Here is a 72,089-nt window from a genome sequence, read left to right on the forward strand (position 1 = left end):
ACGCAAACTGTCGGAACTGCTCAGGCAAACGTCCTCCAATATCAAAAGCGCCTCCGAGACTTCTCGTGAGGTGCGATGAGGTCGCGGCTGCACCTCCTCGCATGACTCTTCGTCAGAATCGTCGTCTTCCTGGGCGCCCGTGACATCATTAATAACTTCTTCATTGGTCAGGAGACCAGCATTTGTCCGAATTAAGCGGTGCGGGGCCGAATTCTGACGAATTAACGAAGGTTTGGCCCCATAGACTAACATGCGCTTTGGCCGGGACCACTAGAGCCGTCCGAATTATCCGAATTTCCGAATTTACTGGTGTCGAATTAACGAGCTTTTACTGTAGTATATGGCACATTGTAGCTAGCATTGAAACCTGTGAAACGAACTCACACGATCACATTCCTATGGGACTTACTGATTTCTTGCGCATGGGCTTAAAAAGCACCGCGTACCAATACGAAACGGTTTACCACCTTATATATGTTCCTAATGCCTAGATCGCTTCTTTTAGAAATATGTCCCTTCTTTAATGAAATAACAAATAAATAAGAAACCCATTCTGGTTGATTCAGTTCTCCATAGATGGCGCTAGCTGTCTCGCAAGTGAGAGTTTTGCGTCTGCATTTAATTGCAGTCGTCACATATTTCTAAAACAAGCAATCTAGGCCGTTGCGGAATTTTCTATGTATTTGTAAAACTTTTCGTATTCGTGCACGATGGTATTTAAGCCCGTGGGTCATGAAGTAGTAAGCTCCGTAGGAATGTTAACAGATGAGTACCCCTTAATTAAATGTTCTTGTGCGAAAAACTTACAAAATAGCGCTTGGTTCCCCCTCACCACGTCAACGATGCTTATTCAATAACTTGTAGTTCACAACATCTTTCAGGAGCTCATTGACGCACACGTTACCATTAAAAAAAAAACAAAAACAAAAAAAAACGCCTGCTCCTAAAAAAAAACAAAAAACCGGTCGGTTAGTAATATATCAACCCGGCTTTCCTCTCCCCCACCGAATGAAGTTCTTCAACGTATCTCACCGGCCATTCTCTGCCACATTATTGTGGCTCCTATTCCTCGTCATAGGCACCCAACACACAACCAAGGCCGCCGCAAAGCACGGGCTTCCCCCCTGAACACCAAATACGGCTCTTGGGTGAATACCCGGCATGCGGTGCATCTTCCTACCCATTTCACCCGGCTCATATGTGTGTGATGGTTGAGTTGCCCATCACAACCGCCGAAAACATTGCAATGATTCTGGCCGCCCACGGCGACCCATAATACGCGACTATCCTCACAGATTCCCGGGGCGCTCGGACTGACGCCCGATATCCACACCGTCTGTACACGGGGCATGGTTTAAAATATCAACCGCCGTGACAGTGGGCCACGCGTCTCTCCTTAGGAACAAGGCGCCGTACGCCTTTGCTCCGGCCCTCATACTACGTCGGGTGACCCGAAAAGTGACGATATGCTAAAAGATCCTAAACCTCATTTTCGTCAACAACACTTCTCCCCACCCCATTCCAAATTTCGCCAGACAGTCAAATACATCTTACGGTGATTCCAGACCAATACCTTTTCTCACGGCACCCGTCTTCGTGCGATATGCCCTACCCAATAGACCCATCTCGTTGCACCGTAGACCACATAGTACAAACACTGCCCACCTTCTTGCACCGTATACCACATGGAATGGGAGAGCCACCTCATCCCAATCATACCCCTCTGCACCCCCTGCCCAACCCCTGAGCAGCAGGAGGGCCAGCTGGATAGCGGCGCCCTCGGTGACTAGCTCGAGCAGATATCCCGGGTGCAACTGGCCGCACGTGTCCAGAAACTCCTGGACTTAGGACGGCCCCCGCAAAAGAAGAACGGCTGAAGCATCTTAGTTTCAGTTCAAATAAAACGTTTATACCACCCCACAACGTTTTATCCTGATATGTCAATATATTATCGAGCATCGGAAAATACATAATGATAGCATATACAGCGTAGTACAAATACATAGAATTTTTTCCCATCTATATGAAATGTAACGTATCCTGTATGCATCTGTAGTGTTCTCTTGTAGAGACATGGCCTAGAGTGGTGCACCCTCGTGAAAGAGCCGATAGATACTCGGCTGTGCGTCGCCGCTGTCGGCCGTGCCTGGACGTTTGTTGCCGCCTCGTTGCGGTCGAATGGCGAAGGCCTCTTTTGTGCCTGGCCACCTTGGCGCTGCCAAGTGCCCCGGGGCCGCGCTTAGCGCCAGCCAGCCGCCCTTGTCACTGCAAGCAGCCGCGTTGACAAATGGGCCACGGCACCACGGATGCCGAGCCCATCCTTTCGGGCATTTCTCACCAATACAAGCGCTGGCGACCATTTTGTCAACAGCGTGGACGGTTTGTCTTCGCAAATCAGTTGCGGATTTCGCAGTGTAGCGTCTGCGGGAAATTTATGACGCCTCTGGCCCATCGGCATACATTGGGTTGGTATATCGACGCAGCCAGGCGTAGGGAATTCTGGGATCACATCAGGCCGCGAGCCACTCGTCCATCTCCGCCTCTTTCCGCGCGCCGATGTTTATTTGATTCGGCTTATCTTTCTGCTCTGTCGCGCCTGTCGCTTGTGTCTCATGCATTGCAAATGGGTGCCGCTCACTCTATTTTGCAGTGTTTATGCCACCGGCACCCAAGACTCGCAGCGATAGGAGCGACGTCGCTTGTTGCCGTTACGCAGGGGCCAAGTCGCCGCTGTTTTTTGAGCGAAACCAACGTCACAGCAGAGGTTCGGGGCAGAATGTGTGAGTTAACGTCGATATTCCAGAAAGGATGTAAAGGCACGCCACGCATTTCTTTTAGCTGGATGTCTTACGATTCAGAATTAATTCTTATTTGGTTTAAATTGATGGCTTCCTGGTAATAAAATTCATGACCAGAATGACCTGATAAATTGATGGTCCTGGATGCGCTCCTCACTATCATACATCATGTTCCTCCATCAGGAGGGGCGCCGTGATTGGACTGCTGAATAGCGAGTTTTTTGCTTCAGCTCTATTGGATACAAATCCGCCGGTGTTCCTAGCTAAGAGGTCGTCACTAACGTGAGGTAAGGCATTGCCGGGCAGTGTCTCTTATGAGAAGTGGAAGAAGGAGTAGTAAGGACCTCGTGAATAGTGGGTGGCCTCTCGTAGTGTTGTACACGTTCATCTAAAACAGGAACGAAAACTGAGTTCCCGCTACAAGTTCCCTTAATGCGAGAGGAACGCGTTCCAGTTACACTTCCAACATTGGGACGTGTCGTGACATTAGCGCTACATTTTATTTTTAATTAAATATTCCGTCGGATAATCCTGAGGCGAAATAAAGTAACCAATATAATACCATGGCCGCTGGATGAAAGGCGCACGACGTGCGCCATGCCGCCTGGTGCCCCCAAAGCCAACGTTTATAGATACTTTATCAGTTCCGTATCTCCCAACCGCGGCCTTGGAGAGAAGGCGTCCGGCCGCGACTCTCGCCACCACGGCGCTGCGGTTGCGAGTTGCGCTAGGAGAGCGGGCGTCGTCTGCTAGCGGGGAGCGTTCCGCTCGGCATGTCCGGTCCTCGCCACTTCTGACTGCGTACTGCAAAAGAAATAACTGTTTTCGGACGTTGCTCATCATTTTGTTGCGCCCGTTGCAGTTCGAGATCTATTTGAGACGGACGGCATTATGGAGTCGTGTACGTACGCCCAGGGATATGAAGTGGGGGTTAAAATATCAAGAACGACAGCGTTTTAAATGAACGTTCACGTAGCAGAATTCCGTTGTCATGCCAATTGCGCAAATTTATTGCATCACGAATGATACTTCCTCACACGACTGTTGGAGCAGTTTTCCGTATCGTGGAAAACATAGGTAATATCTTCCCTCACAATAACGCTCTTCAGGATTGTGTAGGCCCCCGGTTTCATTCCGTCCTCGTAAAAAAACAATTTGCCGACGCTGCCCCACTTCTTCTTCGAGTGCTGCCGTTCTCCAGTTGGCTAAGAGCTTTATTTCCGCTCTATTCTCGACTATCTGAACAAATTCGGTGCACTGCATAGGAACAGGCGCCTCATGGTTGGACAGCTCCTCTTGTCGCTCCGTGGGCAAGTGCTTCCCTTTTGTAATCGCCTAGCTCGTGCGCAGACGATACCTTCCTCTTTTTCGGTGATCGCCGCCGAGTCTGCTTCCTCAACAAGTTGCTGGGAAGGTTGGGAAAATTAAATTAACTTGGACTCCTTCGCCCTCATGGAAATGCCGGCCCTCCCGTAGCGTTCCGCCCCGGCATCTCGGGTTGGGACCAGCTCTGGCTGCGTACTCGAAAAGAAATAACTGTTACGGAAGTTTCGCAACATTTTGTTGCCGCGCTCTTTCAGTTCGCAAATTATTTGAAACGGTCAAATTATGCAAGCAGATGTACGTACGCCCAGTGATTTTTAGCGGGGACAAAAATACCAAGAACGAGAGCATTTTAAATGAAGTTTCGCGTAGCAGTTTAGCTGTCAAGTGCGCACACGACTTCGCTTGCCATGCCAATCGCGCATGTTCGTTGCAGCACGAATGATATTTCCTGATAGCCATGCGGAGCAACTGCATGCTTTCTTTATGAAAGCATGCAGCATTAGATTTCAAAGAAATCTAATTGTTCCGCTAGTTAAAGCTAGCTCAAAGTCCTGGATAAATGAGGAAGTTTTGTATTGAGATTTGAATTGTTATATTGTGTTAGAATTAAGAATTTTTGTTTTTGCAGTAGTCTGTTTTGTTTTAATAGTTTTTTTTGCATGAGAAGCTACATTCCGTCCTCCTCCTCACAGTTGTGCATTTTGTAAAGGGCATAAGCATGTGCCCCATGCGCGATGTATGTGCCCATCCTCCTCACAAGTATCACTGCTATAGTGGGCTGGGAAACCTCGTACTGCCGTCTGCGAATTAAGCAAGTCGACGGTGCACCAAGCCCAGCACATGAAAGAAAACACAGCATGTTGACGGAGTCACGAAACGCTTTCACCCGTGGCCGCGGTGTTCAATAGCATCCCAAACCGAATGCACTGAAAATGCAAGTTTCTCGCACAAGGGTGACGACAAACGCAAGCGGAAAGAAGAAACCTGTACGGCAGACACGCAACTACACCGCGGTCACAACTTTGAGCCCAGCGGACCGGCCGCGCACGCCGTCAACGCTGCTGCCGGAGCCGCCGCCGCAGCCTTCGACACAGCACAACTCGCGACCGGAGCGCCCTCTCAGCGCCTAGGTTAAAGTCGCGTCCGCTTTGGAAGGCGCAGTTCTGAACCTGAAAAAGTATCCATAAACGTTGCCGAAAACGGCGTGAATGCGCCTAGAGCCAAATCCTGCCACCGCGGCGCCACCGTTCCGGGACTGGTTGCGGCGAGCGCGGCCCGCGGGACGCCGCCTTTCGGGTAGTGTGGGCTTATCATCGGCGTTCCACGCTCTATGTAAGGCATTTACCAGCACTAATGCTACGCCTGTTAAAAGATAAAGACGATTAGCGGCGGCCGAGCTTCTTTAGGTCAAGATTCGTTCGCAGCAGCAGCATTACGCGCTGATAGTGTGCCTTCTGCCTCGCATTCTGTCTCACATCGCCCGGCATGCTCTTTGTGACCTCACGCCCGCCAGAGATTTACGTTTTGTCTGCAAGCTGCGACTGCACAGAATATATTAAAATTCCGCACAAACAGAAATAATGTTTTTGTGACAGCGCTTGATATTTATGAGTGCCAACATTTCTCAATGTTTAAGACATAACCAATTTTTATGTATGTTTCCTCATGGAATAAATAAAACACCACAATTCGTATTAATTTCACGGCACATATGATTTGATTACACGTTGTTTAGTTATGAAGATCATAGCTATGTCGGCCGTTCTTCTTTATTTTGACAATGTATATATGCAGTTGAATGAAAAGTGATTCCAGTTTCTACCTGATATTTAATCTTGTTCTCTATAGCCCCGAAAAAAAAAATTAAGGAGAGCCGATGTGACGTCCGGGTCGATAAAAAATTAAAAAAAAATATTTGGCGGGCTTCGGCAAGCTAAATTTTTGGCCGGACACGAAAGAAAAAAGCGAAATTCTACAGAAATTCTAAAAATTGCCTAATAATGCGGAATCATTCAAACACCATGTGCCCTTTTCCATTTCGCCTTTTTTTCTTTCCTTTGTTATTTAAAACCAACAATCTACATTTAGAATTTCATAATTAATAAATGTTCTAACTGCGTGAATTACGCATTTTTTGTGTGCAGATACAAGACATTACACTTCTTGCATAACGGAGAGATTATGCTTGGGTACTCAAAAAAAAAAAAAAAAAGCTGACGTATTAATAACGTATGTGAAAATTTCCCTACACTACGAAAAATAATTCGAATTGAAGCGCAGAATGTTCGCAGAGCAAAACTACCGCTACTTCTTTAGAGCGCGCTAATTTCAGCACGCACTGGTGCTGCTCCAGAAGCCCGGCCGTTATCTTCAAGGATAAATACATATGGGTTCAAATCTTCGATGAAATATCGCAGGAAATGTACCTAGCTCTAGTTATCATCGCAAAGTTTAAAAAATGCTGAACAGCTAGGACAGTGGACCGTGCGCACTGTCTCTTGAACATTGCATGGTGTAGTTATTTTTCTTTATATATAAGCTCTGTAATCAAGTTTTCAGTAGGGTGTTTAAAGGCATTCTGGTGCCTGCGAAAATGAAACAACCGGAATCACCGGAAGTCGTAAGCCAGTAAGAGTATCAAAAGACACGCATAGCAAAATCTCCAGTCTTTTCAAATCCTTTTTCAACCATCCTGTCCCGTGTCCCCGATTTATGAGGTGCACAATATTCCGCCCGCCCAACATGTTTTTGCAATAGAAGTGTCTCTAAGGCAAGCTTAAATCCGTCGCCGGCAATTATTCGTCGCTCTCCCGTCTGTCTACAACGCGTTTCCCGAGAAAAGGTGACATTTTCGAAATTGCGGATGAATAAAGTCCCACCGAATACCTGCCGCTTGAACTGTAACTAATCAACTTGCGGCTTTAAACTGTGCAACACGGTTTACTTGCTGTGTGAGACGTTTTCAGACAATTAAAGCTAGCCGGTGGTATCATCTTTTTGTTGAATGGTATCTTTTTTTAACAGTGTTGTCGAATATGGAGAATCTTTTTATATTTATTAGATTGAAAATGTATGAATTATTTTAACTTCTCGCTGCGAATCGAGGGACAGGTTGACATACGTACATACATACATACATACATACATACATACATACATACATCCATACATACATACATACATACATACATACATACATACATACATACATACATACATTGAAAATAACACAAAAATAAGAGTTGGCAGTCAAGAAAACCTCGGAAAGCAAAGGGCAGGATGTGGTAGGTCATTGAAACAGATAAAGAATGTCTTTATCTGTTTCAATGACTAATTTCTTTATCTGTTTCAATGACCTACCACATCCTGCCCTTTGCTTTCCGAGGTTTTCTTGACTGCCAACTCTTTATTTCTGTGTTATTTTCAACGAGCCCCTCATTTCCCATTCTGATTCGCTACATGCATAGCGAGGGCCTCTGTTCTGGCGGTCTTGGTGCCATAGGAAGCTTAAGAGGGTTCACCGCTGGTCGACCACTCTCGACATGTCGTAGACACTCGAGTCACGGCCCGGGGGTTAAAAAGAAGGTCCCCTTCACCCCGAGTAGTCCGAGTGGCGCTGGCTACCACCCCCAAGCACAGGAAACAAAAATACCTTAATATAAATACCCTAGAAAGTGGAGGGGAAAATCGCCCCTCCGGTAGCGTAGTGGTCATCGCACCAGACCGGTATTCTGGAGCTCGTGGGTTCGGATCCCACCTGGCGGGCATTTTTTCTCCACTTTCTTTCTTTCTTTCCAAATTCTTTATCTGTTTCAATGACCTACCACATCCTCCCCTTTGCTTTCCAAGGTTTTCTTGACTGCCAACTCTTATTTCTGTCTTACATACATACATACATACATACATACATACATACATACATACATACATACATACATACATACATACATACATACATACATACATACATACATACATTTTTCACCACTCTTTCTGACTCAAAAAATTCATCTGTTTCTATGACCCACCACAACGTCCCCTTTGCTTTCCGAGGTTTTCTTGACCAACTCTTATTTCTGTGTTACATACATACATACATACATACATACATACATACATACATACATACATACATGCATGCATACATGCATACATACATACATAGATACATACATACATAGATACATACATACATACATACATACATACATACATACATACATACATACATACATACATACATACATACATACATACATACATACATACATACATACATACATACATACATACATACATACGGACAGACAGTTTTCGTGGTTGAGTAGCCCAGGAAGGACAACAGCATCTTTAAAACCCGTGCGCTGGCTGTGTCTCAGTTGGCGCAAGCGCTCGCCTACGGGGACCGCCCGGCTGCGTCCCGAAACCAGTCCCCGAACGCTAGCGCCGCGAGGGAGCATAGCGGCGGTAAACGTAAACACCGCCACTCACGACCTCGCCCATTGAATTCCGGGCGACGCGGCAGGCCGCACCTTGCGTGCGCTCTCATCCAGCGGCCGTGATAATACATAAAACTACGCATATTATACGAATATGAACACCCGCGGCAGCACATTATCTGGCGATAAGAAGGATCCAAAGAAACGCGCCTGGACGAATTTTTTTCACGCAGCGCCGGACACAGTCCACATTGCAAATTTGGCGCTCGTCTATTAGAAGTGCAACACATATGACACCTGCCACTTCGGTCTTCAAATGCGCAGTCTGGACACTGCGCTTCAGAAGTGCAAATCGAAAGTTACTCAAATGCACGACCATAATTAAATATCTTGCACAAGCAAGAACATCGAAAGGAACAATACCTAGGCGTTTAATGAATACTGGTTCAATACCACAGTATGAGCGGGAAAAAATGCCCGGAATACATATTCGCAACTTAGTAGAGTGTCTTGTTTGAACTAACCAAAAGGTTCATCTGGATGTTCGAGTCGGACAGATGAACACGTGCGCGATGAATGCGGTGCAGTCCACCTGTGCGAGGTGCTCTTTCGAGCTGGCGTCTTCTATGAGTGCGGATAGCGCTGCTCCTGCTCAGCTTTCGCGTTCCACACTCTTAAAGGCGAAGCTTAAGCGTCTTACAAGGTTTTGTGCTCATGGTTGTACAAAAGATGTCGCGGCGGAAGTCGAATTAGAGGGGTACCGAAACACCTGTCTTATTGGCGTCTACAGCCGCCCTAGCGACAAGGCCGTGGGCACCCGGTGCAGCTTGCCCGACCGGCTTCGGAACGGTGCGTGGTTATTGTTCTGACTTTGACCTTCGAGGAAGCATTTTACGCGGAAGTGCGGGCAAATTTGGCAGCTTATAGGAAGAGAAACACAGCAGCGGCATGTAGCTTTTAGGGGCGAAGCTCCTTAAGTCATGGGTCTGTCCATCCCTTGTGTCTCATGGTACGTGACCACCGCATGCTTTCGGAGATGTCGCAAAGTGGGCCGCGTTGCGCGCGCAAGAACCGGCTGCAACCGGCAGCGCAAACTCGGCACGGGGAGCGCGAGCTTGTCTGTGTTCGCCAACGGAGGCGCGAGCGCACGTGCACTGCGAGGGGGAGATAACGCAAGAGATCACGCCACGAACGCAGGCAGTCGTTCTCGGAGATCGAACGAGACGCAAGGACCTTTGCTCGTTTCCTCTCGTCTTGTTCGGGCACAAGTTCGCCCTAAATAAAAGTTCTTTCTTTACCGTTGTGTCCCATCCTACGTGACAAATTGTGGCGGAGGTGCGGGGTAGTCCTCGATGGCGCGGGGTCTTTCACCAGGTCTGGGCCTGGGAGCATTGACTCCGAAAATAAAAGTTGATTTGTACAATGTACGCACACAGTCTTACGTCTTTCTTAATGATGTAATGGGCGAACTTTCACGGGAGAGTTACGGTTACCGATGATCTCCCCCTCTCGAGCTTCGCCCCACTTATCATCATTCATTCCGTGGATATGGCGTGATTTTCTTGTACCAAGAAACTTCCAAACTGGCGTCTACAAGATCTAATAACAGAATGTTTCGGATTCCCCCAGAAAGATGTTATACACCTTGCATACTCTCACAGTCCGCCAAGCGACAAAAAAGCGGAATAGCTTAACGTCACCTGAAAAAAGGAGCAGCCGTCGAGATTTAGACCAGATTATAACATTGAAAAATACAAAAAATAACAACGACCCTAAAACTGACTCTTGAGGTAAAAAAGAGGCAGGAATAGATGCGTTACATAAAACGTTTTCAACAAGCGCTAAACGTTTTTTTTTTTTAATGTGAGCTTTAACCGTGCAACTAAGTTCTCTGTGAGGACGACACGCTTACCGCCACCGCGAAATGCAGGGTCAGTAGATTAAGAATGATTCACGCTGAAAGCGTTACTTGCAATAGTCAATTCAGCTGCTGCCGCTCTGCTGGAATATCATAGTAAATGGCCGTTTCGAATTTAGAATGCATTACCTTGTTTTTGCTTCGATAGCGATGGTTACCTGTGATGGGCTAGTGTGTCGAGTGTGCCCACACGTCTGTTTATTAAAATATATGGAATCTGAATCTAGCGAAATGATGAATTGATTCCACGTCGACTACAATCAGACATCTTCTACTCGGTGCGCCAAGAGGAACCTTTTTGCAAACATCCCATTTTTGAAAATACATGCCTTAGTATAGTATTATACAATTATTATTAGAATTAATATTATTAGATGCAGTAGTAATGGCTGTTGTAGTTGTATTAGTACTGCTAGCAGTGTTTCACAAGTCGTTTTGCCGCCCTCTACTTTAGTAGCCGCGCGCGAATGCAGCAACAAAAACACATTTGGAAACAGAACTTGAAGATATGCTCGACTCACGTGACATGGAGCGCGTTTTAAATTCCTCCCCCCCCCCCCTTTCGCTTCCCCTTCACAAAAAAAGCAGAAACAGGCATAGGGGGTGCTACCCAAGACTTCTGACGATAGGAGAATGCGAGAGTATATATTACTGCTCGCTGAGTAATGTCGTCAAGTTGCGCTGCTAATTTACTGCTCCTGAGTTTTGGGCTGCTGAGTTCAGTGTTGAGTAAATAATGACGCGAAACAAGCAAGACGGAAAAACGGTCATTTTTCGACTTTTTCATCATTAACCTTTTTCCTGGGTTTTTCCCTTTTCCCCACGTCAGCAAGGCGCATAACCCCGGGCAAGCGCCCCTGTTAGGCCTGTATTTAGGATTAACTTTATGGGACCTTAACTTTGAGCCTAGCCCCGCGCTAAGCAACGTCAAAGTCATTGTACGTCAGGCTGCAGGTACCGGTTCACTCGTAGACCGCAGATGCAAATGGGAATTACGACGGCACGTTCCTGGCTTCACTTTGTGGCGGCGCGGATCTGGGGGCGGCGCACTTTTCGCCAACCGAGCCAAGTGCGCGTGAGCGGTGCTGACGCATTAAAACGGTTGCGGCGAAGAGAGGGTCGGCCGGAAGAAGAAGGGGCTACCGGCTCTGTGCGTGGCGAGGGGAGGGAGCCCCAGGCCACACCTCCAGGCCATCGCTACACGTCGGCAACGGGAGCTGGGGCAGTGGCGGCAGACAGGGTTCTCGAAGCACAAATTTCCCGAAATAAAGCTAGCTTAGCTTTATTTAAAATAAAAATAGATTTGTAAGCTGCGAATGAGCGCTGCCATCGCGCTCATTCACACCGGGCCGTTTCCCACGAGGGCCACGAAGCCCACTTGGAAGCAACAGTTAAACCCACCCCACTGCAAACAAATGCCGAAATACACGCCGACTATATAGGAACGAGCGTCGAAAACACCTATTCCTTCCCCTCCCCGAACCTCCCTCGTGATGAAGCTACTACCTTCCGGCTACTACAGATTAACTCCTACCCCCCATAACACCCTTCTACATGCCATGTATCCCACCCTATACTCTGCCACATGCAAATCCTGCCCCAAACCAGGCACCCTGAATGGTATGGGAGAGCCAGCAATCCCCTAACCTCACCCCTAACCCCGACCCTACCTATGAGCAGTGGGTGAAACTGCTGACCAGTTACGACGTCTCACACCAGCCACGACTGGTGGAGACGGCACGGATGGCCAGCCTCCCACCGGACGGGCGCCCTAACATCCGCACCTCGATTCACATAAAGTTTATTTATCGTATCATATAAGCTGTGCCTCTCCATATTTAAGCCTTATTTGTTCGCAGTTAGGCAGCCCACGCGGTCTGTGCACACAAAACGTTCTTTACTTACTGTCTCCTTCGTGCATGTTTTTTTTTTCGGTCTGCTTCAACTGGCTCTCTTTAAAGGCTCCGCCGAAGTCCAGTGACTGTTCGATGTCTCTTTCGTAGTAATGAGATACCGAACTAGGAACGCGTAACGATAAAGTAAACGAAGGCACATTGACAGCCTGAAAGCGGAGGCGCGGGGCACAAAAGGTTTAGCCCAACGCTTGTCGAGCACGTGGACGTAGAAGGAACAATTGGTGGCTCCTTTATTTCTACACATTCTTCGAATACCTCTCAGAGTTCCGAAATTTACTTAGCGCAGTAGTTCCGTCAGACTACTCGGTTCTCTGTCGGTTACATTTATTTACTGGATTTTTCTTTAGCAGGCTGTCTGAGCCGTCTGGTTGCTACGCGGCTCCTTATTTTTCAATTTCTAGGCTTTGCTCTGGAAGAAAGGAAGCAGTATATTAAACGACCGTTTCTGACATTGGGGGCAAAGACTGTAGCGAAAGCTCGCCAGAAATGTTTCACCGCAAAAAGCGGAAGCACAAGTTCTTATTTCGAAGTTATTTCCCACTCCTTTAAATACTCTTTAAACGGGTTTCTTTACACTGACATTGCGGTCAGCAACAGTTAGAACATTCATACTGTGACCTACTTAAATAACAGCGTTCTGTGCTCGCATGGAATCCGTAGGTGCAAGAAGAATAAATATTACATCACGTTACTGTACCGCATGAACACGAATAAGCTAAACTAAACCACGTAAGTAAGTTTTCTTATCTGGCGTCTCTCGAATAATTAACTTTTAATTCGAGTTTGCCCTTCGAGGAAGTGTCATACGGCACCCTTTAATTTCGTTGGTTAAACTGTGAAACAGTCTCACATGAAGTAAGAAAAATTAACGTTGTCGCATTTGTCGTTTGACAATTGCTTCTGCACGTTAGATTGACGTCAGACGTTTATTTAGCGGCTTAAAAAATCCGAATAGTGCTTTGTCGCGGATATAGTTTTGGAGAAATATAAAGAATGGCAAAATGAAGAGGTTTTAAACTTCTCTGTTATACTAACATAACGTTACCACAAGTAATCGCCTTAGATAGGCTTTATGTGGCCGCATACTATTCTGGCATCGTGTTTACGCCTGCACAGTTCCCGTATACAGACTGACTGTCGTCGTAAATGTTAACGAGCAAGTGCGCCAACCTCGCGGTGTCGATTGTTCGTATTCAAGGAAAACATTGTCTTTGACGTTACTGGCGTATCACGGTGCATCACGGAGAGGAAAGCAACTGAACCTGAAGGTTGAGATGCTCTCGATAGCCACCAGATCGCGAGTGCTAACTTGCAATCTTGCAATCATGAATAACGATCTGAAACAGGTAGTCCCCCAAATTTGTATTTCTGTTTGAAGATGCCTACAGCTTTAATGCTCTTTCATAAAAAAGGCAGGTCACAGTAGTTCGCTGGACTCACAAAGATGTACAGATGTTCTCTGACGCACGTAGAAACATTATTCAGCTGTGCCTTTGTAGTTTATCCCATTATAATTCGGCTACCCTGCCGCTGATTATGTAGCTAAAGCGGAACGCCCGATAATCATTGCCCCAGAAATGCCGCGGAATGCAAGTTGCTACAAGCCAACAAAGCTGACGATGTTCTTTACACGGTTAGTAAGCATAGATTCACGTGAGCAAAAGACAGGGGTGGCAGTAAGGCCGCGGGGGGGGGGGGGTGTAACTGATGACGTTTCTACCTACGAGTGCGATTTTATATTGATAGAGAACCAGGGGAACCAACGGGCTATCCGTAAGCTGTCACTCGCTTCACAGGGTGTTTCCTGCGCTTCTGTCAATTAGTTCGCTCATAAGGAATAAAGATACTCACACACACACAAAAATGTTCGCGCGCAGCAGTGATGCCACTTCTCACTGCAGAGAAAACAAAAGTTCGGGCCGACTACGCTATCTAGAGCTCTGTGAAGAGCTTCTCTCCGACGTCATTTGCATAATCCCCGACCTCCTTAAAGTGGAAGAGTAAAAAGACGATTGATCCAGGCAGACGAGTGCGCTCGCTTTTCTGGAGACTTGGTCTTTTCTATCGGCAGCCCCCCTCGCGCCTTTCGTGTCTCCCCAACGACCAAGCCGTCGGCGGTGCACGAAGTGGGCCATCAATATCTGAAGATAAGAGGTGTCTCCCTTTTCTCGGGGCCTTCGAGATCCCCAGAGCACCACAAGCGACGTGCCATGGGCCCTGCCCCCCTCCCCCTCGCGACTCTCTAAAACGGCAGCGCGTTGATGCCGCCAAAATCGCTGCGCGGCGTTTCTGGGGCGACATAAATCATGTAGAGGGACACCTTGGGCTGCACACCGGCCAGTGTTCGCCGAATTTCCGCCGGAAGAATTTGTCTCAGCTCGAGCAGCGGAGCTGCCGCTGCTTTTCTCGTGGCTGCAGCTCGGCTGAGACCGGCGGGGCTCAAGATTACGAAGGCCAGGCTGTGGCCGAGCGCCGCTATAGGCACGACGCCGCGGATCACACTCGAATGAGAGAGCACCGTCTCGCAGTACATATCTGCGCTTACGCAACAAGGAAAAGCTTCTAGCGCTAGCTCTGTCTGGCTTGTTTCGAGAAGGGCAAACCCTGTTCTTTTCGGACCGCAATACCGTGTCGTGAGACGTAAAAGGAGTCGTTTTCATGTAGCAATGATCGCATTACGTACAGAAGGGTTATTTTATTTCGTTTCGATGGTAGCTACCAAGTTTGCTTCTAGACGTCAATGGTAGCATTGAAAAAGCAATGGGGTTAAGTACGAATGCCCTGTACAGGCAGTTTAGCGTGTGATGTATATTGCTGTGTTTGTGTCGATTCAGAAGGGAGTTTCGTAAACAGTGCAAGTGTATCTTTCGCGCTATGGTGCTTATATTTTTTTCTTGGGTTGGTGTTCTCCCTTTGCTTTGCATGCATCGTTTACTTTGTATTTTGATTCAGTTTACCTCAACGATTTCCGTTCCATTTTTAACTTCTGTCCGAACTTGGCCAGCGGCATTTCCTTGTACCTCGTTTTCAACGTTTCTTGTTTGCCCTCTTGCTGTTGTACCCGTAATATCGAAAATTCACCTCTCGTCACCGCAGTCGCCCCCACCTGGCGTAGCCAGCCCTGCCACCGGCAGGGCTGACCTCTCCAGTTCCCGATTTACAGCACCCATTCTCTCTCTCTCTCTCTCTCTCTCTCTCTCTCTCTCTCTCTCTCTCTCTCTCTCTCTCTCTCTCTCTCTCTCTCTCTCTCTCTCTCTCTCTCTCTCTCTCTCTCTCTCTCTCTCTCTCTCTCTCTCTCCCTACCCCCCACCCCTCGAAAAAATGCAGATAGCGTAAGTAGTTCATTGTCACATCTCTTTTTACACGCTATTTTCTATTTATTGGAAGTACATTTTTTTGCTAGCGAACAAGCGAAAGTGCCAGATTACGCTAACATAGAGCTGGAATTACCGTTTTCTTTGAGCGAACGTTTCTACATAATTTCGAAATTCGCCATTAATAAACAACAAAATCTTTCCGTACAGAGCCAAACAAAGCTAAGGAAGATGAAGCTAGGAAATTCTGAGTCATCACGCCAGCAAATATTCATAATGAATTAGTTCCAATGACAAAGTGCGCTGTAATACTCCAACACGGTAAAACTGACACCTGAACGAACAACTGACGTAGCGTTATGTTCGGAAACGTGTTTCTGTGGTAACACTCTGTATACGTACACATTCGCCTTAGCACATAATGTCGACCTGGCTATAGAACGGGAGAGAGAGAGAGGGAGAACAGCAAACGGAAAGGCCGAGAGGTTGCTGCCAAATAAAACAGGCAAGATGAATATTAATTTGCTTATGAATTTGCATAATTGTGGTTGGTTCTAAGGGACTTTTAGGCAAAATAATTTACATAGATGACAGGATAATTTTTATATTGAAGAATAACAGCAACTTTTTATACTGAATAAAAGCAAAAACAGCCTTATGTCAACCAATCCTAGTTTTAATGGAGGAAAATACGTTTAGTACTGTTTTGTGGTGCGTATAAATGACGACTTTCTACCTTAGGGCGTGCAAGGCTCTAGTGTGCCTCAGGGAGGCTTGAAGATGCAGTGCTTTTTCGCTTTAGGAATGTTTTTGCTTTCGCTTGCATTTTGGATCTGGGTAGCCATACGTGTCGACATTAGATTACTTCTTCAGGTGGCTTGGGGGGAAACTGAATCAATGCCGGCTCTGTAAACAACGCCAACCGCTTCGCTATAAGCTACCGCTGAATACTTCGATATTTCTGTATAATACGAATCACATCATAGCGAATATCGGAGGAATAAAATATTCAATACCCAGAAAAGAAAACGAATATTCGCACATGGCCTACGACATTCCAATGGGATACCATTCCACTGAAATGCGGGTTTTTTTTTTGTTTTGTTTTTATGGGTCAGACATCATGGGGGGTATACTGGCTAAATAATGTAGCGGCTGATTCTGGCCTATGCGCCCCGACGTGGCACAAAATGCATGTGCGCGTGGCCTTTTCGACTGACATTTCGTCAATATAGGAGTTGCGGGTGCTGCCGGAAAGGACCAGTGCGTATGCGCGCTTGAACGTCTGGTTGTAAATACGTGCGTTTAAAACTTGCAGTACATTTCGGCAGCCTTTTTTTATATTTCATTCTCCGGCGAACGAGGCTCGAGAATAATAAAAAAAAATAGCCCAAACGCTTAGCTGTTCGCGCTATGGACTGTCGGGGCCTGTTTATGGTTGTTGTAATATTCGAGTTTTACACACTATGTAAGACATGCGCGGTTGTTTGCAGAATCCTTGCTAAAGGTTGTGCCATCTGGACTAACTAGAAGAAACTGCAGGGCGCCAAGCGAATTTCCAATAGACGAAGCTTTCAACTCTTACGCAACAGTTGCTGCCAAGTGACTGTAATGGCGATAGCAAGACTGGTTTTCTCTGACTTACGGCAGGAATTTGTAGCTACGGACATACTATGTGCAAAAATAAAAATAATCTTTTGTATTCAGACAATTGCCGCAAACGTACACCTTGGGGAACCTCGTGGTTCTTCAGGGTGTACGTCAGGGCGTGGTTCTTCAGGGCGTGGTTCTTCGGGGTTTTCCGGCCTCTGTATGAAAAACCTCGTAGAAAGATGGGCAATAAGTTTTTCAGCAACTTCTGCGTTTGTGTCTGCGACGACGAAACAGTGCATGGGAAGGGGAGTTTTGTTGACAGCTTCCCAGCAAGAAAGAAGACAGCGGCCCTTTTTGTATGCTCGAAGGCTTTGGAGAGGGTCACTGGGGAAACTACATGCTGCCCTGTTAACCAATCGGGAAATTAACCATCCCGTGTCCAAGATAATAAGGTTTTGTTTCGTATACAGATACTGAAACTTACATGGCGAAGGTCACACTTGTACTGAAGGGAATTCGCATCATCTGCTTAGCTTCACTGTATTTATCGAGAACTGATGGAGCATTTCAAGAATCTAACGAACTTATTTCTTCAGTAAAGGCTGCGTTTTGGAAAACGCCTTCTCGTGCGGGCTCGTTTAAAGGGAGTTGCTGTTAAGGCCTGACCATCATCACACGTTGTGGAACGTGGCTACCAGCCATCGGGCGCTACGACTGACACACTAACACTTCTCTGACTTAAAGTTTATCGTAAACAGTTTCTCACCTGACAAGAGTGAGCCAGTCTCGAGGGCTCAAGCTTAACTTTCTGAGAACGAATTTCAAGGAGGCATGCCTTGCTACTGCGCCCTGTTCACTTTCTTCGCGCACACAATGATGAAACTGGAATGTGCGGATTCCACCAACATACGACTGATTCAAAGTGCCCAGAAATGAATAACTGTTCTTCCTAATAGGCGAATTCCTAAAAACACACGCCCCAACATTCGGTTTTTGCTAGATTAGAACAGGTGTTTCAGCCCTCAAGAACATTTCTGGAGTACGTGCCAGCGAGCATTATAGGATACCGGTGAATGTACATCGCACTAATCATTTGAAGCACCTGCACGCTCCTGTAACACCCGTTGACGTTGAGCGTGCCTTTCAGCTTACAAGCTTACAACTTCGTTACGAGTGGGAAGAGACATGACCTCGAGCCCATAAACCTGGAAATGGGGCTTCTCTGTTCCTGCTTTCATAGTTTTCCCATGCATAGTACTTATCATGGACCCACCAAAGAACAAAAAAAAAAACAACGAAAAAGAAAAACAAGCGAAGTACAGAATGAAACAGGACACAGCCACTCACATGCCGCTCAAGGTCAAAGAGGACGCCTGTTTGTTGGCCTGCTTGGCGAAGCCCCCGTGAACAGCTGAAACGCAAAAGCGCCGAGGCTACGCTGCAAACACGACACGAGCACAGCCAGCCGCCGACCAAGAGGGCACCGCCGACCAACCAGGCGCAGCAGGTTTAGCACAGAGACTAAACGGGAGACGAAGCGTATAGAACGAGCATCCTAACTCCTCGCACCTTCGCTGGCCGTGCACTTCTGTAGGACAGGATGGCTGATTAATTTTTTTCTTCCCTAGCAATTCCTGCTTAAGATCAGACACAAACGCTGAAAAATCACGCCTTCCCGGAATGGGTATGCGAGCACCAATAAATCCTTGAAAGGTACATCAAAGATTATAGAAGCATCTTTTAAATTTCCACAAAGCGGCGAAGCCAATTTTCCTCTTCGGAAAATCTTCTGGTTCGACAAGTTTTTCAGGACTCTCGGAAATACAATGAGCAGTTTCCGATTTTTGAAAATTTGCCTACCACATACTAGAGTTCACACCACTCGTCCACAGGAAGCATTCGAATTCCCACTGGATGGCAACAAAGCAACCAAGGGAGTCTGTGCGAAATCATGCAGCCCCCTCCTTTTTCGCACTGAAGCTGCATAGGCTGTATTCACTGGTGTGGCCCACATGCCGGCATCCATGAGTGTCGCCTCGGCAGCGGGGATGCGCGGCCACCATCATTGCGGCACACGCATCAGGCCCGTGCACGGAGGAAAGAAAAATTGATCAGCCGTCCCACCTAGATCAAAAGCATTACCTTGTGGAGAAACAAGGGTTTATTCCTTTCACCCTAAGCGACGTACCACAAGTGTTCCTCTCCGAGGCGGTATGCGCCCTCAGCTATCACGTGGTTCCACCGCGAGTATTCCATTATGGAGCCAGTGGGTATCGCGTAGCGTTGTTTTCACAATCGGGCGCTCTCGGAGGGAGTTCGTTTCGGCTCCCGTTGTCTACTCGGGCCGGCGCCCTTGATTTGGACGTCGCCCGCGGCTTTCGCCCAGCTGGTGTGGGCCGTTGAGTGCCAGCTCCCGCTCCCCACTACACGTCTGTCGGCCAACTCCATTCCAGCGAACTCCGAAGGGGTTGGAATTTTCGCAGACTTCGCTCCTCGTCGCAGCAAGCTGCTCGACTCCACGCTTCACCCTTCCGTTCGAGGCTTTTAGTCTCCCGGACGCAGCATGACGCCAGCCAGCAGTGCTCTAGGCGTATTGTGTGCGATGGGATCAACCGCAGTGGAACTACTCTTTTTTACTCTGCCCTCGCCTTTTTAATCTTTGCTTTTCTCTTTTCTATCATAGCATCGCTTCAAAATATCGCTGCTATTAATCATATCTGTTGATGCCGCGGCCTAGACGACGGATGCGAAGTGCTCGAGGGCTAGTAGAGCGTAGACCCGCCGCGGTGGCTCAGTGGCTAAGGCGTTGCGCTGCTGAGCACGAGGTCGCGGGTTCGATTCCCGGCCGCGGCGGCCGCTTTTCTGATGGAGGCGAAAAGCAAAAACGCCCGTGTGTACGAGATTTCGGCGCACGATAAAGATCCCCAGGTGGTCAAAATTAATCCGGAGCCCTCCACTACGGCGCGCCTCATCGCCTGCGTTGCGTCGGCGCGTTAAACTCCTCAATCAATCAATCAGTAGAGCGTAGTCACATAATGTGAGTGCAATTAATAATATATCTGTTTAAGCCACCGCCGAGAATCGGGTTGAAACGCGGCAGACGATGCACTGTGGTGTTTTTTTCTTCTGCGAAATACGGGCGCAAAGCGCATGCGCAGGCGCAGTGACCATGGTCATGGTGGCTTTCAGTGTTGCCAAGCGCAGAAATCGCCCGCTAATCTTTTCAGTAAATATCGCCTGTACAGATATCCCTCAATGGCTCGATCGGGCTCGGTTTCCGCAGACAAAATTAGACAGACTACGTGTTGCGGCAAAGCCAACTTTCTCGCGATTGCTCTGTATTCGTCAATCTCTCCAAATTCAATCCTGGAAAGAAAATCATACTGCGATTGGCCGCTAAGACGAATCTATCGTTGCAGCAAGTTTCATGTACGTGTCATAATTAATTGTTAACCGTGGAGCTGTCAACAATAAGAAATTCCCGTGTCCTTTTAGAGCAACTGGAACCGAGAATCTTTTGTTTGCCATGTTTGCCCTGTAAGAGATATCTAGGCAGTAACTGCATTGCTCGTCCTCTAGCTCTAAGTCTGTGTGGGAAGGACTTTTGGCTAAATTCAGAGTATCACTGACCACCGAAATTTTCTGCTCGTTTGTCATTCGATAGGAAAGCTACTGGTTCTCTAAGCCGTCCCTTCAGCTGAAAAAGCACGCAGTGTACGTGTTCACAGGACCGGAATACCGAATCCCGTAAGTTGGCACAAAAATTATTGTCGCAAATAAAACGACAAGAATGAAATGTGTGCTTTATTCCGCGAAAAATGCATCACCCAGTTTTTTAGAACGATATGGCCACCCAGAATCCTCGAAGGTCTCAAACGCTCTCTTCTTACTTTGATGTGTCTACGTGTTCAAGCCTTCAGAACCCTTCTTTTGCTGAGCGCTATATCTCCTCGTATCGGCAAAGCCCAGCAATTATCGGCCGCTCTGTGCACGAAAACTCACGGTGTAGGGATCAGTGCAAAACCTTGCGAGCGTGCGCCGAAAGCCGGCTTTTAATTTGCGAAAAAAAAAAGGACAGAATGGGAAACAAGTGGGCAGCCGAAAAGAGACGGATAAGTAATGAGGATGAACGTCGTGTCCTTGAGCTATTTCTATTATCTTTTTGGCCGTCTGCAAATCGATTGAAAAGAAAAGAAGGTAGAGGACAAAATCTGATACGCAGGAAATTTTTTGTTTGAATGTCCAAGGTGCTTTAATCGCTTCCCCGTGTTGGATCTTTGCGCGAGCAGACGTGTTCGCAGTCCCGTTGAAGCGCGCGTTAATTAGTGATGCTAATTTCCGATGGAAATCGAAAGACAGCTAACTCTTCTTTTTTCCGTTAGAGGCTAAGGCGCAAACTCTGTTGCTTCCATTGTAGCGGACCCTAAATGAGATCGCCGACAACAAGGTCGTGTGGTCAAACATGTCGTCATCGGTTAATTGGGCCTCTCAGCTCGTTACCGCAATTTGTTAGGCTTGCTTCGGGCGTTCAGTGAAATATGTGCGCGATATTTTGCTACTTTACGTGGGGCTTGAGTAGAATATAAAGAGAGCAAATAACGCAATTTCTTGGTCATCGGTGCAAGCAGGCAGCGTAATTGAGTTAGCCAACATACCTTCTGTCCGCGCTGAAAGCTTGCGAAAGTTATGATGAGGGCTCTATCTTCATACACTTAAAATTTATAATTTACATTTTAGGTTTCATCATCCCTTAAAAAAAAGAAAAAGAAAAACAAGGCGGGCATTGAAAACACCGCTGTTAGTAGGTGCGTAATTATTTCACACATTTTTCTATTAGTTTATGGGGAAAAAAGCTTTGTTTAAGTGGCCTTGTTTTCAGCCAGCTTTGAAATTCTCCTGCCACAGATGAGAACTAAAAGTGCGATTTGCCGTATACAGTGGCGACATCGCTGTGTTTTGCGCCTGAAGTCCGGCCCCCCATAGCCCACCACCCTCTCCCCACCCCCATCGTTTCCGCGATAGTTCGTAAAGTGAACTTTGCTGCGCCAGAAAGAACAGAAGGAAGGACTACGTACCCTGATCTTCCATTCCCTGATGCGATGTATTTCTCTCTCCGCATCGGCTGTTCGCGCAGAAGTGTGGAAGTGATCACACTAGCTCAAACTACTTTTCTTGGTATCACCGGAATCCTAACTTCTGTGCCAGTCAGGTGAAGGCCCTCTTGGAAAAGGTCACCTTAACTTGTGTTGAGCATGGTAATTTTGAGGATGCCTGGAAGTATTTTTTTTATGCCAAAGCAATAATTAACTTGGTAGGTTTAAAATCCGGCGTCCGTGGCTCACAAAACGGCCAGCTGCTAAAGAATCAAAATCAGTTCAGTTAATGGTCACCGCATTTCGCAGGGAAGCCCCCGCAAACAAAGTAATTGAGCTGAAAAGAAAACTGCGTAAATTTAACTCTGTTTGAAATTCGAACAGCATGGTCCTCCGAAACAGAGACTAGCATGGAACCCCTAGACCACCACAGCTCGATGATTCAAGCTGACTGAAGGCGGACGTGTGTTAGAGGCTTCTGCTTTGGCATGGAGGAGGTACCTCAGTGTGCTAATTACACAAGTATAAATTAGGCAACTAGAAGAGCACGTTTCAACTGATAACGCTGACAAGAGCAATTAACCAAGCCTCTCAACCATGCATAATAACGTGGAGGGGAAGAAAAAATGTTCGGCCGTTACACCTTGCCGAAATGGTTGACCAACGAAGCTGAAAAATTAAAGCCAGTTCCACGCTTGTGAAATCTGAGGAGCTGTTTTATCTCATTCCAGCAAATTAAATCGTGGACAAGGGTTCAATTTTATTTTTATCGAGACGAGTGTACACAAAGGTATAGTATGATCACATATGTACATTTATTTACATGATCTTTGGCCATATTTCTTAATCCATCACCGACACTCGGACACACACACATGCACAGCGCTACGTCACTTTCCTTTCACGTTTCTCATTACAGTTCGGCTCAAGTTTCACTCCGTTTGTGCGCAGTGTTTGCGGCTGTTTCCATAGCGCGAACGACCGGATTCGCTCTTCGACGGCGCTGGCGTCCACGGGCGAGCTAGAGGTGATGTTCTAGCCGTCCTGCATCCGCTGTTTCCGTAGCGCGTACGGACTGGCGTTCACCGGCGAGCGCACTGGGACTCTAAGATATTCCAAGCGTTTGGAGTCCGGGAAAGGTCTGGTGGCTGCGCTATTCCTTAAATACCTCTTTTCTTCCCCCTCATTCTCTCCCACCTCCTGGCGCGCTCTTATTTCCTGGCTCATTTCAGGCCCCAAGGGAAGACAAGAGGACACGAGTCATCTTCTCCAAACGCTTTCAATTTTCATCGCCAACGAGTTGGTGGCCACTTCCCTCAGAGGCCGGGGTCGCTCAAAACGCCACTCGCCGTAGTATGTAGGATCTGCAGTCATGAACAAATGAAACGCGAACACGGCAATATGAACCATAACTCCCAAATAGCGCGATTTCTTCCTTGGCAAGTGAAATCGTCGCGTGGTTTTATTACAGTAACAAGGATTGAAAATGTGTATTTTCAAATATATCACTAGCGATCCATTGTTTTATCTCCACTATCCAGTCTTTGATTTTGCGTGTTCTGGTTCATATTGTCGTGTTCTCAGTTCATTTGTCCACAACTGTACGAACTCGAAGCTCACCCACTGAGGTCTGGTAGTTTATTCGTGCTTATATACCTAGGGAGGCAGGGCCGGATTAAGGGGGGTGCTACGGGGGCTGCAGCACCACGCCCCCCACTGTCAGGGGTCCCGCTCGACTATATGAAAAAAAAAAGTTCTTGAGTGTGCTTGCTGCCCGCATCAAAAGTTGAAGGTAGGAGCTTAAACCTCACTTTCACACCGGAGCTGACTAACTCGTGACAGATGGGGAGGAGTGGGGGCCCCTCACGCTATGGTTGACAACCTTCGAGTCCATTTCAATTCGATTTAGTTACTCCTACTCTTCCTTGCTTTCCTGAGGTTTCTGAGAAGACGTCTTGGACCAAAAGTCGCGGGTACACAGCTTGACGGGGCCTAAGGAAGCCACATAAAAAAGGCTCCGAGCTCAGCTTCGCTCTTTTTCAGCACAGGTCGTTTCGGTAGTCTTTTCAGTAAACCGGACCTCTAAGCACGCGAACGTTTCAGCGCGAGGACGTTTTGGTATAAGAAAGGACCCGGCATGCGAATAATGAAATAATGCCTGAAGAACATTGTAAATTGTTTAAACCGAGGGACGTTAAATGGAATGGACAACTTAAGCATTGCCCCAGGAGCTCAGATATCTGCGTACACAGTTTCTCTCCGAAATTTCAATTTATAGCGCTTGACAAAGGAGTTTAATGCGATGATGACCCGTTCCATAAAGCTAGTGGATTATTTGAATCGCATAAGGGTGATTGATATTGACTCGATATTTCTCGCTCAAGTGATTCAGTTTGTTAGCACTACCTGAAGTGTTGCACTTTCGAAGACACAATCCCGAGTGATCTTCTCAAAATGATAATGCAGAAGATAGTTTCCATTGCTGTTATGTTTATACATAACTCTTCCTGTAACAAACTAGCAGACTGAACACTGAGTGAGTGAGTGAGTGAGTGAGGGAGTGAGTGAGTGAGTGAGTGAGTGAGTGAGTGAGTGAGTGAGTGAGTGAGTGAGTGAGTGAGTGAGTGAGTGAGTGAGTGAGTGAGTGAGTGAGTAAGGGAGTGAGTGAGTGAGTGAGTGAGTTAGCAAGCGGGTAGACCTAACCTTGCAAGATGGGCCGGTAATTACTTCGCCCGAGTGACACCTTTTAAAACTATTCGTGGCAAATCACCAAGAGTCACAAAAGTTTATGTCCTCCTTCAAAAATTTCAGGAGAAGAGGCTGGATGTTTCGCCTAGTGATCGGGCCCTTTTGGAAATAGGATATTGCGCCGAAAGAGGAATGCGAGACGGCTTTCCTTCAGAGTTCTTTAAATAATGTTGAGTGCTCCATAGCACGCACTGGAGCACATCTTTTGAAAATTGTTCTTGATTAAAGCTGCTTGGGATCCACTATCGTTAAGAAGTTGAAATCTTTATCCATCATGTCGATGGAAAGACACCCAGTCTCACATAACCATTTCCCTTATCGTATGCAGAATGTAACTATTTATTGAAAAGTGATCACCACTCTGATTCTAGGTATACATTTTATTGGCGCTGTAGGACGGGACACAGAAGAAAATGTGTGGAATGAACGCAAGACTTCCAAATTAATTTTCTCAAGTGAAAGCTTTCTTAGCGGGAACGATGGCGTTCTGTCAAAAAACTAACGCATTTCCTCATAGACCAGTTGGTCGACTGAAAAGCTTTCATAAGATCTCTGGACACATGGCGCACGTGCGTGAAACCGTGCTTGGATTGTATCGAAACGGTTACTTGAAAATATCGAGAAAGGGACGCTTCTAGATAAGATACACGCATCGATAATGAATAGAAGGAGTACGATAGTATACTTTTATCGCATAAACCACGCATCGGTATACATTCAGCTCGTTCCTAGAAGCGTTCACGTAGTGCGCGAAAATTCGTTATGGCTTCGTTCTTCGCTTGCGATTAAGGTCTTTGGGGGTTCAACGATCGATTGGACGCACAGAAAAAAACCCTGAAGCATAACAGAGAAAAAGAGAAGCCTCACTCATTTTACGCGCGTGCGCGTTAATCTGCGATTCAGGAACCATACTTCTGTTTTGGACAATGGCACGGAAGAGATGCTGACACAGCCGTCGCCTTATTCGCCAATGCGAAACGCCTCGAAGATTTCTCGTTGGCATGCGCTGCTTGATCTGCGCACAACCTGTGTATTTTTGTATGCTGGAGTGCACTTGCACCTGTGGCAATGGTCAGCAAATGGTTATTTAAATATTCCAAGGTTGTGTAGGCAGTGGCATAACTGGATAGGATGGCGCCCATGGCAAATATATTTTCGCGCCCTCATGACAATAATGATAGTGATTATAATCATCATCATCATCATCATCATCATCATCATCATCATCATCATCATCATCATCATCATCATCATCATCATCATCCTGCGCGAACCTACCCGCGCGGTACAATCGTTGGCGCGTTATAATCGTAAAAATACGGTATTCAGCTTTCCACGGCCCGCCGACTGAGCCCGACGAGCGCGTCAACCCACCCCCTGCCTGCGAGTCGAACGGACTCGCCCCGACGGCTTTTCGACTCACTGCGTCCGCTTATACATGAGTGCGTCGAGTCCAAAAAACCTGTTTATTTCAACCCAACGCGCCCTCGTCGGGTCAATGTAAACGGGGCTCGTGTGTACGCAGAGGCCGCCGGGCCAGCCCTACCCTAGCGACTTCCCTCGAGCTGGGGAATCAGCAGGCCTAGGCGGTGTGAAGAGCTCAGGCGTGGACGCCAGACAAAGCAACAACGTCTTTTTCCTTTCCGGACCATGAAAGCTGCGTCCTTCAATGCCATCTTGGAAACGGACCTCCGCCGCGACTCGGGGACGGTAAGCTGTTTGTCCCTATGGCGCTTTTCGCTTTGGAATGAGCCGGCGGAGGGCACGCAACAAAGGGCGGCCCGCAGATCTGGTCCCGCTTGGGCACGGCGGCAGGAGGAGAGGAACCCCCGAAGGAGCGCGGGAAAAACAGTGGACGTGGCAGACGTGTTGAGGACTCGAAAGCGAGAGGTCGACCCAGACTCGCCTCTGTCGTAGATCCCGAATCTAGACGAGAAGCTTCACCGTGTTTCCGCTGTGAGTGACACCCGAACGACGACCCGACCGACCGACAACGAACTACTGGCTGCTGTAACTGTTGTGCGGCACCGACGGGAGCTGCAGCGCGGGGGTGAGCAGAGGCATTCTATCCCTATTAAACTGTTGTCTGATGCCATATCTCGCGCTCACCTGTCGCTCTCCAACCCAAAGGGGACCCGTTAATGTCTACCGGCTTGCCGTCTATCTAGACCATCACAGCCACGCAACAGGAGTTCATCGCCGCTGAAGGCTTGGCGGCCATGCGCAAACCCATGCACGAAACGGACCGCTATCCAGCCCAAAAAGCGACATTTTTTCTGCTTATCGTATTTGTGGTAATCGTGCTGCGATAGGAAGGTTGCGTTGCGCGGCACGTCTGAGCTCCCCCCCCCCTGCCCCTCCCCCTCCCCCCCCCATTTTCATCCCCAACCTCCTTCACGGGCGGCGTGGGTTCTAACCATCGCGTGCTTTCCCGCCTGCGCTGGTAACCCACGGGATTTTGGTCCGTAAGCCGTGGCGGCCAACTGTTTGGCAGATGTCTGTGGGTGAAAGCTGCCTGCTCGGACTTTGAGCCCTCCCATATATGCCAGTGTAGAACTGGAGGAACGTTGTCGAAATGCCGAGACTTTGCTATAAAGAAGGTTCTTGGTTGAGCATTCGAGCTAGATAGTGTCCCGTGAGACTTGGGGTCGCGACCGTTGATGCTAGGCAGATTGAGGGTGGCATCGGAAGTTAATAAAGCTGTGTTATGGGCAATTTGACGGATCTTGCGGCGGGAAAAGGGTCCCTGTCGTTGTCGCGCGAGGGTCTGTGTCACGGTGTAAGCATAGTTATTTCTTACACCGTGGTTTGTGTAGACTAGGACCATGTGAGAGGGAAGAGTTGGAGTTTGGGGCGCTCAAGGGGTGCTCACGCATTTGGAGCTGGAGTCTAACTGCAGTTTTGAATTTTCTTTTATTACGCATGTGCTCAGCTTTGTTAACACATATAGTTGTATATAAATTCTTTACTTCCCTTCATCATATCAACATCTGAAATTCGCCATACCGGCCATAGTCTCCGAAACTTTCAACACCATCTCCATGCTGGGCCCCCTGCCAAATCAGCCAGAGCCAGGAGATTGGGTTCCTGATCGACGCCGCACTCCTGAAAAAAAAAAAAAAACTTTACTCATTACAACTTGCGACAATACATTTGTCCTGTCGATTTTTATGCGTATAAAACTAAAACCTTCAAGATTCAATAAAATGTGATTATTTTAAGATAATACTCTTTTGTTCTATTGCGTGTGCAGGCCGACGAGGCACTTCGATTAATTGTGAATTCGTGATGGACCGGCAATCAAACGATACTAACTTTCACGCCTGATAAAATCTAAATAAATACCAGACATCAAGCCAAAAAATTTGTTTCCAGAAACCGTAAAATTATGTACAATTTATGACTGATCGGAGAGGATAAGTTAAGCATAATAAAGCGGGATCATCATCATCATCATCATCATCAGGACCCCAAGGACGCAGTAGCCCCGGGCCCCCAAGTTTCCTAATGCGGCCCTGTTAAGGGAGGGAGGTGGATGGGCGCCGCGAGCCCAGATCTTGCACTGGGCCACCGTCAAAAAAGAAGTTATACGTCCCCTAGAAAAAGAAAGCAAAATAAATAAAAAAACGGAAACAAGCCTGCACCAGCAAATGCTATCACGGGTTAAAGCCGATTAGAAAAATAAATGAAAAGGGAGAAATGCCTCAATAATAATTTTGAAAAAAAAAAGAAGCCACTAAGGAAGAAAAGGAGGTTCTTTTCTCTGTCGGCGGCAAACAACTCAACACAGAACCAACACATTTATTGTTCAACCGAAATTACCCACAAACCCAACACTGGCCCCTGTCCCCACCCTCCCCTCCTGAAAAAGAAAAGAAATCCCATCTAACAGCTCACAATGCACAGCCGCACTACCAATCTTCCACTAACATGCCCATCGCACAGTCCACACGCCCTCACACCCTCAATAATCCCCAAGAGTACCTCTACTTCTATGGTGGAGGGATTGGCCGGTCCATTTCTGGTTGCGGTTGAAGGCTGTGGTCCCTCGGCCCCAGGGTGTATAGCTCGTGGTCAGTCCCCTCTGAGGGATTCTGCCGCTGCCCCTACGGTGCAGGGATTGGTTGGTTCGTTCCTGGTTGCGGTAGGAGGACTGCAAGCCTAGCCGCTTCCGTGAGCTCACCGGTTGTCCTCCCCAAGGTGTATACCTTGTGGTCGGTCCCCTCTGGGGGACTGTGCCACTACTCCTATGGTGGGTAGAGGCGATGTCACCATCTGTCGGTCTTGCGGGGTACCTTCGCCTGGCATTAAGGGCATAACCTTCGCCTCTCGTGACGGGCATCATCGCCGGACATTGCAAGCGCCTAAGCAGCTACGCTTTTAATTAAAATGGTGGCCCCGGTGTTTACATTAACGTTTAATACGCGGGTATATCGAAGGGTTTCTGAAAACGGTGCTACGCAATTATGTGCCACTTTACGCGCCCCTTTATGCCGAGCAACGAAGCCACGGACTCATTTGGCTTGGGTTTATCATAATATTTACTTAAACGCCGCCCATGCGGCTCCCCTAAACCACCATCAATGGGCGGGCTGCAGGGTCAGCCCGAAGTTGAAGCTTGCGCTCGGCGTCTCGGGCCTACTCTTCCGCAGTGTTGGTGGCACAGCAGCGGCGGGAAAACTCTCGGTGCTGTTCGCGGCGCCGTACTTGGTACGCGACGTTCCCTTTCGCCATGCTAATGTGGCTAATGTGCCCTCCCCGCAGGTTGCGCTACGTCACACCCACGCTGCCGAACAACCAGACCCTTTCCTTTACTTTTGCTGCCTCACACTTGGCGCGTGTGCACCCCATGCCGATACTGCTACATCGTATGTACAGGTGCCGTCAGAAGTAATCGGAGCACAGGAGCTGTGGCCGATCCGCATAGGAGCGTGGTGTAGCTACACCGGCGATAAACGAAAGGAGCAGAACACGCATGCACGCCTGCCGACGGTAGTAGCCCATCTATACTTCTCAACCCACTACTTTTAACGCGGCTTCGAGAATTATTCCCAAAATACTGGCCTTAGCGATGGCGCTGCCAGCAGAGGTGGTATCTCGGCCGCGGCGGCCGCTTTTCTGATGGAGGCGAAAAGCAAAAACGCCCGTGTGAACGAGATTTCGGCGCACGATAAAGATCCCCAGGTGGTCAAAATTAATCCGGAGCCCTCCACTACGGCGCGCCTCATCGCCGCGTTGCGTCGGCGCGTTAAACCCTACAATCAATCAATCAGAGGTGGTATCTGGCAGCATTGCCCCCACACTTTCAGCGCACGCAAGCTGCTGGACAAACGTCGCAGTTGCAGGGATATGAAGTGACAATTTTGTTTTCTAATATTTTTAGGAGGGTTTGCTATCACCGGCATCACCGAGACCAGTGTGCTGCGAATAATGCTGGAAGCCGCGTTAAAAGAAGGGGTTTGAGAAGTACAGATGGGCTATCACCGTCGTCAGGCGCGCATGCATGTTCCGCTCCTTTAGTTTACCGCCGGTGCAACTACACGGCGCTCCTATGTGGTTCGGACACAGCTCCTGTGCTCCGATTACTTCTGACGGCACCTGTACGTCGCCAACACGTGTTACTCCGACGTGAATTACCCACACACTCCCTGCCATCTTGCTACTGGCTCCCAGTCCCATCCAACTCTTTTTTATTTCGCGCATGCGCACTGGTTCCTGCTCAGTGCTGGACCCAACCACGAGAAACAAATCCGGCGCACAATACGTTTGGTCTGGGCTGAATTCGGCAAGCCTGCCCAAGTAGGAAAAAGAAGCTACCTCTATTACTCAAAATATTAGTCTACAACACGTCTGTGCGTCTGGTAATGACATATGGAACCGAAACTTTGCGCCTTACTAAACAACTGGAAATCAAGCTTAGGTCAGCTACAACTTTCCATGGAACGAATAACTACAGGATTAATTCACTTAGAGTCAGTAAATAGTTTATTTATTTATTTATTTATTTATTTATTTATTTATTTATTTATTTGTTTGTTGATTGGTTGATTGGTTGATTGGTTGGTTGATTGATTATAAGGTTTAACGGCCGATGCTGCACCGGAGCCCTGCGTAGTGAAGGGCTCCGGATTAATTTTGACCACCTGGGGACCTTTAACATGCGCCGAAATATCGAACCCAGGGTGTGTTCGCTTTTCGCCTCCATCAGAAAAGCGGCCTCTGCGGCCGGGAATTGAACCCACGACCATCGGTTCAGCAGCAAAACGCCTCAGCCACTGAGCCACCGCGGCGGATGGGACAGTAAACGAGCTTCCTGGATCAGGGAACAAACTCGCGTAGACGATATCATAGTTCAAATAAAGAAAAAATAAATGGACTTGGGCTGGCCATGTAGTGAGAAGAAATGCAACCGGTGGTGGACCACCGGTGCGACTGGAAACCGAGAGACTGGTCTTGTAGAAAGGGGAGGCCAATAACACGATGTAGGGATGAAAGAAGGAAAATTCGGGGGCAAAGAACGGACGGGAGCAGCGCAGGACAGGAGCTGTTGAGGTAAACAGGATAACCCTTCGTTCTGCAATGGACCTGAGTAGGCTGTTGATGATGACGATGATGAGGATGAGGATGATAATGATGATGATGTTTAAAGTCGCATTCCTGGGCATCCACCGTCCAGGCCGATAGGAAGAAGGCGACGCCACTGTAGGCACCACCTCATGACTGTACGTAAAGTGAGCGCGTTAACACCTACGTGGCGATAGTTCTTCGAATTGTGTCGGTGTGTTGTATACGGCTATGGACTCTCAACCGTCTACATCAAAAACACCTGTGTAATGTGGTCACCCACAGCAATGTGGCGCTGATGAGTAGTGAGAGGGGTAAAACGCAGCGAAGGATCCAAACCCGACAGCAACTTAACGTCAGTAGATGTGAAATCGCCCACCACGAAGAAAACCGAGACCGGAGCAGCGAAGACGAGAGAGAGAGAGAGAGAGAGAGAGAGAGAGAGAGAGAGAGAGAGAGAGAGAGAGAGAGAGAGAGAGAGAGAGAGAGAGAGAGAGAGAGAGAGGGAGAATAAACTTTATTGTTAGAAAAAGGGTTGCGATGGAGCTATTTTAGCTCAGTCGGAGTGGTTCCTTATTCACAGGTTCCCATATGCTTCCTGAGCCTCCTGGCCCCTGTGGATCAGCCGAAGTTGGTCTTCCAGGGCGGGGATAGTCAGCAAGATCTCCCACCGCTCATCCTCTGTGCTGACGGAGTCAATAAGAATTGGGGGGGACTTGAGTTATGTGCATTCTACGATGGACGCTCAACTCGCAACCGCCTGTGGCAGGACATGCCGCCAGACTCTTTCACCCCCGGCAATGGCGCAACGCGGCATGATGGCTGGGGGCCCCGCCAGATGGAGAAGGGTGAGGGGCCCCTCGATAGGGTAAAGGCAGCTTTCCAGACGTGAAATCCCCTTTCAAGGGTCCGCACTCGACCAGGGACGCCTGCACCCATTAAAAAAACCGGTGGGTGTCCGGCGGTACCAGGATTCGAACCCAGTGCCTCCCGCATACCAGGCGAGTGCTGTACCTCTGAGCCATCGCTGAGTGGGCTCGGCAATACGTCAAGGATGGCGGACGCTACCTGCGACGCCTGTTTTTCATGCAGATGATCGCCTGGGTGTGTTTCGCACCAGCCTCCTGCACGGAGCCTCACGGTACCGACGGAGGCCTGGTCCGGCTGCACCCACGGCCACTACGCCAAACCGACTTGCCGCTGCCGCCCTTCACGGAAATTCACTCGGATGATGCGCAATGCACCGCCAAACCGCCACCTGATCTGCCCCTCTTCGCCCCCTCCCGGATGTCACGTGCCAACACGTCACCGATTCAACGCCGACACCTCACCGCCAAGATAAAAGCACGAACATCACTCATGGTCCCACCAGTGGGCTCGGCAACACGTGAAGGATGGCGGACGCTTACCTGCGACGCCTGTTTTTCGTGAAGGTAACTAAACGTTACTCCATATTCGCCAAACCAACACGGTACTATGCATTGATAGTGTTGCCGAGCCCACGGTATTGTATTGCTGCCTTGTGTCAATACTGCTATTGTTTTCTAAATTTGCTGCTTCTTTCCGGCGATATAGAAGAAAATCCAGGTCCTGCTACACGTTCCGCTTCCAATGAAACTCCTGGTGGTATCTTGGCCGCTCTCGATGAAATTAGATTAAATCAAGACTCCCTTATGAAAGAAATGGAAGCCATCCCAACTACACTGTCCCAGAATGTTAAAACGTTTGACGATATTAACCAACGGCTTGCTAAAATAGAAAAAAAATGTGCCGCCGTAGGCATACTTCAGGCAGACATCGAGGTCATTCGTTCAGTTGCTGTCAAAAATTCCGAACAAATATCGGAACTAACCTGCAGTCTTGGCGATTCAAACGATCGCGCCCGGCGAAACAACCTTTTATTCTATGGACACACTGATTCGGAACGCGAAAACTGGGCCTAGTCCGAGGAACCAATCATAAATCACTGCAAAGATACGCTCAAAGTAACGCTCAACCCACGTGACATTGACCGCGCGCATCGACTAGGATCTTTCCAGCCTAAGAAAATAGACCGATCATTGTGAAGTTCACGCATTTCAAAGATAAAGACTATTCTTTCTAACGCAAATAAGCGGAAAAATACTACGTACAGCATTTCGCAAGGTTACTCGCCTAGCACCCGCTTGATACACAAATAGCTGATTGCTTTTGGCAAAGTCCAGTCCCGACCCTATAAACTTGCATACCGAAAATTAACCATCGATAAGGTCACTTACATTCTTGATCCGACTACGCAGGCGGCAGTCCCACGTGCCCCGTAGCTATCTACTAAATTCTGTGCTGAGTCGAATGTAAACTATATTTCGCTCATCTATACCAACATTAGGAGCCTACTGCCCAAACGCGATGCCTTGCACAGCCTAATTCAAGCAAGCGACTGTAACTTGGTTCTGCTAACCGAAACGTGGCTTAATGCATCTATCTTTGAATTGCTTCCTCTGTTCCACGACTTCGATATTTTCCGTTGCGATCGCAAAAACAAGCGAGGCGGTGGAGTGTTAATCGCCGCTCACCACAGTTTACAATGCTGCGCTGTCGACATTCCTTCGAGTCTTGAAGTGGTCTTTATTCACTGCAAAACTGCCGTTCCACCCGTTGTCATTGGCGTCTGCTACCACCCCCATGATTCCGATCCTTCTTTCGTTGGCGAGCTTCATGATGCTCTACAACTATTAACATCAGCCTCGGATAATGCCCCTATCCTTGGTGATTTCAACTTCCCCGCGATAACTTGGTCTGACCTAGCATTAGTGATGTCAAAACAGAACACTGAAAGTGACTTCATAGACACTTACCTTACTTTCAACTTATCTCAAATTATTAGCTTTCCTACACGAACGACCTTTAATTCATCAAGCTTATTAGATTTATTTCTAATGACCCAACCAGATAAAGTTTCTTCGGTTTCTAGTCCGAGCAGCCTGAGTGATCATGCCGTCATTCATGCCACTTTTGAATGCAACTTGCCCAATCCAAAAAAAGTAAAAAAGACGATAATCCTATACGACAAAGCAGATTATCAAGGTATGAATGATGAACTAGCTTCCTTTTACGATTGGTTCCTCGTGGATTTTTCCAAACGTTCTGTTGACGAAAACTGAGAGCTCTTCAAAACCAAAATGCAGCAATTAGTAAACATGTACATCCCCACAGTTACCATCACAGAAAGACCTACTTCGCCATGGTACAATAATACTTTAAAACGGCTTAGCAACAAAAAGAAAAGACAATTCTGGTCAGCCAAAAAATCAAAGTCCAATCACGCTTGGGAAAAATATCGTGAGACTGAAAAACTTTACGCATCCATGATCTCGGACGCTAAGCGGACGTTCTTCTCGTCAACCCTACCAGACATGCTACGCACAAACCAAAAAGTTTTGGAACACTATAAACCTAACCCATGCTAGATCCATTTTCTTATTGGATCAAGAAAACATTCCAATCCCGGAGTTCAAGGTCGCCGAAACATTGAACTCTACGTTTTGCTCAGTGTTTACCGATGAACCTGACGATGTATTTCCATGTGTGCCCGATGTATTTCCAAGTGTACGGTCCCATGATTGCCCTGCTATGCCCAGTGTCATTTTCGAGCCAAATGGCATCACACAAGTCATTGATCCCTTAAAAGTGACGTCATCAGCTGGTATTGACTGTATAAATTCCAAAGTTTTAAAAAATACCAAACATCTCTCTGCTGTCATATTGTCGCACATCTTCCAGCAATCACTGTCATCTGGAGTGGTGCCACGGGACTGGAAGGTTGTGCAAGGTCATCCCGATACCCAAGAAAAGTCCGTCATCCTCACCTTCAAACTACCGCCCCATATCACTAACATGCGTGTGCTGGAAAATAATGGAACATATAATTTATTCTCAAACAGTCAAATTCCTCATCTCTGTAAACTTTTCCGTCCCAGTCAGCACGGATTTCAGAAAGGCCGTCTGGGATCCCCACCATTCTAATCTATCCAAAACATTAGAATCTGTCCAAAATAGAGCATGTAGGTTTATATATTCAGATTACTCGCGCCACTCAAGCGTTACTAGCCTAAAGATCAAAGCCCATCTTCCCCACCTTGAACTTCGACGCAAAGCCGCTAGATTGCCTCTTTTTCATAATTTTTTTCACTCACTGTCCGACGCATCTGTTATCATGCCCGCGCTTCGCTTATCTTCCCGCACGAACCACAACAACCCAGTTTACCCTGCGCATGCCCGTACAACTGATCACCTTCGGTCATTCTTTGTTCATACAGCGAAGGATTGGAATGACCTTCCGCCCCACGTCGTGCGCCACTCCAGCCCCATACTTTTCAAAACGCACATCGAAGAAACCCCGTATGAAATGCCCACCGCTCATGTAACACCCCGCCCTGAGGTTTTTGAGGTGTAATAAATAAATAAATAAATAAATAAATAAATAAATAAATAAATAAATAAATAAATAAATAAATAAATAAATAAATAAATAAATAAATAAATAAATAAATAAATAAATAAATAAATAAATAAATAAATAAATAAATAAATAAATAAATAAATAAATAAATAAATAAATAAATAAATAAATAAATAAATAAATAAATAAATAAATAAATAAATAAATAAATAAATAAATAAATAAATAAATAAATAAATAAATAAATAAATAAATAAATAAATAAATAAATAAATAAATAAATAAATAAATAAATAAATAAATAAATAAATAAATAAATAAATAAATAAATAAATAAATAAATAAATAAATAAATAAATAAATAAATAAATAAATAAATAAATAAATAAATAAATAAATAAATAAATAAATAAATAAATAAATAAATAAATAAATAAATAAATAAATAAATAAATAAATAAATAAATAAATAAATAAATAAATAAATAAATAAATAAATAAATAAATAAATAAATAAATAAATAAATAAATAATCTTGGTATACGGTGTCTGCCTTTCTGAGATTCAGGTATGGTGCTGGGTATGTTATCCTTGATATCACGAAGGCCTGCACCAGACGTAATGTGTCGTCCTCTTTCATACCTCTTCTTCGGTTGGAGACTCTACGTATCATGTTGAGGATCTGGTCCGTTGTGGTCTTGAGCTTTTTCACCGTTTGCGATGCCTTGCCGTCTGCTTGTATTATCAGGCCAAGGATTTTGGTATGCGTGCTAGGGGTGTAATCCTTGCCCCGTCTATTTAGACTTCGACTTCGCATGCTCTCTCGGGGTTTCTCGGTCCTATGATGACTAGCTCAGACTTTTGAGGGGCGCAGCTAAGTCCGAATTTTTGCGCGTATTCGTTGACTGTGTCGGCTGCCCTTTGGAACGTCGCTTCCATCCATCCTTGGGATCTTGTTGTTTCGAGCCATATCGTTATATCGTCTGCGTACAACGCATGTCCCAGGTGTTCTATTTTGCCTAGGAGTTTCGGCAGTGGGAGTAGGGCCAAGTTGAAAAGCAGGGGAGAGAGGACCGATCCTTGCGGGGTTCCTCTGTCCCCCAAGGAGATAGGTTCGGACATCTCCTCTCCTATCTTGATTTTGGCTGTTCTGTGGCTGAGGAAGTCTTTTACATAGTTGTACGTGCGCACTCCAGATCCTGTTGTTTTTAGGTTGTTGAGAATGCTTCTGTGCGTCACGTTGTCGAATTCTCCCTTTAAATCTAGTGCGAGTATCGCTCTCGGTGCTTGCTGTGTTGCTGGTTTAACTAGCAGTTCATTGAGTTGTACGAGCACGTCTTGCGTTCCGAGGTGCTTGCGGAAACCATACATTGTTTGGGGCATGATGTCGTGTTCGTCTAGATGTCTTTGGAGTCGTTTGAGTACCATTCGCTCCATCACTTTTCTGGCGCACGAGGTGAGAGAGATCGGTCTCATGTTGTCGATGTGGGAGGTTTTTCCTGGTTTGGGTATAAAGCGTACTTCCGCTTCTTTCCATTCCGGTGGGAAGGTTCCCGTCTCCCATGTCTTGTTCATGTGATTGAGGAGTTCCGTCCGGCTTCTGTCGCTGAGGTTATGTAGCAGCCTGTACGTGATCGCATCGGGCCCTGGGGCGCTGTTCTTGTTGCTTTCGTCTATGGCTGCGAGCAGTTCTGTTTCGGTGAAAAGTTTGTCGAGCAATTTGTTTTGCGGACCGGAGGAGTCTTCGATTTCTCCTTCTTCTCTTTCCGTTTTCAGATACTTCTTTTTGAGGTCTTTGATTAAGTCGTTCGCATTTCCCTTGTAATCGTTGATGGTGGCTGTGAGGGTGCGGTTTGTTGCGCTCTTGCTTCCAAGTGGGTCGATCAGATGTCTGATCAGGCTCCACGTCTTCCTGGATGACTGTGTGCTTTGCAGGCCGTCGCAGAACTGTAGCCAGTTTTCTGTGCAGAGTTGCTTCGCATATTCTGTCGCCAGTTTGTTCAGTTCGCTGATGCGCTTCCGAAGTTTTTTATTATGTCTTTGTTTTTTCCACCTCCTCGTTAAGCCGTGTCGTGCCTCCCATATGTGAAGGAGTTTGGCGTCCACGAAGGGAGTCTGCGTTGTGGTCGCCATGGTTTGTGTGTGTCTTTTGGTCATTTGGGCTTGGTGTTTAGCCCATTCTTCATAGTTGTCTGGTTCTGTCTTGTCTTCTTCTGCTTCTTTCCTGAGTTCGTCCCAGCCTGTAAGCGCTGCTGTGCCTGTTTGCGTCTTGCATCTCGGCCCTCTGATCTGGATCGAGATGATATCGTGGTCTTAGCCCAGACTCGTCCCTGTGTTTTGCCACGTGGTGTCGTGGATCCCTTGCACCATAGTGAGAACCAGGAGCTTCGATAGTAGAGAACCTGAAGCTGATTCGCTGGAATACGAGTCCACATCAACGGCCGCTGCGAAACAACTCCGATCGTGCGGCGTTGCCTGAACAGATGGCGCGCGTAAGTAGTGGTATGTACAGAGGGCAACATACTTGTCTATAAGACAGCTTTCGCACTTTCAGCCTTATCCTGACCTCGCTCGTGCGGATTTGAAGGAGACTACTGCGGCGTTCTGAAGTTTAGGCCCACTCCATTTTGTAAAGAGTTTGTTTCGGCAGTTTTAAGGTGCAACTAGTCAAGGTTTAACTCGCTGTTATAGACAAGTGTGTTGAGCACTACGCAAGACGAATGAAACACGCCGCAACGCTGTCCCCAATAAAACATGGCTGCGCACGGAGTAACGACGTATTCTTTCAACAATGCAACCGTGACGCTTTCGCATTTCTTTTATTCCTTGAGCAGTCGGCCATTTATAGTGCCATGTACAGGTGCCCCAAAAAGTAAAGGGAGCACGGGTTCGGGAAATTAGAATAATTTCTATTTTGTGCGGCTGCATGCATAATAAATAGAATATGTTCGGCCGGATTTGTACGGCCGGATTCCCAGCCGCGACGGCCGCTTTTCTGATGGAGGCGAAAAGTGAAAACGCCCGTGTGTTAGAGATTTGGGCACAAGATAAAGATTCCAGGGGAAAAAAATAATCCGGAGCCCTCCACTATATACGGTGCGCCTCATCGCCTGTGTAGCGTCAGCGCGTTAAATCAATCAACCAAAATCAATCAATCAATCAATCAATCAATCAATCAATCAATCAATCAATCAATCAATCAATCAATCAATCAATCAATCAATCAATCAATCAATCAATCAACCAATATCAATCATTCAATCAATCAATGAATCAATCAACCAATCAATGAAGCTTGGAAAAGCAAAGATTTACTCTAGTGGACAAACATGCGGCGGTCCGTTTCTCTCCTGTAGAAGCCCAGGCACGTATGTACAACAGACGGCAACTCCAGAAAGATTGCCATTTCTTTGTGAACTACTTAAACAGAAAATCTAAATAAGACGCGGCGTAGTGTTTGAGTCGTCTTAGAAGTTAATTGTCGATAATCTGTTTCGGGACAGTTTTGATGAAACAAGAGTTGCAGCCGTTTCCTCTAATTATACTCCCTGTGTAGACCGCCATGTATTGACAGCAGCTGGGCATTTAGTAACATGTACAACTTGAAACAGCTTCACAACGTCGCGTCTACAACTTCACGTGGGCGAAACGGAACGGTGCGTCAATTGCCAGATGCAGTGCAATATATGCGGTGTAGCAATGCAGTGCAATATATGCGGGCGTCTTCCACAGCTACCGAATGTAAAAGTACAGCCCAAATTCAAGGATACGACGCCTCGCAACATTTGACAGGCCTTCCACGTACGAAGCTAGAGGGCAAACTGCATCACTGAAACGTCACTGCCATTGTAGGCGATTAAGATTCGATTTGTATTTCTTAGAGTGCAACGAGCTTAGCCCTTTTCCGAGGAGAAGACCCCTCTCTTATACCGCTTGCGCGTGCTTGTTTTTCTTTATATATGTTTCCCTCCACGAAGAAAATGCGCCCATGCACCCCGTAAAGATGATTAACCAGCAAAGCTCTAACGTGCGGCCAGTGTTTAAGCGGGACTCGCACGGTCACATTCCTATGGGACTTCCTAATTCATGACCCACTGGCTTAAAACGCAGCGTGTACCGGTACGAAAGGTTTTACAAATTCATAGAAATGTTCCGGACGGCCTAGTTTGCTTCCTTTGGACGTATATCACTTCTTTGCTGAGATAAAAAAAGAAAACGATTTTGGTTTGTCCAGGTTTTGCTACAGGGCGCTAGCTGTCTAGCAAGCAAGAGTTTTAGTTCTTCCTTTCCTTACAGAAGTGACACACATCTAAAATAAGCAAACTAGGCCTTTCTGAACATTAATACGTATTTGTAAAGCCTTTCCTTTTGGTGCAGGCTGGTTTTTAAGTACGTGGGCCATGAACTAGTATCTCCCATAGGAATGTTAACAGGTGAGTCCCCCTTAACGCATGACACGTGGCCTACGCATTTCGAAGTAACGTGCTGCCGGTGTGGTGTTCGCCATTGCGAAGTTGACGCTGCTCCACCCGCACCGCATACACCCCTGCCCTCCGTTGCCGCTTTAGCTGTGCTCCGCGCAGTAGCTCGCTGCGCGCGCGTTCTGCTATGACAAACCCAGCCAATCTTTCTCCCCTTACTGCTAGCTCCTATCCTACCTTGTTTGCGCGTGGGGTTACGCCGGAGGGGTTTTCTGCGTAACAGAGGCTACCGGATTTGCCTGTCGCCTAGCCCTACAACGATTTGCCTTAATAGACTCAATTGTAAGTACGGCGTCTGTCCTGTTTCTTCCTGTCAACAATTACCTCTGCGCCTCAACTTTTCTAAACTGCATTCAAACCAACTAAGCCAGCGGCGCCTCCTACTTCACAACTTCACTAATTGCGAAAAATAAATAACACTCTAAGAAATGATAGAGTTGTCGTGGCGGCTCATTTCATTGCGATTTTTTTTTCAGGATACCTACATTAGATGAGCTACACAGCATTTACCAGAAAGTTGGCTTTGTCGTCAAATTTGTCGACGTGACTTCCTGGCGACGCACGCAGTTTTGTTCATAACATAGCCTATAACAGCTCCGTTGTACGATAAAACATACAGAAACGCAGCTCCACCGGTGCAAGTAATGGTGTTTGGGTGCTGTAAAGCGTATAGGACCGGTTCGTCTCCACCCCGTCTCCAGAGTAGGATGAATACGATTTACCTATGAACTCTCCATACGATAATTACCCGATAGGGAGTAACGGCCCCATTTTTTTCCCTTTAGAATTGATCGTAGCCTAGCGGTGTCGCCATTACTTCAGGTTTCATATCCCGTCTTCGAATCCCATACACGCTCAAGTGTACTGCCACGACGAGGGAAAAAAAATCTGCGGAAATTTAGATAATTTTCCACTAATGCGTAGCATTCTTCTGCCGCTTGCCTAGAGTGTGAGTTCTTGACATCCATATTTTTTGGTTTTTCAAAATTGTGTTCGACCAATTATCTCCTTTTACGCTGTTATAACGATTTCAGGTTGAACTTCCGCAAAGTCTACATTTTTTGTGGGCATGCAGGGCGCTGCACGGTCCTGGCTGGGGGGGTACTCGGCAAATACAGCTACGCATTAAAAATCCTCGCGAAACTGAAAGTTTTCCCAGATGTGCGCAGACTTTTAAGCCTGTAAACACGCACAAGTAGACATTCACTGTGAGAGAAAAAAATCCCAAAACTGAAAGTTGTCGGACATGACCGCATGCCTGTCAGCGGGGAGTTCTGTTTGGCTCCTCTGCAGGAAATGCGCACGTGTCATTGGAGCGTGTTTTCCCCTTCGAAGTGAATAACCGACCTAGTGAAAATACAAAAAGCTAGAGTAAAAGAAGCTCCGACAGCCCTACGGTACCGCCGCGGCAACTACAAAGCATTTCCGCGAGATGACTCTTTGCTGCCAGCGTCGATCTGTGCCGGGACCAGGCACGTCGTGGCCTTTACTTAGTCCTCTGGGGCTCCTTTCTTCTTGGCTCCCAGAAGTGCGTTCTTCGCTCTCTGTGCTCGCCCTCCCAGTGCGTCTGTGCTTCCCGCTTTGACATCGAGTGCGGGTGTCCTTCGCTCTGCGTCGCTTTGCGCCTGTCGGGCACGGTTGGCCATTCCGCCTCGCCGTGTGTGCTTTGACGTACGGCTAGCACACGTTGTCGTCCGCTTTATGGGCAGACGCATCGCGTTAAAATATATCCATCCGCCTTTGTGATTGTAATTAGCGCAACCTTTGCTGCCGCATCACTTCACAGTGGCATATTATGATTATCTTGGCGGTTATTCTGAGACAAGCAAAAAGAATGAGTGCACGACGAACTTTTTGCATTCCTGCTTTGAAGCCGCCAACTTATCAGTCAAAATGCAACACGTGCTCACAAGTAGGTCTAAAGCTATAGAAGGATGAAAGCATTTCCAGGAACATACGGTTGAAGAAGAGAAATGCGGATTTCCGGACGCTTACGTATAAAAGGCCGCTAGTCTATACGCAGGCCAATTCATTGCTTTTAAATTTCTTCAAAACACGAAAAAAGTACGGGACAATGTGGGAGCTGCAAAAGCCCAGGCTTTCAGTGAGGTGTTCCTGCGTACATTAAACTTCTTGGAGACGAAAGTTTCCAAAAATGTGGTAATTAGATTTCAAAAACTTGTGTGAGTAATCTTTAGACATCATTACACCCCATTCGATATATTCATGGGACTAGGAATCATCTGCGTTTGCAAGGAATGTAGTCTCCAATTTTCGAGTCTGTGGGCCGAGTGCTTCGGGCTCGTCGATTATACTACCCTGCGCTTCGCGAAGTTTGCGCCTGTTGCAGTCGTTCTGCGGTGTGTGCGGGGGTACCGCGGCTACCGCCGCGTAGTTGACAGGCGCTCATGCGGCGTTTAGGCTTTCTTGCGCTTGTTTAATGCATTAGTTAACGGAGGAGGTCAAACATACCGTGTCGTCGTGGCCAAAAGATCACACACAAAATCGCCAACGGATGGGCTGTTGGCAATTGCTGTTGGCGCCGAGACCAAAAAAGAAGTCATAGAAGGCTCGAGTGAACGCCAAATTTCTCAAGGAAGCCTCTGCAAACAAAGGGAAACATCTGAGTTTAAAATGAAGTTGGGTCTTGACGGGAATCGAACGGGATGCCTTTGGAATGCGAGACAAGCTCGCATTCCCAACGGCACGACGGCGCGTCGACTCTGGCTGACTCAGAGTGGACTCAATGCGTTGTGGCCTTCGACTTGGAAGCGTCCGTTGGACAGGAGTAATTTGAGCGTGCTAAGTCTACGAGAAGCAGCCAAGCGTGTAGCAGAGCGCGCTTCAGCTGAACGTCCTTTTTTGCTTGGCGTCCAGCAGAAGCGCCACCGTGCAGCATTCACTAAATCCTGGATCGTACGGTAGCGCCCTAACAGGTGGCACGCGAGCAGTGAGAACCCGGAACCTGGGTATGTTACGGCCTAACCTTAGGTCTAACGTTACACTTTAAGCTCTATACTATCATTGACCGGTGTCTTCAGCATGACGTACAATATCTTAGACGTTGCTTGGCACGTCGTCAGGCTCAATTGTTGCGGCGACGTAACGTTAAGCCTATAGATATGTGGCTAACAAGGGTGACTGGTCAAAGTTCTCAGACGTAGTAACGGGAAGAAGAAGAAAAGGGCTCAAGGTATAAGGATTATGATCGTAATGAGAGGACGCGTTTGGCCACCGGACACTATGCTTTCGCATTCATTACATCATAACCAGTTCTTAAGGGTCCTGGTAATTATCTGTCCGTCCGCTCTCGACAAAGCTGGTTACTTGGTGAATAAACACGGGCTTTGCGCGAAAATGACAACACGTATACAGGAAGGACGGGATGAGCGCTCGTACCGTCCTTCGTGTATGTGCTGTCATTTTCGCGCAAAGCCCGTGTTTATTCACCAAAGATGCACCAACTCGCCCAACAACAAGTTCTTCTAAAGCTGGTTACTGTCCCGTCTGTATGCAAATAATAATTTTACGTCATGTCAAAAAACAATTGAAGCTAGGTAGCCCGCTATAACGCCATCAAAATGTCTCCGGGGGCGATGTTGCGCGTGTTTCACCCTCACTTGGGTCAGCGACAGCAGCACCACATCAGTACCTTCCGAAGTTAGGGTCTAAAATGATTATTTTCGCCTCGTTTAAACAAGACAACTGAATGAGATGAAAGGTTGGTTCACGCTTGCAGCGTGCATCGGCTCCAGACGTAGCCATCGCGGTCTCGCATAGAACATAAACGTTGAAAAAAATGTCATTGTAGGAATTATATGGCTCATTAGCTGACAGCCGCCTGTGCTTCTTCTGTGGACTTAAGCCATACTAAAAGACCTGTTGTACGTAGAGCAAGACTCCGCATCGTTAAATATGTGCTCCCTCATTTAAGCATAAGGATGCCCGGTGACGCCTTTGAACAAGAAGCAATGAAATTTAATAAAGGCGCGCAATAATTAAATGTAATCGGGTTAAAAACAAACAGAAAAGGTTCTACGAGCTCCTAAACAAAACACTTAATCATGCAGCCTCGCAAATGACACTGCACTTTCGCCTCAACTCAAGCCAGGTAGACTGACCCGGAATCCATTGAAATTTTCGCGCATAGCAAGAACCATGAACTACTTATGCGTCCAAATGCCGAACTAAATCACTGAATAAACAATTTGACACGCCCCATCACATGCTGGGTGTTCGCTTTTCATTTTTTTATCCTTTGATAGAACGGCTGCTCCAAGGAATGACGCAATTAAAAAACGGCGTCTTCCGTGAGATGACCTCTTCGTGCAATGCAGCATATACGGGCGTGCAGCCCACACAAAGAAAAGTATTGCTTGAAATGTTTGGCTTCTTCTACAGCCTAGAGCCACCCTTGTTGCAATTTTTCCAAGAAGGTCTAAGCCGCAGACGGGGAATACTCGCTGGAGCTCGCCTCAAGTCAAGTACACTCGGCCGACATAAAGCCTTTAAGACGTGTTCTTCCCGCAATACCAATCCGCTTACCAAGGTGAGCATTCTCGTAGAGTGTCCAAGAATTTCGTCCCATTAACGCCAACAAGTCTGGCTTTTGTACGGACGTGATAACTGAACGACAAGGGTGTCAGTAAGTGTCGGACGTATAACTTTGTCAAGTGTAACTGGTGTGGCGTTTGATTACGTAATTGCGCTGCGGTGCTATGGTTTTTCGGTACGCATGGCTTACAAAGACTTTGTTAGAAGTCTCCTAGCTGGGTCAAAAAATCATAATCAGCGCCACATCACACGCCGGCTTCGCGATGCTGAAGTCGCTTCTGAAGTATTTCAATCTCGCTCCCCCCCCCCCACTTCTCTGCGACTTCTCTGCGAGCACTGCCATTGACCCAGATATAATATAAATATCCAAGGCGTGCTAACGCGGAACCGCAACCGTGAACGTGGTAGACAGCTGCAGCAGCCATGGGAAGCCGGCTGCAGGAGCTACACACAGCCGCTTTCGAAACGCGCCGCTAGAGAGCTTTCAGTGGCGCAGTTGTTATGCATGTTTATACAGCCAAAGGTACAAAGCCGACGCAGCTTATACGGGAGTGCTGCTGTATGTACAGTCCACAATACAAGAACGCATTCTAAGCATCAATTTTTCTAACATCATAACGAGTATTGCCCTTCAGAGCATAATGAATAGAACCTTTAGAAAATGGTTAATTACAAGGAACTCCACGGGGTTTTCGATGTACCCTAGTCGCCCCAGCGTTTTGACTTCCGGATGAAAGATGGCTGTGTTGACTACACATAGGCAGTGTGTCGTCTTTCGTGGGAACACCGCTTTGTTCCCATACAACGTGTGGGCGTCAGGTTACCCAACCAAACGCTGTCGAAACGGAGCAAGCAACTAGTGTGCGAGGTCTACGCGAACGTCAGGCACGGTTAATTACTATGCCTGTAGGTGGCGCATACTGACAAGTCAGTGAACGCATCGCCTCTAGTGAGTGCAGCGTGGCCCGAATCAAGTCGGTCGCTCCATACCCGAAGCGGACAAGACCATTTTTCAAAGGGAGGTGCTACGAAGAAGGCCGGCAAGCCGAGGTTACAGCGCTAGGATAACTTCACTTTACACGTAGCGTGCCGCGCCTTACAGTTAAGTACTTCATGCGAAGTGAGGTCCCTGCTGCTGCGCAGCTCATCGAGGGTGTGGGGAATGATCCCGACACGGAAATGCAATGTTAGTGCACGTACGCTTCGCAGGCTAATAAACCTCATCGGCTTCAAGTTTGGGCGGCGAAAGTGAAACTCAGCTCTCCTTGGGAGTGGGGACATCATTGTGTAGCGAGGCAAATACCTGCAAACCTACCGAGAAACATGCCAGTGGTTACGTGTAGGGTTGCTGAACGTCCCTATAGAGTTTGGTTATGAGAAGACAGGTGAAATCGCCAGGCTCGTGAAACATAGCGCAACCGCGTTCATCATATCTTCAGACTACGCGATTGAGGGAAATAAAGCGCAGAATTTACTGTGCAGTATTCTTTTTAATCCTGTTATTCCCGTTTTCTCCGTCAGCGCTCTAGAGAGCGCGCTTTGGTTTGAAAGTCCGCGTTGGTTGACTCGTGTCTGCTTCTGGTCGAATTGTCTGCCGCCGCAGCGGGTGAGACAACACCGACGCGGTATTCAACCCCTGAACGCGGACAAGCCGGTGAAGTTTAGTTCCAGGCAGTGGAGGACGTAGGAAGGGGGGGGGGGGTGAAATGTTAGAAATCGGGAGGGGTCGAGGCCACTAACTCTGGGTATCATCAAATAACAACGACTCATCATTACTTTTTGGTCCAAATAAACCTACACTCCTACCTTACGCCACTTCGGTATGTGCTCTGACCCCAACGATCCGACTTTTAAAAATGTTCCTGAAGAAGAACTAAAATTAACAAAGGGGTTTGAGGTTTCTTAAGCTACGTCTCTCGCCCCTGGATGTTGTTTCAGTGGTATAAGAGACTAATACCGAGTCATGAAACTTATACTTATGGGGAATTACACAGAAATGAGACAGGCTCCGCGATTTTTAAACAATGAACCACTTCTTGTTTGTATTGGAAATATCCATACTGAAGTCACCGACGACTATCACTGGACTGTGTTGATTACCTTTCACCTATGCAAAATGCATGCCCAAGAATTTCTCGATGTCAGCTTTGGGTGTACTTGGGGTATGCATATGGTGAAGAATAAATTTCTTTTTGTCTGTGCCCCAAATGCATCTTCACAGCCGGTGGCATCGTTCTCTCTTCTCTGAAATAATTGGGAGTCGACGAGATGAATCACTTCAAGGAGGCGTTGACGACTTCCTTTCTGGTGCTTTGGAGTTGTTTGGAGGCCACGCATGGTTACGACTAGAGGTATGCCCGGGCTCAGGCCTGCTGGGCCCGGCCCCGGCCCCAGTAACTTCTTACCCGGGCCGGCCCGGGCATGAATGTTAATCATACAGTCGAGACGGGCCGTTCTGGCGGCCGGTGTTCGGCCCTGTACAGTGAAGAGATACTTTCGTATTGTATAATAGCACACACTATGCACGTTGCCAATGCGGCCTAAACACGAATCAGGTTGTTTTTTACAGTTAAGTGGCTAGTTGGGCAAGTTGGTACGGGTTCAAGGAGTACAGCGCAAAAGACAAGATGCAAAAGCAAGGGACACAGGACGAGCGCCGACTCTCGGATGAAATTTATTGATCAAGAATTCTATTTATACAGAAAGCCATCATCACTCTGCGCATGTGCAAGTCAAAAAACACGTAAGACAACATTGAAATATAAACAAAAAAGAAGAAAAGCAGATAAAATGGTGACACATGAAGGGCATGAACTAACGGGCACGGTTACTTCTAATCGCCGTAGTGGCTTCTCCAGAAAGCCAATTTCTTCTGGTCTCAGGGCTAAAGATGCTTTACTAACACACGCGTCCTTCATTCTCTAAATGTGAAAGGCCTCTACAATCTTTCAGTATTTTTGCGACCAATGGTGTGATAGTACCTTCGTATCTTGCGGTACTGGCGCGCAGCCATGCTCCTTGCAGTGCGAAGCAAGGCGCAGACTTGTCCAACAACGCCATATCGTCTCTGAGCCTCGTGTTGAGGCACCTCCCCGTCTGGCCAACGTATGAAGCCCCACAGTCGAGGGGAATCTGATACACAACGTCCTCACAGCATCGGATGAACGGCGAATCGTGTTTCATGCCACAGCCCTTGCCCGCAGAAGCCTCCATGGCTGCAGCTTTCCTCTCCACCGCAGCACACACTCGATATTTTCAAGGGAGACAAAAAAAAATAACCTTGACTCCATATCTGCCCGCAACATTTTTTAAACCATACGATATGCGGTGAATAAAAGGCAGCACGACGGGCTTACCGCTCTGCCATGAAGCGTTAACAAGCACGGGTCAGCTGGGCTCGTGATATAGAGGTTCCGTTTCTGGGTAGCAGTTGCCTACACCAGGTTCCAAACAGGCGCCGGTCTTTCATCTTTTTAATTGATGGTTTTTCTTGAAATCCACGTCTTTTATCGCACGTGATATCTATTTGTGGCCCATTTGGGCATTAATTGCAAACGTTGAGTGGTTTTGTCCTTCCTAGGTAAGTTACAGGTTGTGGTTTGTACTGTTCAGTGGTTGCGTTGCCCGTTTGGGGTTGGTTTTGCGTGTTATGATTTCACTTGGGATGCTTTTTATCTGCTTTAGGTGGGTTTCTGCCGCCAAACGTGCCCCAAGCAGGTGCGGGTCATTATGGCATATGGAATATGAATACGCGGCCGGGCTAGGGCCGGGCCATGGATATGTTCTCGGGTCGGCCCCACCCGGCCCGCTTGTCTTTTTTGTCGAGCCGGGACGCGCCTACTGCGATAAGTACCGAGCCGGAGCCGGGCCCAAGTTTCAGGCCAGTGCATAGCTGTAGTTACGACCCATGTAGAGCAGCGTGCCTACCAGGAGGAACGAAGAGAAGGCAGGCTGGCTAGACACCACGGATGGACCGCGAGGGCGCTCGAACCCTCTCGAGGAAGACGCCTGACGCAGGGATATTCCCCGACGCCGGGCTTCATCCGAGTAGATATGTTCCCCAGCTCGTAGTGCCTATGGCCTGATCGGAAAGGACAGCCGAATTTTCCTTCATGACTGCGAGAATCACCAAATTCTCCGGTGCATGGAATGTGGTGCTAGCACTACAGCTGCCGCTAAAACGTGCCCGTTTGTCGAGGTGCAGCGTTAAGGTTACCGTTGCTGTTCTAATCGAGGAAAAATGCTTACAACTCGAAAAAAAACTCCCACCTCCCCTCGCGGGAACCCCTGTGTAGATGCGACGCATAGGGGGTTCACGTTGCAGCGTTGGACAGCGGAGGAACGGCGCTGGAACGATGGAGCGGAGCGGCGCAGGCACCGCGTTTTATAGCGCGCATAACAGTGAGGGGACGCGCCAGAAGTGGGAGCGGCGAAGACAAGCTACCGCCGAGCTGCACAGCTGTGTTCGATATCTCGCGTGGCACACTGCTGACGCTGGCCACAAGCCGCTGATGATGATTGAGACGCTGATGATTACGGTGACGATGGTGTCACCACAGGTGTTTCTGGCAACATGTTGAACACCCTCACCAGTTACATGTTGGACAGAACATTCCGCGTCAGAATTGGGTCAGCACTGTCAAATGTCCACGTGCAGGAGAATGGCGTTCATCAAGGTGGAGTCTTGAGCTGGACGTTGTTCATAGTGAAGATGAATTCGCTTCGGAAGGCATTGCCGACATCAATCTCCTGTTCTGTGTATGTCGACGAGGTACGAGTACCTTTTAAGACATGCAGCATGTCCATATCGAAACTATAAGTTCAACTTGAGGTCAACAGACTTGCTAGCTGGGAAGATAAAAACGGGTTTAAAGTGAATCCTGCACAGAGTACCTGTGCTGTATTTTCCAAGAGGCGCTGGATCTGCCCCGATCCTGAACTCAAGCTGTATGTTGAATCGATTCCTGCAAAAAAGGAACCCAAGTTCTTAGGTGTACTCATTGATGAACAACTCCCATTCATTCCCCACATCAAACAACTCAAAGACAAATGCTTAAAAACAAGAAACATTCTGAAGCTCCTCTCACACCAGCCTTATGGAGCAGACAGAGGACTCCTCCTGCGTGTCTATGCCACCTTGGTGGGGTCTCGGCTGAACTACGGCAGTGTCGTGTATGGGTCAGCCAGGAAAACAGCACTGAAGATGCTTGATCCAGAGCTTCACTTGGGGCTTCGCCTTGCACCGGGTGCTTTCCACCCTAGCCCGGTGCAGAGCCTGTATGTTGAATGTAACAAGTGGTGCCTAGAGTATCAATGAATGTGAATGGACTTGCTTTATGCTTTTAAAATTTCATTGCCGAAAAACCATTCCTTTAAACATTCCCTGCACGATACATCCACATCCCAGCTGTTCGTAAATTGTCCATCCATTTCTATTCTTTTCTTACTTAGAGTGTGAGAGGAAGCTTCGGGTCTCAATCTCCTGTTTAAAGTGTACGCATCATCCTTTACGAACTTGCTGCCACCATGGCAGCTTCAGCCCGTATCTTGCGGCTTTTTTTTTACATGAAATTAGATAAAAACAGGGTACCAAGCAACAACCGTGTGTGGGCCAGCTGGTACGACATGATCGAAGGTTTTAAGGTGCAAGAAAAAACATGGACACTAGAATAAAATAAACAAGACAAACGAAGCGCCACTTCCAACTAAATTTAGAAAACAACAGTTATATGTTATTCAAACGTGACGTCCCCTATTGTGCTCTGGTCCACTTTTCAGGAATTGCACTACTCGCCCGTTTCAACAGCGAAGCTGTTTAGCGAATCGTAATTTTTCGTGTCCGCAGTTAAAATACCAAGAAGTTGCCCAGAGCGCACACGTGGGCCTCGCGGCTATCACCCGTGCAAAATTCTCTCTAGCAATTTCCCCATGTTGCTTGTCAGTGCGATTGGGCGAATATTGTCCGGAACAGTTCATAGGCTAGGGTTTTTTAGAAGGGGAATAACTTTTGCGGTTTACAAACGCAACAAGCTTAGTATATTGGAGCGACGTGCACCTCAGCCTCCCAAGGTGCGTGGCCAATAACGTCTTGTATCTGGAGGCACGCATACCGTGCCTAGTGTCGCGGTTTCAACTCTTAACTGTGCTGACTATTATGAGGATTTTTGAATCGCCACAAAGCCGCTTTCTTTCGTTGCTGGGAGCTCGGCCCACACCATTTTTCAACTCTTGGTGGCCTAGGCACATTCGGCCTCAGTGGGTTTACGCCCAGGCATTACTGTCTCCATTGAAAATCAACGTTCAGACAATAATGCAAATGCCCTGTGAGGTCCCTGCAGTGCCTTTAACTTTTCATAATATTTTACCAATAACGCCAAAATGCTTTCATCAAGACTACTTACAGGAATCCTGAACGACCATTTGGCACGATTGAATGGTTCCGCAATTGTGGTACCGATGCGTCGCAACGTGAGGATAGGGCAGGTCTGGGCATTTTTAGTCCACAGATTAACTGGGCAGTCTCGCTGTGGTTACCAGACTTCACTCCAATATTTCAAGCCGAATTCCTAGCGGTAGTACTGGCTTTAAAAGGAGTACCTGCGCAGCACTCGAATATAGCTATAATTACAGACTCTCTATCGGTCTGTTCCACTTTGGCATCGTCTGAAAATTCACCCCTGATCCGTGCATTCAACTTTATGGTGCCTTCCCATTTGCCTCATTTGGGTTCCCGGGCACAAAGGTTTACTCCTTAATGAAGAGGCTGATTCCTTGACGCGATCGTCTTTGGATGGCCCTTCGGTTAATCTTTGCCCTGTTCCGGGTAGTATAGCAGAAACAAGGTTCCGTAGATATCAGCGCCTAATGAGTACGCAGGAAGGGGTCATCATTAATTTGGAAGAGTATGCTCATTTAAAACATAATTGGAATCCCCGTTTGTGTGAATCTCGTCAATGCGAGGTCACATTAACCAACTTCAGATATAGGGTTCCCCAGCTGAACTTCTATATGCACAGGTCTGGTCTCGCCTCCTCCGCCCTATGTGCTATTTGCGGTGAACATGAGACACTATAGAGCACTTATTATTACATTGCCGTGGTTTTTCAATGATCAGACAACGTCACCTTATCAGGCCATTACAACGAATTGGACTTCCTATCTTTATACCCGTACTGCTGTCGCTAGGGGCCACATCACTGGGATATTGTTACAAAGGGGTGGCTGCAGCCATTCATGCATATGTGTCCAAGGCTAACTGCCCTTTTAGCCTTTATTATTACGGGTATGTTTTCTCAAATTCACGTTGCTTTTATCTTGTGTTACGGTGCACGCCTTCACTTAGTTTTTTCTAAAGTGAACAAATACTGTTTCTATTTGCGTTTTACCGTGTTTCCTCAGCTATCTCGCTTTTTTTTCTTTTTTTGTCCCTGTGTGAAACGTTACCGAGTAGGAAATGAATCATCTAACAGTATGTATGTATGTCTTGTGTTTGCACTTCTTTGCTGCTAGTTGACGGTGGCCGGAGCTCTGTCAAGCTGCTTTATTGCAGTTTTTTCGGCCACCATTTTTTCACCATTTTTCTCCTGCTGTATTGTTTTGGTGAAAATAAACAAATTGAATTGAATTGAAATTCAACCGCTCCTTTCAATTTTTAGGCAATTATTGCTTCTAATCTCGCGCTGCTACTTGATGCCAAAGCATAGGTATCTACTTTTAAGTTGTGAGCGGGCGAATCAGCCCACTTCTTGCTCGATTCCTGGCCAGTCCCCCGCGTGAGTATGCGCCATAAGACGTGGAACAACAACAACAATGACAGTTAACAAAAACCAAGAAAAAGCCTAGCGCTCATGTGTTCGTGTCTCGCGACGATCGCCAAGCGTCCCCTGCGCACGTTTGTCACTCCAGTCATACCCACTTAGGGAGATTTGCCAAGATTGCGGTGACCGCCTGGCAGTTTCAAAAACCAATAAAATGCTGAGCGCTCATGGGGGCGTGCTTCGCCGCGAACTCCCAGCGTTCCCGGCGCACGCTTGTCAAGTCAAGCACACCCGCTTAGGGAGATTGGCCAAGACCTCGGCGACCGCCCGCCAGTTAATAAAACCAAGAAAGTGCCGAACACTCGCGTGTGCGTACCTTGCGGCAACCGCTCAGCGTCCCCGGCGAACGTTTGTCACTCCAGTCATACCCACTTAGGGAGATTTGCCAAGATTGCGGCGACCGCCTGGCAGTTACAAAAACCAATAAAATGCCGAACACTCGCGTGTGCGTGCCTTCCGGCAACCGCCCAGCGTCCCCGGCGAACGTTTGTCAAGCCAAGGATACCCACTTAAGGAGATAGTCCAAGACTGGTAAGAAAAAGTAACTCTAGCGTTCGCCGTAATCGTGGTAACACTTGCTAGGAACGACCCCGCACGGGGCACCTTGAGTAATCTTGGTGACGGTGAGTGGCGACACCGCGTACCCCGAGCCCCCCATACTTAAGCTGTTACCTACCGTGGCGAGAAGTGGCAAGGTGAAGGGTTAGAAGCCGTGAACGGTGGCCGTCGGAGCCTTGGTCAAGCTCCGGCTGATGGGCTCCCTGCCTGTCTACCAGGCAGGGAGCTCCGGGACCTCTTTGGCTACCAGGGTAAGGTCAAAGGAGAAAGTACCCCCGTCTCCCTGCTTTTATACTATGCCGTATGGTATTTTCAAACCCCCCCCCCCCCCCCAACCATGATCGGTCCCTGGAAAGGGGCCGCACCGAAGTATCCTTTCCCCCATTGCCGTCGTTGACCTTTCCTGAACCGGATCATTTTTCTCGATTTCTTGCCATGGAATCCCTCACTCCAACCCACCCTCTTGCATCTCAGTCAATCTTCTTGATTGCAAAATATCTTGAAGCCATAATAGGAAAATCATATCAGGCCAAAAAACAAAGAACTGGTGAACTCCTCATCGAGGTAAATGACAAGCAGCAGTCCACAAAGCTTCTAGCTCAGATTAGACTGGCTGATCTAGACATCAGGGTCACACCCCGTCGGAGCCTCAACAGCTCGCAGGGTGTGATATCAGAGCCAGATCTCCTGAACGAAACGGATGCGGATCTCCTTGCCGGCTTGAAGGATCAGGGCGTCACTGCCGTGAGACGCATCACCATCCGCAGAGACGACAGGGAGATTCCCACCAAGCACATCATCTTGACCATTGACCGCGCAGTTCTCCCACAACATATATATGCAGGTTTTATCCGGTGCTCAATACGTCCGTACATCCCGAACCCGCGGCGCTGTTTTAAGTGCCAGCGGTTTGGGCACGGTACGAACTCTTGCCGTGGCCGAACGACGTGTGCAAAATGCGCGGCGCACGATCATCCAAGCGAGAACTGCCCATCCGAAACCCTCACTTGTGTAAACTGCGGGGGGCCGCATGCGGCATACTCCCGCAAGTGCGAAAAATTCCAACTAGAAAAAAAGATCATAAACATTAAGGTCACTGAGAACATCACCTTTCCAGAGGCGAGGAAGAGGTTCGCCTCTTTCCCTCTGGGGAGGTACGCCGACGCAGCTCGCCTGGGGGCGGAGCGGCGTCTGGTGTCCACAGGGACCCAGTTCAGCGAGGCTGACCTGGTCCCGCCCCCGCCCCCCGCTGGGTTGCCTCACGCAGCCCAACCCGGCACCACGCCGCTTGCTGAGGCAGCAGCGGTTGTGGTGCAAACCACTTCTGTTGGGACCGGTGCCGCTCCCGCCTCTGCCTCCCCGTCCTTCAGTGCGTTGGAGGGTGCCGAGGTGATGGACACCACGGGCCCCGCATCGGCTCCCACCGCCACCGCACCGCCCGTGCCACTTTTGGCGTCCCCGACGCCCGCGGTGGTGGCGGCTCAAACGAAGGGCTCCCGAAGGGGGGCCAAGTCCGGGGGGCCCGGTCCGTCGGGCACCCCTCGGACATCCGACGATGAGATGGATGTCGGGCCGTTCCTGCCTGCAACACAGCGCAAGGAGCGGCCATCGACTTCCAAGCCTACATGTGAAAGGCCCAAAAAGCCCAATCCAAGAGTAACAGCCCCGAAAGACGACACATGAACACACACGATCACACACACTCTAGTCATTCTTAAATTTAAATAATGGGATCAAAAAACATCATCCAATAGAACTGCAGAGGCGTCCTTAAAAATCTTGACGATGTGTATGAGATTCTGCATGCCAGTCAGCCAAGTATCATGTGTCTCATGAAACCCACCTCAATTCTAAACAAACAAATTTCTTAAATAGGTACATGGTATTCAGAAAGGACAGGGTTGGCTGCACCCACTCTTCAGGAGGTGTGGCCATTATCGCGCGGAAATCATTAGCATGCCACACTCTCTCTTTAAACACTGTCCTCAAGGCTGTAGCGATACGTACAATAATATTTAATAGGATGATAACGGTATGCTCCATTTACATCTCTCCTGATTTGCACTTCTAAGCTCTGATTTCGAGGCACTGGTTGACCAGCTGCCCGAACCATACATACTAACAGGCGACCTTAATGCGCACAACTCTCGTAGGGGCTCCTCCAGAACGGATGCCCGAGGTCGCCTGATAGAGAAGTTTCTTACATCCTCCGGAGCATGCCTTTTCAACAAAAACAGCCTACATACCATAACTTAGGACACAATACATACTCGCATCTTTACTGGGCAATTGGTTCAGCAGTTCTCTTTCCATGTCTTGAGTGGGGTGTGGGCACAGACCCATATGGTAGTGACCATTTCCCCACTTCATTAACGGATATAGGTATAGGCCCGAGCAGTCCATCTTCCCATAAAAGGTTTAATGAATCAAAAGCAAACTGGAGCACATTCACACCATCATCTCAACTACACCATACATCCATAAAACACCTACACGTGGAGGAAGCCGCCCAACTCATCACGGCGCACATCCTCGACGCCGCCGAAAAGTCCATTTTCCAGGCCTCCACTGGGTCCCGCACCCCAAGGAGGCCCTGGTGAAACGAGGACTGCAGGCGGGCGCGAGAGGCCCAGAACAAGGCGTGCGGTGTCCTTCGCCGGTACCCCACGTCAGATAACCTCATTTCTTTTAAACGGGCAAAGGCTTTTGGGAAGCGAGTGCGTCGTGAGGCGAAAAGGGAGAGTTGGCGCACCTTCCTCACTTCCATCAACTCATGCACTGACACAAAGTCTGGACACGAATACGAAAACTAAAAGGACAACAGACACACAGCCTGCCCCTGGTTAGTACAACAGGAGGCACACTGGAAGACCAGGCTAACACACTTGCACAACACTTCGAACACGTGTCCAGTTCAGCACACTACACAAACACTTTCATGAACCACAAAACATCTGTAGAAAAGAAGTCCCTGCGTGATAACAACAAGTCGCACACTTCTTACAATTCTCGTTTTTCAATTCATGAGCTGAAGGTTGCTCTGAGCACATGTAAGCCTTCAGCTCCAGGTGCAGACAAAATCACATACACCATGATACAACACCTACACCCAGACACTCTTGAAACACTCCTACATCTATACAACAACATATGGCTTTCGGGGCACATTCCTCGCTCTTGGAGGGAGGCCATAGTAGTGGATTTCCTGAAGGAAGGAAATGACCCTTCCTCTCCCGCTAGCTATCGGCCCATCGCCCTCACAAGCTGCCTGCGCAAGCTCCTCGAGAAGATGATAAACAGGAGACTCGTGCACTTTCTTGAGTACAATGGTCTTCTCGAGAGCTGCCAGGCAGGCTTCAGGGCGGGGCGGTCCACCAACGACCAACTCGTCGTGCTCGAGTCCTATATAAAGGATGCTTTCGTCCACAAACAATATTGTATGACGGTATTCTTTGATCTGGAAAAAGCGTACGATACCGCGTGGCGGTATGGCATCCTAAGCGACCTCAAGTCCTTCGGCATGGCAGGTAACATGATGAACACACTTGCCAGCTACTTGTCTCAAAGAACCTCTCGTGTGCGAGTTGGAACTGCACTCTCTAGGGTTCATGTGCAGGAAAATTGAGTGCCACAAGGTTGAGTGTTAAGTTGCACCCTTTTTATTGTGAAAATGAATTCCCTTAGGAAGGCATTGCCACCGTCGATTTCCTGCTCAATTTATGTAGATGACGTACAATTATCCTTTAAGTCCTTGTAACCTGTCTGTCTGCGAGCGCCAAGTCCAGCTTGGTGTTAACAAGCTAGCTGGTTGGGCAGATAGCAACGGTTTTAAATTTAATCCAGGGAAGTGCACTTGTGTCTTGATTTCCAAGAGGCGTGGCATCCGGCCGGATCCAGACATTCATCTCAATGGTGTCTCGATTCCTGTCAAAAAGGAACACAAGTTTTTAGGTATAATCTTTGACGAAAAGCTCACATTTATCCCACACATAAAACAACTAAAACATAAATGCTTAAAAACACTGACTATCCTGAAGGTTCTGTCGCACATTTCTTTTGGTGCTGACAAACAACTTCTTTTACGTGTTTTTACCAGCTTGATAGGTTCACGATTGGACTATGGTAGCGTTGTCTATGGGTCAGCCACTAAAAAATCCCTCAGAATGCTGGACCCTGTGCTTCATCTAGGGCTCCGCTTGTCGTGTGGTGCCTTTCGGACTAGTCCAATCGAAAGTCTGTATGTAGAGTGCAACAAATGGAACCTAGAATGTCAGCGAGCTTACACAGACCTGCTTTATGCTTTTAAAATCTCATCAATGCCTTACCATCCTCTTACATCAGTTTTTTATGATACATCCATACCTCACCTTCTTACTAATCGTCCATCAGTCTCTGCTCCCTTCGCTTTCAGAGTAAGAGAAGAAGCGTCACAACTTGATGTCATGTTCTCAGACACCATCAAAACCTCCGCTACTGAACTACTAGTACCGTGGCAGCTTCGCCAGATATCATGTGATGTATCTTTTACAAGTGTCGAGAAAAACAGAGTGCCTAGAAGCGCGATCGTGCAACATTTCTTGTCCCTGCAGCACAAATACAAGTGTGCTGAATTTTACACGGATGCTTCAAAAACTGCCACAACTGTTTCCTGTGCTGCGCATGGTGGCACCTTTAATGTCAGTAGAACTATGAATAGAAATACAAGTATCTTTACGGCAGAGGCCTATGGCATACTTCTTGTAGTTAAACATAAATGTTTTAAATCGAATTTCGAAATCTGTAATTTATACTGATTCTTTAAGTTTGTGCGTACATTATCCTCACAGAAGTCTAAAAACCATGTGGTCAATGCTCTCATTAATACTATTATGTCTGTGTATGCGTTAAACCTTGAAGTGACCGCGTGTTGGGTGCCAGGGCACTCTGGAATTCCAGGTAATGAGACCGCAGACCGAATGGCGGCCTCTGCTTCCCTTACAACTACAGTTCCCTACACCGACCTCAAATCACACATCAGACAACACCTTCGCACAACATGGCAGGCACACTGGAATCAACAGACTGACAACAAACTACACGTTATAAAGACACTCTTGGGAGCATACACCACTGACACACACAACAGGCACAATGACGTTACCCTGGCTCGATTACGGATAGGCCACACGCATGAAACACATTCCCACCTGCTCACGGAATCTCCAAGACCCCTGTGTAGCAGGTGTGGAGAGGGCCTATCCGTAATCCACATACTCATACAATGCAAGGCACTTCACACAACACGACACAAACACTGCAGAGAATTCTACAGACAACATATCCCACTACATCCATCGCTGTTTCTAGGGGACGATGCCATGGTTTCCGTGAAACGTGTGTTTGAGTATTTGTCAGACGTTAAGTTTTTAAACCTCATTTCCTATCACGCATAATCAAATCTGGCCCTATACACCAGCCATCACCATTATCTTTAACTGATTTTACTATGTTCGGTTGACACGTTTTTTTACCTACCTCTTTGTGGTAACCACTTCACTTCATTAAATAACCTTTTCTCTGGCGCTCATTGCCCTTAGTCGGCCTTGCGCTATAAAAAACCCAACCATCATCACTTGCTAGGAACGAGGAAGACACGTCGTAGCGCACGACCCTTGATTATCACTTCCAGAAAATTAAATAGGCTCTCACCTATAGCAACAATGATGGAGTAAAGGTCGTTGCGGCAGCGAGGAAGAAGCGAATCGGCTGCACTCGCGGACTTAAACCCTCGTGATGGTCGCGAAGGTTGTGTACAGCTTCGCTACCTTCCAGTCTTGCGTTAGTGTGATCTTCCTTCACTTTTTTTCGATTGACAACGTTTCGATAATTTCTCTTTCAAAAGTACCTATCATCTCTCATAAGCGCACTTGCAGTCATCAAATTTTTACACATCTCTTATCAAGTATATTGACAACTATAGACAACCTTACCCTTTACACCAGTCATCTACATTTCCTTTCGTTTTATTTAATGTCTATTTTGCTTAAATGCTTTAGCAGTTACTGCCACACCACTCTCATGAATTAACTTTCCTTATGGAGCTCTTTACCCATAGACGGCCATGCGCCACAAATATCCAAATCATCATCAATATTGTTTGTCACGGAGGAGAAGGGCGTCTTGCTGCGGACTTCCGTATATTCTGTGCGGAGAGCGTACAAGCTTGCTCCAGCTACATGCCGGTTGGGCACTGGTACGCGTTTATAACCGTGCAAGTAAATAATACAGGGTGAGAAAAAGAGAAAACCTGAAGAAATACGGAAGAGGTTAGCCTTATGAACGACGGGGCTTGCTACCTCACATGGAGGTGAACGTAGTGAGGCGAAAAAAAAAGAAAAGATAAAAAATGAGGTAGACAGAATTAAAGAGAAGGAAAATAAAACAATATATAAGCAGCGTATTAAAAATCGCAATATCAAAAGGTAGTCTCTGTGGACGTAAAGGTTAGAAAACGTCCGCCAATGCTGAGTCAGTGCGGAACGAATGAGGCTCTCTTAGAAGTAAACAAGTTCTGTGCAATTTTAAATATTACGATTTATTGGTAATTCACCCGTAACTCATTCGTCACCGTCGAAAATTGCCTAGGCTATGTGGTCTGAACATGGCCAGCCGGTTAGGCAGTGTCCTTGCACTACCCGGCGAAATGACGTAGTGCTAGGCAGCACCGGGTGAAGCTTTTATCGATTTGTAGAGCTGCCCTTGCTGGGGCATTCAAAGGACTCCAATCTCAACCGTGAAACGAAAATGGCACGAGCGGCATGTACTAGTAGGTGGAGAGAGAGAGAGAGAGAGAGAGAGAGAGAGAGAGAGAGAGAGAGAGAGAGAGAGAGAGAGAGAGAGAGAGAGAGAGAGAGAGAGAGAGAGAAGGGGGGGGTGAAGACGAAAAAATATTTCGGCCTAATGCGACCGCAGAAGCCGCGGTTCTATCGTCGTGCAAAATAGAAATATGTTCTCTTTCAGGTTCACAAAGCTCTGCTGTGCTGGTATTACGAACTCATATGTAAACCTAACGGCCCCTTCTAAAGGTGCTTAGCAAAACACAGTGCTTCGATAACAGCCGAATATCCTCAATGTTTGCACTGCGACAACACCAATCCAGTGTTCAACTGGAACCGGCTGCTTCGTACAAATATAAAAGGACACGCCTCAAGGGCATAAGAAACAGTTGAGCGCAACAAGCTAAGTATAGTCCCGCCATTCGTAGCACGACTATCGGGTTTTCGTCCAAGCGCCAAGCGACGAAGAAGCTTCTTGTGTCTTTTCCCCATTTTGTTCCCCACGCGGACGTCTCCGCCGAGAACCACCGAGTTGCGTAAACATCTGGGCCGAGCCCATCAAACTGCCGGCCTTTACCTTTCCATTTGCGGTTGTGAAACCTGCTATCTTCAACCTTTTTACCAGGCGCCTGCCCCGCACAGGAGGGCCCCGTCTCGTTAATCTGGCTTTTATATTGTTTTCATGTACTGCATGTAGTCAGTAGGAGGTAACCTATAAATAAGGGACAATAAATGCAAAAAAGCATTCCATGCATCACATGGGTGAGCGTATTTTGCCGCCTGAGTACATGAAGTATTTTTGTATTCTGTCTGAAAAGAATACTCGTTCAGAAATATGGCGGGTTGGGAGAACTTTGTGCGACAACTGCACTCAAGAAAAATCGGGAAGGGGGGGGGGGGGGGGGGCGGGGGAAGGGGGGGCTCCACCCGTTTCCGCTTCATTCTTTCAACGTACGATCTACCCCGCTGCCAGAGTAGTTTGCATGCCTCAAAGTACGGATTGCGCGCTGGTCGGCGATAGGTTCTTGTGTATTGAGTATCCTCTTCCAAAAGAAGGGTATTATGTAAATTACCGGGCCTAAAATTGATGTTGTCCTCCCCGTTCTTACAACAATTTGGTTCCTTAAAAAACAGGCTGATCAAATGTTGGAAGCTCGAAACTGTGGCCCGTAAGAAAGAAAACACACCGCGTACTTATATCGGAACATGCCGGCAGCGCGCCCAAATGCAAAAAAAGTGCACCACTAGGGCGCTTGCTTTGAAGTTCCCGGTAAACTTTCGAGTTGTGCTCTCTCTTTCGCTGAGCATTTTGGTGACAAAGTCAGCAAAAACGGCAGTAGTGGGCCCAGAGTAGGAAGGAAATTTCGAGTGCCAAGAGGGAAATAATAAGCGAAGCGTACAAGCCAATTGGGAGCGCACAAAGCTACTTAGGGCCTTAACGTCATTAGAGGATCACTCGGCTGCTGGGCGGGTTGTTCAGCGTTAGGCAATTGACCGTCCAAATCAGATCAGCTCTTGGAGGTTCAAGAAAAGCGCGAAATGAAGGACTCGTCCGTTAGTCTTTGCCGTCCAGGAGGCGCGCGTGTAGTGTGTTCGAGGCATGCGGGAGGAGGAAATGGGAAATGTTCCGACGTTAACAGTCTCTTCACCAGGGTTATTTCCTTAAAGTGTTTTGCGGGCACAGTAACTTTGAGTGCATTAGGCCATCAGAACCAAGGGTGTGCAACCCCTATCAGTGCATCCCATGCTTTAGAGTAAGGCACTTAAGTCAAAATATATTTTAAGGACGTTGTCCTTTCAATTATCAGAAAGTTAAGTAGTCATATTAAGATGAGTAAAACTTCTTCAGTAAATAGCTTGTTTGTGCATTCCATTCTTTTAACGTAAAATATTACCAAAGCAGCTTGTTCCGAGTTTCTGTTGTAACTGTCGAGCACTGAACCGAGTGTAGACACGCCATTTCCACCCAAAAAAAAGAAACAACCAAAAAACTCGATTTGTGCAGAAACCGCTATGAAAACGCAAGTCATTGTTTTAGCCTGTGCGACATCGTTCTAGGAGGCAGTTCTCGAATGACCCAGAAACCACGAGAGCCGCTATACTCGTCAGCAGATTTTTGCGGACAGTAATGAATTCTCTGGAGAACGGGCTGTTCCGAGACGAGACCATAGGGCACCCTGCAAGGTGCCTGCACAAAGCAGGACGAGCTCGACCAATAGAAACCAGCCGCGGTGGCTCAGCGGCTAAGGCGTTGCGTTGCTGAGCACGAGGTCACGGGTTCGATTCCCGGCCGCGGCGGCCGCTTTTCTGATGGAGGCGAAAAGCAAAAACGCCGTGTGTACGAGATTTCGGCGCTCGATAAAGATCCCCAGGTGGTCAAAATTAATCCGGAGCCCTACACTGCGGCACGCCTCATGACCGGCGTTGCGTCGATGCGTTAAACCCTACAATCAATCAATCAATCAATCAATCAATCAAATTGATCAATAGAAAAATGGCTTCGAATGACGCGATGCAAACAGGCACGTGTGAAAATTTCCCTTTTCGCTGAGCAGCTAGGTACTTACGCCTTTCATGAGCGTAAGCACCTGCTCAGATGACCCATAGCACATGGGCGCCGTGGTGGCACACGCACACACGCACATGTGCGCGTGTGTGTGCGTGTTCGTGTGTGAGTGTGGCCATGCATGTGTTGTAGACGAACAGCAGGACTTGACATTCTTGCTTTGCAAGTCATGCTGAAAATTTCTCCAACGGGCGGCACAAGTTTTCAAATCTCCTCGCAGCACCTCACCAAAAATAACCAAGGTTTGTGACGGAAATAAGGGATTTGGGGGCAAGTGGGCATATGTGCCCGCCTGAAGGTATATCGCGCACGTGCCTGCAGAATTTGTACTCTTTTGGAGTAACCGATTGTGTAGAATACAGTGCAGACATGGGAAGCTGATGACCCAAGATCGACTTGCAGTGTACGCAGAAGTGTCCTACTCGGAGGCTATAGTGGCGGCCCAGTTTTACACAGAAACATTTCGTAGAGTCCTAGGAGGTTTATAGTTAAGAAACTGGTAGAGAGTTCGGCATTATGGTTAAAAGTGCAGCAGTTCCGATAAGGCACGAAACTTTATGACACTAGCATTCTTTCAAATCTCTGCCCCCTAGCAGTTATTTATACTAAAAAAATGAAGTTTATCCAACTAATATTGTTACGCGGCGGATCCCAGTAGCAGATGCCGCTTTCAAAAGAGGCGAAAGGCAAGAACGCGCGTCTGCTGCGTGGTATAAGTGCACGGTAAAATTCCTTTGGGTGGTTATTCGGAGCCCTTCTCTACAGCGTTTTCGTAGCAAGAGTCGTTTTGTGGCGTTAACCCCATAACCCGAGCCAAACCAGTTCTGAAATGCCTTCAACCTTCAACAATACTTGCATTTAACGGGCACCGCGGAACTGAAAAGCGGAAGCTGTGAGTTCTCGTACGCAGAAACTACACAACGCGCCGCAGTAACGAAAGTTCGCTTTCCCGCAACGCCGTCGCGGCGCGCTTAGACGCTACAAGCATGCCTACAGTTAGCTGGGATTCACAGCAAAGCAAGCACGGCGCTCTCCCGTTCTAGCAGACGACACGAAGCCCCTCCTCCAAGCCCCTATGCGCCTGCGCCGCTTAGCTTTGATGCGCGGCCGCGGATTGTGCGCTGGCGCTCCGCGGAGCGAGGCCACGCTGCGCTGTGTTCGCACCTAGAGTGGACGGCCCTGTACCTTTTCCAACCTCTTCCCATCGCAGTATATAAGCACGCATCCTGTCAAACGATCGTAAATCAGACCACTTGCCACCGAAATCACACAACACCTGATTTGCTAATCACTGGTAATGAATTAATGAATGAAATATTTATTGACAAACATGTGATAATAAGAGCCAAGGGGCGTATACGAGGCGAGGCTCTCAATTACAGTGCAATTCACTTGACCTCTCTTAACACAGAGTCAACCATCGCACCCACAGAGATATGACGGCTGCGGGCAACGGTCTACTTCGCAGCTGGTCTTCGAATCCGGATGAGTCTGGTGCGTGGTAGGGGACAAAACGACCCTCCCCCTCCCCCCTCTCCCCCCTCCCCCCCTAAAAAAACACGCACACACAGGTCAGAGTTTCAATCGCCATTTTAGAACATACTTAACGTCCACCACTTCCACTGTGGACACGCCGCATGTTTATTGACAATGCAAGCCCCAGCGTCCATACCCGAGCGAACATATTATTACGGTTCTCTTCTTCACCCTAAGCATTACCTGCCTAGTATACGATTCTCTGCCACTCGTCGCGGTGGCTCAGTAGCTAAGGCGCTGTGCTGCTGAACCCAAGGGACGCCAGTTTGTCCCCGCCGCGGCGGCCGCTTTTCAGATGGATGCGAAAGCGACACACCCTCGTGTCAGTAAAGGTGGTCGATCCCCAGGTCCAGGTGTAGCTTCGGCGCCCTAAACCCCACAAATTGCTTTCAATGACCCCCTTTTACATTTCTATACTGTTGAGATCATACGCAAACGTACTGGTCGCAAGAAAACCATGAGCACGTCAATCGGTAAGGCTGCTCCTCCCGCTATACTTTTGTCCTGAGCAGGTCACACGTACAGCTGTAAGAACCTGTACATTCTCAACACCAGCCATCATGGTGTTCGAAGCTCTCACAGCACAGGGACGAAGAAATAAATAGAGACGACACGACTATTTCTTTCTTCGTTCCTGTTATGTTAGCGCTTCTAACACCCGAAGATGAACGGCTACCAACTAGCCCTATTGCCCGTTCTGCTGCAGTACATGTCAGCGCCAGTTTGGCCACAGCTCTAACTTACATTTTGCGTCAATGTGAAGGCAATTTTAGCACAACAAAGCTGACTCGATGGACCATCACACACAGTACTTAGGAATTCTGGGCCAACTGAAATTATTATTCATTTACATTGGTTCGTATGAATTTATAATAAAAAATTATTTTTTTATCAGCCGTTTCTTGAGCCTTCGCTTCTGCGCCTCTGTGGGTATTCTTCCCTCTAACAAATCAAACGCCAGCAGCTCTACTGACAAATTAAAACGAACATGTAAAGCGCACTGAATCAAAGGCCGTCGTCAGCTGACGCAATATATTTGCGTGATATTAGTGTGCTTAGAAAGGGTCATTATCATTCCCCCTTATTTGTACTTAGCCGAGCAATAACTCGCCTTGAATTGTAAAAAAATCACGTAATTTGCGTATTCTAATTCCTATTCCTGTTTTCGTCTTCATTTGTCCTTGACTATACCGAAAGAAATACCCGAATGGGGCATACAACTCGATGTAGCGAAAGCCATGCATCGCAAAGGCAGCGACCCGGCACCTGGCAGCTTCCGCTACACAAAATATATATAGGAACGGGGGCCTCTTCGACACTCTTGGTGGCGATTATCTTACGCTTGCATGTGCATTTCATAGTCCCTGCATGTCTTTTTTTTAATTCAATGACGCACTCCAGTCACAGGCTTCCTTATTAAGAACCAACCAAGCAGCGAATACAGCGCAAAAATATTCAAACAGCGTAGTCACCGTAGCTGCAGTTATTCACGTGGTTCCAGCCATTTTGCCGGGACTTTGAGACAAGTTGTTTTATTGCGTGATCATTCTTAAGCGACACCCCCTTTAAACCTGTTCTTACATCCATCTGTCCGTAACACCGTCCCGTATATTCTGCATTTTCAATCGTCACAGCATTAAAACCGCGTGCTGAACTGGATAAGTTATGTCTTCTTTTCCATAAAATCTACTTCCACCCAACACTACACAGTGATTTCTTTCAGCCTCCATCAGCTATTTAAGCGCCCTCTATGTCAATCGTCCTTGCATGCACACTCATTCCTGCCCCACACCATAACTTAACCCGCCGCGGTGGCTCAGTGGCTAAGGCGTTGCGCTGCTGAGCACGAGGTCGCGGGTTCGATTCCCGGCCGCGGCGGCCGCTTTTCTGATGGAGGCGAAAAGCAAAAACGCCCGTGTGTACGAGATTTCGGCGCACGTTAAAGATCCCCAGGTGGTCAAAATTAATCCAGAGCCCTCCACTACGGCGCGCCTCATTGCCTGCGTTGCGTCGGCGCGTTAAACCCCCACAATCAATCAATCACACCATAACTTACTGTTACAATTTACCCTCAGATATAGCAATTCAAACAGACATCCCTAAATTTCAACGGTTGCTTCGCCAATTGTGATGCGTTGAATTGCATTGTTCCTCGAAATGTATTGTTGTGCACCCGCGCTCTTTTCTTTTCTTTTTTCCCTTCGTCGTTTTTCCGTATTTAACAGTATTTGACTAGTTCAGTAGAGTAATTTCCTTGTCATCTTTAAGTGCCTTCTTGCGCAAGCGCTAACCGTTTATTTGTTAAAATAGTTTTTCCTAAAACACATTGCATTCCTGCAATATCTTGTTGACGGGTACATTGAGAGCACGCTGGAAGAAGCAGTCGAGGCCATCGCAGAGCAACTAGACGGGTCCGGCCTCATCTGCTCCCCAAGCAAGTCCGAGCTACTGGTGATTCCACCAAAGAGGAAGGAAGGAAAGAAGGAATAGTACAGCAAAGGCAGGGAGGTTTTACCAGAATACTGTCCGGTTGGGTACCCTACTCAGGGGGGAGGGGATACGGGAAATGAAAGGAAAAGAAAGGACAGCGGTACATATTAAAGGAGAAAATGAGACAAAGAAAAATAGAAAAGACACAAGGCGTGACCAGGCTACTAGAAAGGCGGTACAAACAACGCACACAACCAGAAAATGCGCAAAACTAATACGGTCTACTGATAAGATTGGCGAACTAAGGGCACTGCACTATAGTAATGTCCCTACAATCGTTCAGACAGGCCCGTGTCCTTCAAAAAAAGCAGTAAGGCTTTTATAGCCTTTTCGGCCTGTGACGGACAACGCCTATGACACAAAATTGTCGGCGCTGTAAAGGGGTGGTCGTCGAATCGGCGAAGTGTGGTGGAGAGCTGTTGCCTCGGCGTTATGAAGCGGTCACAATGGCACAGAAGGTGTTCAATCGTCTCGTCGGTGGCGCACGCATCACAAGTAGGGCTGTTGGCCATTCCAAAGAGGACGACCGGAAGTACAAAGGGACACAAGATCAGGATCAAGACGAGAAGCGGCCTCGCGGTCCTTGAGGTCGAGAAGATTCGGGTACTCGGCATGCAAATCGAACGGAAGTGGGTGAACGGCGAGACGGTGGACCGAGTGACGGCCAAAGTAAACGCGGCCATACGGCTCATAAAGAGAGTATCAAACACGAAAGCAGGAATAAAGGAAGAGAGCCTCATGAGACTCGTACAATGCTTCGCAATAAGCCATGTAACGTACGTGGCAGCATTCCAGAACTGGAGGCAATGCGAGCGGAACAAAATAAACGCGCGGATACGTAAGGCGTACAAGGCGGCACTCGGGCTCATCGACGGCACGAGCACGGAGAAACTCCTGGCCCTCGTCGTGCACAACACGCTGGAGGAAATAACAGAGGCGCAAAGAACGGCGCAGCTCGCGTGCCTCAGAGAAACAAGAACAGGAAGACAAGTACTAAGGAACCTGGGCATAAGCCTGAGGGAACAAGATAGAACAAAAGAGACAATCCCAGAAGACATCAGCAGTAGGCTACGAGTACACCCAATACCGAGAAACATGAATCCAGAATACAACAGGCAAAGGCGAGAGGCGAGAGCCAGGGCACTCATCGACCTCCACGCCAGGGACGAGGGAGCCGTGTACGTGGACGCGGCCGAATACCCGGAAGACGAGAAAGCTTACGCAGCAGTCGCAGTCTAAACAACGACAGGGACAACTAAGGCAGCACCAAGCGTGCGCGCACGGAAGGCGCATCGGGCAGAGGAGGTGGCCATCCCCCTGGCCATCGCCGACACCGAGTGCACGACCGTACTCAGTGACTCCAGAACGGCAGTACGCAACTACGCCAGGGGAAGAGTGAGCAGCGAAGTCGCGCGGATTCTGAGAGCGACAAAAATCGAGAGCCGCCGCGTGGCGATCAAATGGTTCCCAGCACACATGGGCAAGACGTATCGGAAAGAGGGTACGCAAACCACAACGAGACGGCGAAGCAGTGGCGCGATGACTCACTTACCGCACTGCGGCAACCGCCGCCGTCAATCCAACGTGGTGGTGGGAGACCAAAGACAACATGAACACATACAACGAGATAACGGAGTGGTAAACACACGAGAGGAGAACGATGCCACCGCTCCACCCGGGCCTGACCAGGGAGGAAGCGGTGCTATATCGGCAACTACAGATGGGGACGCTACCCACCCCAGCACTAATGAAGCATGTGTGCCCGGACGTGTACACGAGTGACCTATGCCGCACGTGCCAGAAGGAGAGAGCCACAACCGCTCACATCCTATGAAACTGCAGCAAAAATCCACACGAAGCGACAACGAGGAAGACGATCCCGCCGCTGCGGGAAGCAGCGATGAGGAGCTACGACAGAGAGAACCAGACCCAGGCCGTCCAAAACGTCTCGGCCGCACTCGAAAGGCAGCGACCCAGCGAAACCCCGGTAAGACTGCCGCCCCAGACCAGGGGCAGGCGTGGTCGACCCGAGGAAGTAGCGGCGCCGCGGACGAAGTACAGGCGACACCAACCTAGACGACGTCAAGGCCGCGTCGCGGCGAAGTACCCTAACAAGACCAGGGCGACAAGCCGTCTGCAGGCCCTATCAATAAAGTTGTCGTACCGTACTGTACCTTCATCTCTTTAGGTGCTCATACTTTTTACTTTTCGCCGAACAGCGGTGTCCCAGCTGCCGGATCGGAGGATTTATTATTACCGCCTATTTCGACCTTGTTTAGCACTCTTGTCACGTCGGCAGCCTTGTTCACCGAATTCCGACTCGGAGTCTGAAGGCGCTCACTGTACAACGACTTCTCGTTCCAACGTGTGGGATCTGTGCGCGCTACAGCAGTGAACAGGGCGCATTTACCACCCCTACTTTGAATATGTGTAGATATCTGCTACGTTGGCAGTTTTCGCACCTCTCTTCTTATAGGCCACCGACATGCCCGCATCGACAATTCTTGCCTTCGCATTTAGTTCGTTACTTCGGCGTCTTCTTTTTTACGCTCGGATAATTCCCGTGCCGAAACCACGAAAAGAAATCCGTCAAATCTGTAATTTGATCATACCGAGGGGAGTGCAAACTATGGCTCCTTCATCTGCATGTCTTGGCCAGGGGAGTGTGACGCCAAGCGTACACCAATTTCCATGTGCTTTACAACTGAAACACAATAGCACAATGACGACGCACAGATCACAAAGCAAGCAAAGTTAGAGGGTAGCCTACCAGACCTGACGGAGACGTGGTAACGTCACCACTGGTTAGCTTGGGGACAGCCGGTAAAGTTGCGGTTTCTTTGAAGGCGTAAATTGCGTTCATGTATTTTACTAACAAAATCAAGAGAAGCACGGCGTAATTTTTACTTCGTGTTTTGGCCGCAATTACTATACATGTGACACTAGATTCTTCAGACCTGATATTCATGAAACGTTTTAGTCGTTGTTGATACAGTACCGCGGGATGCATTGATAGGCATTTGAGTGGAACACGACAAGTCGTAAGAACTCTGTAAAGCCGCGATTAGTAATTAATTTTACAAATGTGAAATGAACGTCTGACCCACCGAAGCTGATCGTGGCACGTCGTAGTGGCTCGCCTTCATTAAATGATACAATCTAGACTAGCCTAAATATTTCAGATGCGCCTAGAGCGGGCCACTATAAAAAGCATAATGGTTCTATTCCGAACGTTGTTAGTGCATACTTGTGTTTAGCCTCCATTGCGGACACAGCTGCCGCCGACGGGAATTGAACTTCACACCGAGCAGGCGAAAATGTTTTTGGTGACGTTTTATAGTGCTATCAGAATCGCTTGAAAAGTACTATAATGTTCTCAGGTTAAGCACATTTACACCGTGACAATTACTGATTTGGCCTCTTCTCTGCATATAAATAATTTAAACTTTTCTCAGTCACCTTCATGACTGATTCCAGGTCTTATGAATGGTGTGTCATCTTCACCCAAGCGTATACACACAGTGGAGTACAGCAAGAACCCGTCCTCGGACTTTTATTCTTGTGGATGTATATTATTTACAGCTATCCCTAAAACACTAGGCGTTTTGATATATGCTGACGACACAGCCACATACATTGCGGTATTCAACATTTAAGAAATTGAGTTTAACCAACGCTAGGTTAGCAAGAATATGTTTAATCTACGCCTCCGCCACGCCTGAATAAACAAACGGTTTTCTGCCAAGTTTAGAAATAACAGCAATAAAACTAAATATACCATGCTTCATTCGCGCAATAAACCTATATTGGTAAACCTGCTTTGAATACGGTGACATTATGCTCCCCTGTGCGATACTTCCTTGCTACATTGCACGTGCGTCATGCTATTTACGTATATGTTTTTTCAAACTTTCCGGGTTTAAAGCGCCTACGTTCCACTAGGCTATGAGGTGCGTCTTAGTGGAGGGTTATGAATTAATTTTGACAACCTGGAGATCTTTCATGTGCAGCATAATGTCGACACACAAGCACTTTTCGCGTCCTTCTGAAAATTGGCCACCGCGGCCGGGATCGAACCCGCATCCTTGGGCTCGCCCAACGCCTTAGCACTGCACCACCGAGGCGAGGGAATATTTGGTTCTTGCATGCATGCATGCGTGCGTGCGTGCGTGCGTGCGTGCGTGCGTGCGTGCATGCGTGCGGGCGTGCACGCGTGTGGGTGTGCGTGCGTGCGTGCGCGCATGTGTGTGTGCGTGCGCGCATGTGTGCGTGCGTGCGTGCGTGCGTGCGGAGAGCGAATAGTATGTGCGCGTGCCATCGTAAAAGCATACAAGGAGGCGCTGGCTGCGTGCAAGTTCAGTGCGTGTTCCCGCCTAGACCAGCAGCGGCTATGTTTTGTCTTGCGGTACAATTGTGCGCTGGTTATACTGCACGCTGTAGTCGCGAAGACCAAGCGCTCGCTTGACAAACTTGGTTTAACCACGTTCAATCACGGCAATTTTTTTATCGTGGCTCTACTGCATGGCGAAACATTTAACGAAATTCAATCTTAAACAAAGCCTGTCCCCTGCGGAAGGCCCCTTATTCTAAGATTTATTTCCTAGCTGAGTTTTCTGCCTTTTAAAAAGCCGGGGATCAGCAAAAGTTTTGGCGCACATTTTGTTTTTATTTATTTACAGGTCCCCTCCCAGTATTTGTTTGAGAAAAAGGCTTCGACAACGGAATATGGAATTGCCGGGTGTTTTACGCGCCGAATTTGCACCAGGGCTATAAGGTGCATCGTAATGGAGGGATCAGGGATTAGTGATGTAGTTTGAACTACCTGACAATCTTTACCGGGCGCCAAAAATTAGGCACGGGTGTTTTTGTTCTTGCTTCCATCAGAAAAGCGTGCGCCGTGGCTGTAATCAAATCCTCATCCTCGGGCTCAGCGGCACTACGCCTTATAGCAACTCAGCCACCGCAGCCGATCGCTTAGGCCAGGTGTCGGTAACCTTCCGATGTGGAGGGCCGAGTTGCATGCAGCCGACAAAGCAAGGGCCGAACGTCAAATTGGGGCGGGGGGGGGGGGGGGGGGGGTAGGAAGGGGAACTTTTTTGGACCGGAGAAATTATCAGGCTAA

The sequence above is a fragment of the Haemaphysalis longicornis genome, unplaced genomic scaffold, assembly GCF_048455015.1.
Source record: "Haemaphysalis longicornis isolate Haplotype H1 unplaced genomic scaffold, Haemaphysalis longicornis Haplotype H1 scaffold_1, whole genome shotgun sequence".
Classification (NCBI taxonomy): Eukaryota; Metazoa; Arthropoda; class Arachnida; order Ixodida; family Ixodidae; genus Haemaphysalis; species Haemaphysalis longicornis.